Source organism: Schistocerca cancellata, chromosome 4, assembly GCF_023864275.1.
Source record: "Schistocerca cancellata isolate TAMUIC-IGC-003103 chromosome 4, iqSchCanc2.1, whole genome shotgun sequence".
Classification (NCBI taxonomy): Eukaryota; Metazoa; Arthropoda; class Insecta; order Orthoptera; family Acrididae; genus Schistocerca; species Schistocerca cancellata.
The window spans coordinates 511,239,706-511,300,653 of record NC_064629.1 but is presented as its reverse complement, the minus strand read 5'-3'; the positions used below and the strand labels follow the sequence as shown (position 1 = coordinate 511,300,653).

At 42.5% G+C, this 60,948-nt stretch overlaps 1 protein-coding gene across 1 annotated transcript; it reads right to left on the bottom strand.

Annotated features, from left to right (window-relative positions):
- Positions 1-23,543: 23,543 nt before the first annotated feature.
- Positions 23,544-32,756, bottom strand: LOC126184295 (vitellogenin-2-like). Its single transcript, XM_049926673.1, has 19 exons — positions 32,726-32,756; positions 31,078-31,223; positions 30,664-30,801; positions 30,398-30,550; positions 30,067-30,300; positions 29,283-29,977; positions 28,870-29,038; positions 28,168-28,769; positions 27,856-28,072; positions 27,554-27,770; positions 27,151-27,403; positions 26,716-27,013; positions 26,285-26,516; positions 25,911-26,204; positions 25,648-25,808; positions 25,377-25,523; positions 24,818-25,286; positions 24,550-24,731; positions 23,544-24,308 (listed from the first exon to the last, which is right to left on the bottom strand). The coding sequence occupies exons 1-19, from the start codon at positions 32,754-32,756 to the stop codon at positions 23,544-23,546; spliced, it is 5,403 nt and encodes a 1,800-aa protein (XP_049782630.1).
- Positions 32,757-60,948: the final 28,192 nt, after the last annotated feature.

Here is a 60,948-nt window from a genome sequence, read left to right as displayed (position 1 = left end):
GGCGGATGTAACAAAGACGTCAAGGTGCGATGAGGGCGACCATGAAGCAACTCAGCCGGCGAGCGACCATCGCGGGGCTGAGAGCGATACGAGGACAAAAAGATCAATAACGCGTCCTCCCGAGAATGCGACTCTTTCAACTTCAACATCTGGGACTTGAAAGTCCTGACCAATCGTTCAGCGGCACCGTTTGACTGTGGCGAAAACGGCGCGGATGTCAGATGTTGAATACCATTGGCCTTGCAGAATGACTGAAATTCGGCGGACATGAATTGTGGGCCATTGTCGGAAACAATAATCGGTGGAAGACCTTCAATGCAAAAGATAGCGGACAACGCTTGGATTGTGGCAGAAGACGTCGTGGAAGACATCCGGACAACAAAAGGAAAATTACTGAAGGAATCGACCACAACCAACCATCGAGCATTCCAGAAGGGACCAGCAAAATCGATGTGTAAGTGTTGCCAAGGGGTAGTGGCTTTCGGCCATGCAAAGAATTTCCGCGGTGGTGCGGATTGTTGTTCGGCACACGCCATGCAAGAAGAGCACATAGTCGTAATCACAGCATCGATTCCGAACCAAGTACAGTGCTGACGAGCAAGTTGTTTCGTGCGCACTATACCCCAATGTCCTTGGTGGAGAAGCTGTAAGACAGAAGACTGTAACGAACGTGGGACCACGACCCTGGACTGATCATTATCAGAACGCAACAGCAAAACACCACATCGTACAAAAAGTCTCTCCTTGTGCGCAAAAAATCGGCGAACCAACGGATCCTCGATCCGTGACTTTGACAAGGGCCATTGCGTAGCAACATAACGCAAAACGGTAGCAAGGACAGGGTCAGCAGCTGTGGCTGTAGCTACATGACGAAAATCAATCGGAAACGATTCGACCACGTCATCGGTTTCCGAATCAATGAACATGCAAGCAAGTTCGGAGGAATCGAATGCTCTATCCTCAGCAACATGAAAACGGGACAACGCATCGGCGTTTCCGTGCTTAGCAGTGGACCGATACAAGATATCGTAGCGGTACTGCGAGAGGAAAATAGACCAGTGAATGAATTTCTGCGCTGTACGCGGAGGTACAGGCTTGGTCGGATGAAAAAGCGATGTCAAAGGTTTGTGGTCTGTGATGATGGTAAAGTGACGACCATACAAGAAATCATGAAACTTTGTAACATCAAATACGAGAGCCAATGCTTCTTTCTCGATCTAAGAACAATTTCGTTGCGCAGACAAGAGCAATTTGGACGCAAAGGCAATAGGGCGATCGTGCGAACCATCTTTGTGCACAAGCACAGCACCGATCCCAAAATCGATGCATCTACCATCAACATAAGGGGTTTCTGGGGATCGAATGGCGTAAGGCAAGTATTGGAAAGCAACGCCGATTTCAACTGACGAAAGGCGCGTTCGCATTCCGTCGTCCAGACGAACGGAACACCTTTACAGCGTAAGCGATGAAGCGGAGCTGAAATGGAAGAGGCATGCGGCACATATCTGTGATAATAGTGAATTTTTCCCAGCACCCCCTGTAGCTGCTTCAAATTCTGCGGCGAAGGCCAGTCTTGTATGGCACGGAGGTGTTCGGGACTGGGATGTATGCCTTGGGCATTGAGTACATATCCCAGATATGGCAATTCACGAACAAAATACACACATTTGTCCTTCCGCAAGCGAAGACCATTTTGTCGCAAGACCTGAAATTATGTTCTGAGACTGGCTAAATGTTCTTCTTCCGTCTTTCCGGAGATCACAATATCGTCCAGATAGTTTGCAGCAGTAGGAACCGACGCACAAACTGTTTGTAAATATTGCTGAAACAATGCAGGAGGCGGATGCACACCCAAATGGCAGTCTTTTGAATCGGTACAAACCAAGATGCGTGTTAACTACGAGGACGCACTGGGATTCTTCGTCCACCGGTATTTGCAAGTACGCATCTGCTAGGTCCAACTTCGAAAAATATTTACCCGGGCACAGTTTGTCAAAAAGATCTTCCGGGCGGGGTAAAGGAAAAGTAGCAGTCACAAGTTGTGGATTCACTGTTGCCTTGAAGTCCACACAAAGTCGCAATTTTCCGGAATGTTTTTGCAAAATTACTAAGGGTGATACCCAGAGAGAAGCCTGCACACGTTCAATTACACCTTGTGATTCCAAATCGTGTAATGTTCTTGCAACCTCATCACGTAATGCGTGGGGAACATTGCGCGCTTTGAAAAATTTCGGTTGCGCGTTTACTTTCAGTTCCAAATGCGCTGCATAGTTCTTAGCGCAACCAAGGCCCGGTGCAAAAATGTCTGCAAATTCTTCACAGAGACGAGAAACACTGGCTGAAGGCACAGTCTGGTTCACTGATAGGACCTGATTTACTATAGACAAGTTAAACAACTGAAATAAATCTAAACCAAACAAGTTCACTGCAGAAGAAGAACGAAGGACGTAAAATGACACAAGTTTTGTTTGTCCATTGTATGTTGCAAAAAGGCTGCACCGTCCTAACACAGGGATAGCTTGTCCTGAATAACTATTTAACTTAACATTTGCGGCATGCAACGGAGGTGCACCCAGTTGTTTGTACGTGTCTTGATTGATTAGTGAAACTGCAGCTCCGGTATCGAGCTGGAATGGTATCACGTTGCCATTTATGACCAAATCTACAAAAAGTTTATTGTCGTGCTGACAAGAGCGACTGTCTCATGCAACGTGAACAGACACTGGTACAGAATCACTTGCTACGTGACGGGATTTCCTGCGACGTCGACGCACACTATTTGTGGGATGAACACAGTCACTGTTAGAGAGAGTAGCACTGGGCGGAGTGGCATGAACTACATGAATGTCCATGGGCGAAGGTTCACGAGCCCGAGTATTCTTGGTTCGATTCCGGCGCGAAGCAAAGGGCCTGGAATGTTTGTGAGTGTCCGATCAGAGCTTTTTCTGGCAAACACTTTGAACATGTCCTCTTTTACTACAGAAAAAGCAAATAGCCTGGCGTGACGGGCAATTCGCACGCGAATGTCTAGTAGCACACCGCGGGCATGATTTCACTGCATTTGCATGCTTGCGCGGCACACGTGGCTGCGCGGACGGGCGCGGGGGCTGTTTACTGTTCCGTGCAGCTCGCCCGGCGGGCCAGTTAACGTGACACACGGCTGGCGAAGTTTTAAATGATTCCTGAGCAAAGTCAAGTGTGTCCTGCCGATCCAATATGTCTATCACTTGTTGAAGGGAGGGATTGACTAGTTTCAAAACCTGTTCCCTTATGCGAACATCAGAAACGTTCTGTGCAATTGCATCACGCACCATAGTATCTGAATAAGGGAGTCCACATTCACACTCAAAAGCACAATCCCTAGTATGGCCTTGCAATGTTGCAACCCACTCCCTATTAGTCTGACCAGCCGTACGTTTTGTACGAAAGAACGTATACCGCTTGGCAACTACATTAACTGATTCTTTAAAATGAGCATCTAATGCAGACAAAATTTCTTCGTAGGACAGAGTTGCTACGTCGCGTCGGGGAAATAATTTCACTATCACACAGTACGTCTGCACCCTTACACAAGAAAGCAAAAAAGGCTGCCGCTCAATACCTTGAATTCTGTAGGCGGCGAGATGGAATCCAAATTGACGTGACCACTCCGTCCAGCTTTCCAGTGCCGCATCAAAAGGACGAAAAGGTGGTGCAACAGCATGTTATGGCTGCGGTAGCGGTGGAGCGGCGGCTGCCGCATCGTTTTGCATTGCACGTTGACCCTGGACGAGCTGTCCAAGGGCATCCAATAAGGCCTGCGTCTGCTGATTCTGCAAGCGATAAAATTCGGACAGTACATCTGGAGATTGTGGTGAAGCCATGACACAAGTAAATTACGGTAATATAGTTAGGAACGAAAAATCCTCGTCGCCATATATTGTGTTGGCAGAAGAGCCAACACCGTGTTGCTAGAGGAGGCCTAAAAGCACGCTTTAAAGCTCACGCAGGCTGGCGTGAGGTCTGGAAAATGACAATGTAATTAATATAGCCAATAAGGTACGTTGCTGCTGGAATACTTAACTTTAATCCATAATTGGCGTACATCGCTCTTGACTGTACAGGTTTTACAATCTCAATATTAACTGGTAATGGCGCCTTGCTAGGTCGTAGCAAATGACGTAGCTGAAGGCTATGCTAACTATCGTCTTGGCAAATGAGAGCGTATTTGTCAGTGTAGCTTCGCTAGCAAAGTCGGCTGTACAACTGGGACGAGTGCTAGGACATCTCACTAGACCTGCCGTGTGGCGGCGCTCGGTCTGCAATCACTGACAGTGGCAACACGCGGGTCCGACGTATACTAGCGGACCGCGGCCGATTTAAAGCCTACCACCTAGCAAGTGTGGTGTCTGGCGGTGACACCACAAAACTCATATTTAACGTTCGTTTTCTCTAGAATATAAAAGCAATAGGTGCCGGGTTGGAGTCATGGGAGGGAAAAAAAAATAATGTCTCGTCATTTCAGTTAAAACATCTAGCTACTGCCGAGAAAATCCTATATGTCACAGTAGATAGTGAAGGGTGACGAAAATTTAATATCATGGATGACTGGAATTCGGTAGTAAGAAAAGGGATAGAAGGAAACATACTAGGTGAATATGGATTGGGGCTAAGAAATGAAAGAGGAAGCCGCCTGGTAGAATTTTGCACAGAGCACAACTTAATCATAGCTAACACTTGGTTCAAGAATCATAAAAGAAGGCTGTATACATGGAAAAAGCCTGGAGATACTGACAGGTTTCAGATAGATTATATAATGGTAAGACAGAGATTTAGGAACCAGGTTTTAAATTGTAAGACATTTCCAGGGGCAGATGTGGACTCTGACCACAATCTATTGGTTATGTCCTGTAGATTAAAACTGAAGAAACTGAAAAAAGGTGGGAATTTAAGGAGATGGGACCTGGATAAACTGACTAAACCAGAGGTTGTACAGAGTTTCAGGGAGAGAATAAGGGAACAATTGACAGGAATGGGGGAAAGAAATACAGTAGAAGAAGAATGGGTAGCTTTGAGGGATGAAGTAGTAAAGGCAGCAGAGGATCACGTAGGTAAAAAGATGAGGGCTAGTAGAAATCCTTGGGTAACAGAACAAATATTGAATTTAATTGATGAAAGGAGAAAATATAAAAATGCAGTAAATGAAGCAGGCAAAAAGGAATACAAACGTCTCAAAAATGAGATCGACAGGTAGTTCAAAATGGCTAAGCAGGGATGGCTAGAGGACAAATGTAAGGATGTAGAGGCTTATATCACTAGGGGTAAGATAGATACTGCCTACAGGAAAATTAAAGAGAACTTTGGAGATAAGAGAACCACTTGCATGAACATCAAGAGCTCAAATGGAAACCCAGTTCTAAGCAAAGAAGGGAAAGCAGAAAGGTGGAAGGAGTATATAGAGGGTCTATATAGGGGCGATGTTCTTGAGGACAATATTATGGAAATGGAAGAGGCTGTAGATGAAGATGAAATGGGAGATATGATACTGCGTGAGGAGTTTGACAGAGCACTCAAAGACCTGAGTCGAAACAAGGCCCCTGGAGTAGACAACATTCCATTGGAACTACTGACAGCCTTGGGAGAGCCAGTCCTGACAAAACTCTACCATCTGGTGAGCAAGATGTATGAAACAGGCGAAATACCCTCAGACTTCAAGAAGAATATAATAACTCCAATCCCAAAGAAAGCAGGTGTTGACAGATGTGAAAATTACCGAACTATCAGTTTAATAAGTCACAGCTGCAAAATACTAACGCGAATTCTTTACAGACGAATGGAAAAACTGGTAGAAGCCGACCTCGGGGAAGATCAGTTTGGATTCCGTAGAAATGTTGGAACACGTGAGGCAATACTGACCTTACGACTTATCTTGGAAGAAAGATTAAGGAAGGACAAACCTACGTTTCTAGCATTTATAGACTTAGAGAAAGCTTTTGACAATGTTGACTGGAATACTCTCTTTCAAATTCTGAAGGAGGGAGGGGTAAAATACAGGGAGCGAAAGGCTATTTACAATTTGTACAGAAACCAGATGGCAGTTATAAGAATCGAGGGGCATGAAAGGGAGGCAGTGGTTGGGAAGGGAGTGAGACAGGGTTGTAGTCTCTCCACGATGTTATTCAATCTGTATATTGAGCAAGCAGTGAAGGAAACAAAAGAAAAATTCGGAGTAGGTATTAAAATCCATGGAGAAGAAATAAAAACTTTGAGGTTCGCCGATGACATTGTAATTATGTCAGAGACAGCAAAGGACTTGGAAGAACAATTGAACGGAATGGATAGTGTCTTGAAAGGAGGATATAAGATATACATCAACAAAAGCAAAACGAGGATAATGGAATGTAGTCGAATTAGGTTGGGTGATGTCGAGGGAATTAGATTAGGAAATGAGACACTTAAAGTAGTAAAGGAGTTTTGCTATTTGGGGAGCAAAATAACTGATGATAGTCGAAGTAGAGAGGATATAAAATGTAGACTGGCAATGGCAAGGAAAGCGTTTCTGAAGAAGAGAAATTTGTTAACATCGAGTATTGATTTAAGTGTCAGGAAGTCGTTTCTGAAAGTATTTCTATGGAGTGTAGCCATGTATGGAAGTGAAACGTGGACGATTAATAGTTTGGACACGAAGAGAATAGAAGCTTTCGAAATGTGGTGCTACAGAAGAATGCTGAAGATTAGATGGGTAGATCACATAACTGATGAGGAAGTATTGAATAGGATTGGGGAGAAGAGGAGTTTGTGGCACAACTTGACTAGAAGAAGGGATCGGTTGGTAGGACATGTTCTGAGGCATCAAGGGATCACCAATTTAGTATTGGAGGCAGCGTGGAGGGTAAAAATCGTAGAGGGAGACCAAGAGATGAATACAGTAAGCAGATCAGAAGGATATAGGTTGCAGTAGGTACTGGGAGATAAAGAAGCTTGCACAGGATAGAGTTGCATGGAAGAGCTGCATCAAACCAGTCTCAGGACTGAAGACCACAACAACAACAACAACAACATATATTTATGGCTTTCGCCCTTTCACAAATTGCACAAGTGCGAATCAACTTCTGTACTTTCTTTCTAAGATTGGGGAAATAACATCATTTCCCAATTCTATTAGCATACTTAATTACCCCAAAGTGCCCCCAGGTGTTATGGGTATACCATATTAATAGGTCGAGACAATCAACTGGAATACATACGACCCACTTTTCAGATGCAGGATTCTTCCTATAAAATAGCACCTGTTTTTCAAGTCTATAATGGTTGCCGATTTTTGGATTACGACCTCTCAATAGCTCCTGTTTAACCGAGTTCCACCGAGGGTCGGCATCTTGCAATGCTGCTATATTTTTACCTAAGTCAACAAAATACTGCCTATTTGCCTCATCTTTCATTAGAAACACGTTAAATTCCAATGTTAGATCTGAGGATGGGGAATATTCGTTTATTTCTTGGGGCATCCGAGATAGGGCGTCAGCAACAATGTTGTCCTTACCACTGATATACACTATCTCGTAACTGTATTCTTGCAAAGCAAGAGACCACCTGGCAAGTCGTGCATGTAGGAGTTTGCAACTATGCAAAAAGCTTAGCGCCTTATGATTGCAATAGACTTTGGTATGTGCACCAGCTAAATAATAATGGAATTTTCGGAGCGACCACAGAATGGCAAGTAGTTCCAATTCTGTAGTATAGTAAGATCGTTCACATGAGGTTAAAGTCCTACTCGCGAATGCAATTGTGCAAAAGGTGGGTTGTCCATCAATATTTTGAACTTGGAACAGAGATGATCCTAATCCCACATTGGATGCGTCTGCATACAAACAAAATTCAATACTCATATCAGGATGCTAGTAATTTTGCATTCAATAAAGACTCTTTGATTTTTTCAAAATCTGACTGGCATTCCGAAGACGAATTCCAGTACGTATTCTTTTTGAGAAGACGTAACAACGGCTTCGCATTTAGTATTTGATTTGGAACATATCGGCGATAGAATGACACTAGTCCCAGAAAAGCTTTTAATTGCAGTTTTGTTCTGGGCACTGGAAATTTCGCTATGGCATTCAATTTTTCACTATCTGGGAGGATACCATACAAATCAATCATATGGCCCAAAAATTTAATTCTCTCTAGTGCAAACTTCGATTTACACAGATTAGCTGTAATACCAGCATGCAAAAACTTATTTAATACATTCTCCAGTATTTCCATATGTACCTCCCAACTATTTGTGGCGATTAAAATGTCGTCTACAAGCAGTGACATCTTACTAACAGCAAGTGCTGCAAGAAAGACACCTGAGCTTATATTTAAACCGAATGGTAAAACTTTTAATTGATAACTTCTTCCTGCATGAATGAAGGCTGTGTATTTCCTAGATTGTGCCACAATAGGAATTTGCCAGTAGAAAGTCCGGAGATAGAGGCTAGAAAAATATTTTACGCCATGATATCTCTGTATTAATTCGTCTATACTCTTGGGCTTTGTTCTCACCGGTATTATAATTTTATTGATTTCTCTTGCGTCGAGAACTAGTCATACTTGTCCATTTGGCTTGTCTACAGCAAGTAAGGGGCTGGAATAGGGACTGTCAGATGGTTCTATCATGTTCCATGCAAGCATATTTTGAATTTAAATACTAACTACGTTTCTTTTTGTCCATGGTACTTGGTACGAACTATGACAGAAGGTTGTATGTGGCATGACATTCATCCTATATTCATATCCCCTAATTACACCAGGTTTTTCTTCGAATACTCGTTCATATTTCAGGAGAAGCTTAAACAATTCAGGACGCTGCTCTGAGGACAGTTGAGCAGATTCAGAGACTATTTTTAACATTTGTTCATGTCGGTCATATTTTATTTCTTGAACCTGATTCCCTGAGCCTGTAGTTTTATTTTTTGAAATGAACTTCATTTGTATACCCGGGCAAAACGTTCCATGTGTGTCGGTTATCCTCAGTAATTTTAGAGAGGCGATTTTCTGTTTGACCTTCAACTCACATATCCCGTTAGAAAAGTCTGTCTTTGCGTCCTTTTCTTGCAAAAAATAAAACCCTAAAATACAGTGCACTATCAGCGCATCAATTATGAGGAACGTGCATTCAATCGCTACATTTCCAAATTCTATCTCTAATTTGGCTTGTATTTTCACGCTTCTACTTCTCCCTCCAATCGCTCCCAAAACCTTACAATTGCTAACCGGCAATATTGGCACCCGTTTTGCTTTAGTGATCTGTCTAAATAAGTCCATAGAAATCACATTAATATCAGACCCAGTATCAAATATTGCGTTCACTGAAATACCTTTGATTAATATTTTAACGGCAGGTTTTATAACTGCCGGATGATTGGTGCTGTATTTAGTGTCCTCGTTATACAATTCATTTCTCATGTCAGTGCCATCATTGTACCTTAAAATTTTTAATCTTAAATCAGAATCGTCCCTATCTCGCCCACCCGCCTGCACTTCGGGACTTAATGCTGCGGTAATTTGTTTTCCGCTGGCTGAGAAATCGGCCGCATTTCGGTATCATTTACTTCATCGATTACTATTGGTGGCGGCTGCTGTCGCCAGTTTTGATTTATCGGGTTCTGTGTCTGGGTATTCTGTCTCCCTTGATTTCTGTTTTGTGTCGTTTCGTTATTACTGTAGTATCCTGGAGTGAACCTACGTTCCTGCCTCCTATCCGCAGAACCTCGTTCCCACCGGCCTGTTCTACCGTAGCCGTACGCGTTGTCATTGTCTTGGCTTCGGTACGCGGAGCTGGGTTCTCTGCCAGCCGGCTCGCGACGCTGAATATTTCCATTCCTTCACGACTGACTGTGATTTAGAGATCTTGCCCACACATCCTCCTACATCAAATCAATTGTATCTAGGCTGGGCATAAACTCATCAATGTTTGCGTCTGGGGCGTGAATTAATTTTTCGCGTATATCAATAGGCATCTTACTCTTAAGAATGCACAACAAATCTTTATGCGAAATTGGCTCGTCCCAGTATTTCGTTTTATCCAGATACTTCTCGAAATACTTTCGGAGCGTTCCTTTGCTATAACTAAACTGTTCGGGGTTCAATACAGCCTCACGAAGTCGTTGCTGTAACCCTAAAGACCAATATTTCGCGAGAAACCTGTTTTCAAACTCGTCATATGTGGAACATTTTTCAATGACTTCAGTGGCCCAAAAGGCCGCATCATTTAACATGAATCCACTTACGTAACGCATCTTTTGTAATTCCGTCCATTTTGTGGGTAACACGCCACGAAAAGAACGAATAAATACTACTGGATGCACTCCACTCGTGTCAGTTGAGAATGACTGACCCCTCCTGTGTTTGAAAATGTTTTCCTCCGTAATGAGATTTACATAAGGTGTCTTAGTTCCCAGTAATGAATATGATTCCTGATTCCGAGTTACCTCAGAATTTACTTCGGTGGTTTGCACCCGCTTTTGTCTACTAGCATCTACTACGTTCTCTCCAAGTGTCGGCATGGAAACATCACTCTTGACTACCTCTTTAATATCGGTAATCTCATTACTAAATTTGTTTAATTGGTCATTTACTCCCCTTCGCCATTGAGATAATTCCTGAGTAATTTGCTTTTTTACTTCAGAAATCTGAGCAGTTGGATCTATCGATTGTCTTTCTTGTTCTTTTGAAATGGAATTTACGGCTTCCTTTACCCGAGAATCTATTTTTACAGATATTTCCGTATGCTTTAATGACAATTTGTCGAGTGTCATAGACAATTGATTTACTATGACCTCGAGAGTGCCTTGATTTCCTTTTCACTGTTTTACATCCGAATTTCAGTCTCTGACCGCATCCCCGTGTTCGCGTCTGAGATTTATTATTTATTGAGCCATTTGTGTTTGATTTTGAGAAATTTGCCCTATCTTACGAGACATTTCGCCTACTTGTGCCGACACTGATTCCTGACTTTTATGTATGTCATCTACTCGTGTATGTATGTCATCTACTCGTATCGTCACGGCTTCCTGTTTTTTATTCATATCACCTACTTGAAAAAATATAGCGGAGATGGTACTCGTCATGATTCGTAATTGCTTTTGTATACAGGAAAGATTTTCAGCAACCTCTAATTACTCAGTCTCACTAGTCTCCAATTGTACTTCACCTACTTCCTTTAAATCCATGATTACACACGTCAATTTCAAATCTTAGGCTAGTCGTCACACGAAATACGGATACATATTCAGGGACGCATGTCCCTCACGCTTACGCGGCGGCCTGTTTTGATTACACTTGGCCGTGGTTCCACGTATCTACGGTACTACCCGCTACGCTACGTACTGTAGGAAAGGAAAATTGTTCACTAAGTATCGGTTGGAAACTATTCACTATACTTCGGTGTTCTACAGGTAGGTAAACCACTAGGACAAAATAAAGTATGTTGCTCACCAAATACCACGTTTAACCAGCTGAACCGTCGATTTTGAAGAATCCGTTTATAATTACAATTGCTCATACACTCGTTTACATGAAAAAGAAAACAGACATAGATTATCAGAATGCCAGTTTTTACCAGAAAAATAGAGATATACATATAACTCCTATTTTGATGAATAAATTTTGAACTTACTTTAGAAACAGGCTTAAACGAAATCACTGCGGTGCCTCCAGTGTGACGTGTAATTTTATATACACTCCTGGAAATTGAAATAAGAACACCGTGAATTCATTTTCCCAGGAAGGGGAAACTTTATTGACACATTCCTGCGGTCAGATACATCACATGATCACACTGACAGAACCACAGGCACATAGACACAGGCAACAGAGCATGCACAATGTCGGCACTAGTACAGTGTATATCCACCTTTCGCAGCAATGCAGGCTGCTATTCTCCCATGGAGACGATCGTAGAGATGCTGGATGTAGTCCTGTGGAACGGCTTGCCATGCCATTTCCACCTGGCGCCTCAGTTGGACCAGCGTTCGTGCTGGACGTGCAGACCGCGTGAGACGACGCTTCATCCAGTCCCAAACATGCTCAATGGGGGACAGATCCGGAGATCTTGCTGGCCAGGGTAGTTGACTTACACCTTCTAGAGCACGTTGGGTGGCACGGGATACATGCGGACGTGCATTGTCCTGTTGGAACAGCAAGTTCCCTTGCCGGTCTAGGAATGGTAGAACGATGGGTTCGATGACGGTTTGGATGTACCGTGCACTATTCAGTGTCCCCTCGACGATCACCAGTGGTGTACGGCCAGTGTAGGAGATCGCTCCCCACACCATGATGCCGGGTGTTGGCCCTGTGTGCCTCGGTCGTATGCAGTCCTGATTGTGGCGCTCACCTGCACGGCGCCAAACACGCATACGACCATCATTGGCACCAAGGCAGAAGCGACTCTCATCGCTGAAGACGACACGTCTCCATTCGTCCCTCCATTCACGCCTGTCGCGACACCACTGGAGGCGGGCTGCACGATGTTGGGGCGTGAGCGGAAGACGGCCTAACGGTGTGCGGGACCGTAGCCCAGCTTCATGGAGACGGTTGCGAATGGTCCTCGCCGATACCCCAGGAGCAACAGTGTCCCTAATTTGCTGGGAAGTGGCGGTGCGGTCCCCTACGGCACTGCGTAGGATCCCACGGTCTTGGCGTGCATCCGTGCGTCGCTGCGGTCCGGTCCCAGGTCGACGGGCACGTGCACCTTCCGCCGACCACTGGCGACAACATCGATGTACTGTGGAGACCTCACGCCCCACGTGTTGAGCAATTCGGCGGTACGTCCACCCGGCCTCCCGCATGCCCACTATACGCCCTCGCTCAAAGTCCGTCAACTGCACATACGGTTCACGTCCACGCTGTCGCGGCATGCTACCAGTGTTAAAGACTGCGATGGAGCTCCGTATGCCACGGCAAACTGGCTGAAACTGACGGCGGCGGTGCACAAATGCTGCGCAGCTAGCGCCATTCGACGGCCAACACCGCGGTTCCTGGTGTGTCCACTGTGCCGTGCGTGTGATCATTGCTTGTACAGCCCTCTCGCAGTGTCCGGAGCAAGTATGGTGGGTCTGACACACCGGTGTCAATGTGTTCTTTTTTCCATTTCCAGGAGTGTATATAATATTTCGGTGCCTACAGTGTCACGTCTTTCATTGTCACACAAATTTTTATTTTTGAAGGGGATCACTTAAGACTATTTCCATGGGTTCGCCCCTCAAATTTCTCCGTCATATCACAAAATTGTCCTCTGATGTAATACAAACTGAAAAAATAAATTCCTTTTAAAGCACAGTTTCGTATATAATTTATATTCAAAACCTTACACATGTGTCACAGAACAAATCCTACATCGAGAATACTTTACACAAGTTTAAGGGAAGAAATAGTTCCGAAAATTATTACAGTATTCGAAGAACATCAAAATATGAACAGGCTGAAATGAACAAACCTCGCGTAAGTTGTGCGATTGCTGTCGCAGGTCGACTCTTAATCTATGATGTTACAAGGCGAAATGCAATTTTGGTCGTTCGGATATTTTTGAGCACGACTGTGCTCTTCAGAGAAGCGGAAGGAGTTGCTAATAAGACCTTCTACAATTCAGTCTAAAATTTCAGCACTTACTTAGAAGATGTTTAATACGCTCATGAAAGTTGTTATATATGGGTGTACACATGTAGCTAACTCCTTTTTGTACTAATGTTAAGCCCTTGTAGCCTTTGTAGAGGATGTTTTTCGTCCTAGTGTTATACTTGTGCTTTTCAATATTAATTTGGAATATAGAAATATTGAAACAACAAAGGGTATCAACTAATTTATATACATGTACTGATGAGCATTTGTCAAAGCAACAAGGTTTTTTTAAAGCGGTCTCTTTGGCATTAACATAGAAATAGTGGAACAACAAAGGGTACCAACTAATTTGTATACATGTATTGTTGAGCATTTGTTAAAGCGCCAAGGTTTTTTTTAACTCTTTGACATGTTCTAGTATTATCAACAGATATGATACTTAAAATACGCTTCTCTGTTCTGAAAGTAGGCTACTGTCCCTATAAGTTGAGCTTCCCTCAAAAATTATTTCTCAACGCGTCAGTGAATGGAAATACGCAGAATAAACTAGTTTCTTCATTTTTAAATCACCTACAACTGTATCATACCAACCACTGAACTAAGGTACTTCAGTATTTCTAGGTAGTTTGTTTTCCTATTAATGCTGAGGTCTGTGTGTAATCCCAAAAATATACCAATTTGTACTCCTTTTATTTCACTGTTTGAGCTGACTATTTTTGTAGTTTGTTTAATTCTATGAGAAGTACTAAATTTTATGTACTGAGTCTTTTCAAAATGTAATCGTAGACCATCTACTTTGAAGCTTCTGTCGATCTTAGCTGCAGTTTTAGTAGGAGGATAAAAGAAGTTTTTCAGGAGTTTGGAAAAGATTGATGTGCGGGCGTTAACAGAAACGAAACATGGGGAAGGGAAATGAAATGATGGAGATTATATTATTTCTATAGCAGTATCAAGAAGCAGGTGAGGGCCAAGAGAGATGTGTCAATGTTGATTGAAAAAAAAAATCCGTAAGAAGGCATTAAGGGTAGGGAGCAAATGAATGGAAGCATTATGACTGTAGAATTTTCCAACTGTGGACATGGGTGCAGGTTTGTGGCAATGTATGCCCCAACAAATGACGTTGACAGCTAAACCAAAGATGAGTTTTATGGGAAATTGACAAGTGTCCTAGAAAAGATAAACCCTCAAAAGGAAATAGTCCTTATGGGTGATTTTAATGGAAGAACAGGTTCAGAGGTGGATGATGAAATAGTAGGAAAATATGGAGAGCACGTCATAAATTAATGTGACGCAATACTAGTAAACAAATGCACTGCATCGGATATGAAAATTTTAAATGCTTTCTTCCTGCATAGATGGATACGTAAGTACAGGTGGTGGAGTCATTCAAGAGATATTTGAACAATCATAGATTACATAACACAAAAGAAAAATTCTGATGCTAGAGTGAGTGACGTAAGGGTGTACAGGAGTCCCAGAATGGGGCTCTGACCAGTTCCTGCTTTGAGCAAAGTTTGTCATCCATCATGGGGGTAAAGGTACCTTAGGAATAGAGCGCTCTCATTAAAATTCTGGATGCTGTTAAACAGTGAAAATAGTCTCAAAGATAAAAGTGCTACATTTTTTCATAAACTGACACGAGCTAGAAAACTGCAAGGTTTTGATGAAGGCACAAATGCTAAAGAGAAATATCAAATGATTAAAAGATGCATTGACGAGGCAGCATATGAAGTAATGGGACAACAAAGCGAAGAAAGAAAACAAATTCCAGAGAGGTGGATGGAGAACTTAGGGGAAAAGATAAAAATGAAGAAGAACATGTATGACAGTTGGCTGAGGATGAGAGGCCTTCTGACACTCTACTCCTTTTCACATTTGTCAGACATCAGTAAAAACACCCTGTGAGTGCATTAACGTCTCTAACCTCACTGACTGGAGTTAGGAGTGGACCCTTATTCTAGGACAGAGGACATTCTTGTTTAGCTGTACACAATCTCTTTAATTTCAGAATTTTTGTCAAAGGGGTACACGAATTTACATAGGTTATGACATGACAATGTTAGAACAGTTGTCAAGATAACGCAGTATGTCCTGTTTGGCCAAAATTACACTGAACACAACAATTTCAGATTTAAATAGAAGGTTTTCTACAAGTTGAAGCTGGCCAATTTTATAACAAATCCTCCAATTCTGGTTCTCAGTTCGGTACTATTAAGGATGACAATCAAGTATATGGAGGATGGTTAATTTTTATGACAAGATGAGCCAAATATTATTTAAGGTTGCTCGAGTTCACAGTGGATGCAAGCTGGTGAACCAACAAGTTTACGCCTCTGCTAGCAGCATTTACCTTACCAGCAATGAGCTGTCGGCTGCAGGGCTGCTCTCGCCCTCTGAAAATCATATAAAAACTAATCAAAATCTTTATTGATTTTATCAGCAGAAACTGTCCTATGCTTCTCGTTAGGCGAGAAAATATGCACTCATCCCTCGTCTGGAAATATGACGATATACACGTGCATAGATGGAGTAGCATGTATACTACAATGCCCTCTCAGTTCTTGCAAGAAAAATTAACTATGTGGCTGTTTCGTTTATCTGCTGTTGGAGCTCAACGACTCTTCAGTTAATTTCTAGCTGAATGTCAGCCGAAGTGAACGGAGTGTTCACACAAAATTCCTCTTTTGGCGTCTGTGCCCTGTGCCCTGTTCTACACTTGACGTTCGTTCAGAGGAGAGTCCCCGAAGTTTTTGGGCTTGTGTCTTTTGTAGCGAACTGTCCCCCACCTGTGTCCTTTCGCGTTTCACGTCACGACTTTTTCAGACCAATGAGAATGTTCCTTTCATCTTGTGGAAACTACCTCTGCCAATTGCAAAGGGCCTACATTCAAACTGCGTCCAAATTTCGCCCCTTTCTACTTTCCAGCCAATCGGAGATCTTGTACCCGCTCCTGACACCTTTAAGTTACACGCATACTACATGAGCGCACCATAGGCATTTCACGTGATCAACTGCATCACTGGTCTGTTTGTATCTATCTGGAAATCCCCCAATGCAGTTTTCTAAAGCATTTCTCCGTAACAAGCATGCTCTCTTCGATGTATCTTCTGGCGTGTTCATTGTCCCTTTCGCCACGGGTCACCAATCCCTTTTTTGAAAAGAGTTCCATTGTACTCGGGCTGTGATGGCACAATTCGCATCTGCCCCCAAACTAAAATGTTTCCTCCAGCTGCTTTTTGCACCTTTTGCTCATTGACATGCAGGATTTGGGTTCAGTATGTTAATACCGTCGAAACGAGTGTCATCTCTTTGCATTACATACTGTACATTTTAATAGGCAAATCTGCTCATTACTGCTGAAATATGTCACGTGACATACTCATCTACTTGTTACATGTAAAATCTTTCATGTAGGGTGCGAAATTGACATTCATTCAATCTGCGACCTTACAACATGGAGGGTAGAAAAGATATGTGGAAATAAACAGGGAGGTTAAAAAAGGAAGTATTAACTGGTAAAATGAGATGTGGGAAAAGAAACGTGAGAAGACAGATGTATGAGAGGTACAAAGGTAGCAGAAGCCTGGAAAACAGAGAAGAGTTTAAGAAGAGATGTGAAAGAGGGAACAAAATAACTGTTATTGGCATTAGAGGGTGGGAAAATCATTTCAAGACACTGCTAATGGTAGAGAGAACCGGATATAAAGACATATAATCGGATTTCGAGAATCAGTTACCTGTGGGAAATGTAGACCCAATAACTACAGCAGAAGTTGTAAGACATGTGAAAGAAATGGAAAATTGAAAATCTCCTGAACCAGGAAACATATCAGTAAAATTAATGAAGTATGAGGCGAATGTGTTATGAAAAAGTTTGAGCAAATTGTTTAATGCATGCAAGTTAGAGGCAGAAGAAGTGCCCAAGAAATGGAATTTGGCATTTCTATGTCCAACTTACAAGAATGGTAATAAGAAGGTATGTGGAAATCATCGAGGGTCAATGTTAAAAACTTTATTTGTAGATTGTACGGTTGGGTCCTAAAAGACAGTGTTGAGGGATATTGATGGACGTTGATGAACAAACTGTTTTCCGTAAGAGAAGATCTTCTAATGACAACATTTTTGCTTTATGACAACTAATGACAAAGAGACTGGAAAGGAATCTGAGAAGCCATTTAATGTTCATAGATCTCGAGAAGGCATATGACACTGTGCGGCTGTAGAAGCTGTTTACGGCCCTGCAAGGGACTGAGCTTGAAAAGACATAAAATATAGGAAATCTATACAAGTTTGCAAAGTGTGTAATCAAAGTGGGGAACAAAAATTTCGTCACTGCCTTTCAGAATTCGAAAATGATTAAAACAGGGATGCTGCTTGTCTCCTACACTGTTTAAAATATACATCCAGAAAGCCTTAGAGCTGTGGAGTAGAAAATGTGCAGGAATTGGCATTATCTAATCATATAGGAACAACAAGGTGTACAAACATTGACCCTTTGTTGACTAACAAAGGGTCAATGTTTGTACACCTTGCTGTTCCTATATGATTAGATAATGGTGGCCAGTGAAGAAGTTAGTATCTGCTTCATGTTAAGAAAATTGTTGGGAAGATATGATAAGTGGGACTGAAAGTAAATTTTCAAAAAACTCAATACATGTGCAGTGGAGAGAATACAAAAAACTTAAAAAGAGAGGGCCAACACATCAAGGAATGTAAGAAATTTAAATACTTGGATAACATCCTTTCAGAAGACAGAATAAGTAATTTGGAAATGCAACAACGACTAGCCCATGGGAAAGCAGCAATACAGAATCTAAACCCTCTGTTATGGTCTGCTAAGATAAGCAGGGAAGTAACGACGATGCTCTGTAGAATTATTGTAGAGCGTATAACGGCTTATAGATGTAAGTGCTGTGAGCTTACTGGGAAAAAATAACAACAAATTTAGAGTTGTAGAAACGAACTATCTCAGAAGATGGTGTAGAACATCTCGCCGAGACCACGTAATAAATACATCGATTCGGAAAATGACACAGACTGAGAAAAGCATCACATTTAAAATGGAAGAACGGCAACACGTTTGGTATAGGCATACAATGGGAATGATACGTGATGGATGGCCAAAGAAGATCTTGATGAACCATCCTCAGAGAGGAAGGATAAGTGGAAGACGGAAGGTTGCTTCGTTAGATGAGATAAAAGAGGCCATGAGAAAAAAGAGACTTAGAAGAAGACGAGGAAGCGTGGAAAATAGACATCGACAGTGACAGGTATGTGGGATGTGGCGACAGTTGTAGAAGCCCCACGGAAGAGAGAGAGAGAGAGAGAGAGAGAGAGAGAGAGAGAGAGAGAGAGACAGACAGACGAGGACTGGTTCTACATTTTATCCTTTTACTTTTACCTCCTTCTGACCTGCAAGTGGAGGATTATTTACGTATTTCAGAAGCAACAGGGGCCCCACAATACAACCCTTTGGTACGCCATGTTCAACTCTTCAAATTACGAGTGCTTATTACTATGTGATAAACACGAAACTGATGTATTCAGCATTCTGTTCTGTAGATAAAATAATAACCATGAACATGTTGTGTCTAATATCCCATTTTTTTTAAATTTTCCTTGAGGATACAAGGCTTCACATATTTAAGAGTCTTAGACTCTTCACAAAGTATTCCCGTTGTTAATAATTTCTCATTACCGATTCCAATACAAATATGTCAAGGTAAATACAGCCAGTTCAGTTAACAGACCTGTTTGAAATATTAACTGTTTGCTACTGAATATCTTTTTCTGTAGCAAGTATTTATCAAATTTGTTGTACGTGATCTGCTAGAACATTTTTGAAAGTAGGCCTATTAGCAATGATGAAATGGGTGATAAATCTTTGCTTTAGAGCGTCACTTTGAGCCACCATTTTATGTTGAAACATACCGTGACATTGTGAGATATTATTCTCAAGTATTCTTATTCAAATAGCGAAGCTTCAAACATTCTGTGATTGTGCCACTAAAAGCAGATAGTAAAATGAAATTCGAAACGGATCATATTTAATGATATGCAAGAAAGAAAAAAATTCCAGAAAAGAACTGGAATATTTTATTGTGTGTGAACCCTACATTCATCCTGTTGCTTTTTTAATGAGTTAAGCTACTGTCTTCATTTATGTTTCCAATCTTTATCATTCATGTTTGTTTCTTGTTGAAGGAAACCGTGTCATTTATAAAGGTTCTCAAGATGACCAGTAACCCACCTGATTCGTGGGCAGCAGCTATTTTAAGGTCAACGTTTTGTTCAAAACCGACAGTGGGAACGTACAATAAATGGTTTAAACATACCATAAATTTAGTGATTGGAGTTGTTTCACAGCATATCTCAGTAAACAGTCTCACTATCTTCATCATGTTGCCTAAAAGGAAAATCACTTAATACTGTAGTTAATAAAGTAAAGTAGAAATTATGTATTAACCTATCCCATCGTAAATGGAACACAATGCATTAAAGCTACTGTATTTCAGTGGTCAGTAGTACTAGGGAAACTGAGATCAACATGCTCACATTACACCGTCAGAATGTATTCAGACTGGGTGAAGACCAGACTAAGTATCGTTCATTAGCTTAGATGACGAAATAACAATTTATTTTGCTGACGAGCTTTAGAGCGTCTTAAAGTAAAATGTGTCGTTTGTTACCCTCAATACCACAATGCGAGATCGCCTCTCAAATTTTCTAATTTATTCACAGTAACAAGTGTTTACGTGTGTCTGTCCATTCAGACGTTTTTGTTATCATAGGTTTGATTGCTAAAGTTCTCTTAAAAATTATCCCCATTTAATTGTAGGAGTAGCAAAGCTCGCTATATCTACGCCCCTCCGCGTAATAAATGAGCGTTATTGCACAGTAAAACATTCAAATGTATGTAAGACATGTTCCTCATAACCATCTGTGAGTCATCCTTGGACGTGTTTGATGAATGACAGTTCAAAGCATATGCGTTTGGCATGCAATCATATCCATAAAAACTGTCAAAATTGTTCATTTTTATGGTATTTTTATTTACAGAAGAATGGAAAAACTGGTAGAAGGTGACCTCGGAGATCAGTTTGTGTACCAGAGAAGCGTAGGAACGCGAGGCAACGCTTACCATGCGATTGGTCTTAGACGACAGAAAGGCGGACCTTCATTCATTATACAGGGTGATTCAAAAAGAATACCACAACTTTAGGAATTTAAAACTCTGCAACGACAAAAGGCAGAGCTAAGCACTATCTGTCGGCGAATTAAGGGAGCTATAAAGTTTCGTTCGCTTGAGGCGCTGTTGACTAGGCGTCAGCGTCAGTTGATGCTAAGATGGCGACCGCTCAACAGAAAGCTCATTGTGCTATTGAGTACGGCAGAAGTGAATCGACGACAGTTGTTCAGCGTGCATTTCGAACGAAGTATGGTGTTAAACCTCCTGATAGGTGGTGTATTAAACGTTGGTATAAACAGTTTACAGAGAATGGGTGTTTGTGCAAAGGGAAAAGTTCTGGACGGCCGGAACGAGTGATGAAAATGTAGCACGCATCCAGCAAGCATTTGTTCGCAGCCCAGGAAAATCGACTCGCAGAGCTAGCAGAGAGCTGCAAATTCCACAATCAACTGTATGGAGAGTCCATCACATTGGCACTTATCTGTCCGTAACTACCTGAACGTCAACTACCCGAGGCGATGGATCGGCCACCAGGCAGCCCGTGACAGAGCACTTCATCACTGGCCTCCAAGAAGCCCTGATCTTACCCCCTGCGATTTTTTCTTATGGGGGTATGTTAAGGATATGGTGTTTCGGCCACCTCTCCCAGCCACCATTGATGATTTGAAACGAGAAATAACAGCAGCTATCCAAACTGTTACGCCTGATATGCTACAGAGAGTGTGGAACGAGTTGGAGTATCGGGTTGATATTGCTCGAGTGTCTGGAGGGGGCCATATTGAACATCTCTGAACTTGTTTTTGAGTGAAAAAAAACCTTTTTAAATACTCTTTGTAATGATGTATAACAGAAGGTTATATTATGTTTCTTTCATTAAATACACACTTTTAAAGTTGTGGTATTCTTTTTGAATCACCCTGTATTTGTAGATTTAAAAGAGGCTTTCGAGAATGTTTACTGGAATACACTCCTTGAAATTTTGGAACTATCAGGGATAAGATACAGGGAGCTAAATGTAATTTGCATCTTATAAAGGAACCTGACTGCATTATAAGAGTCGAAGGACATGAAAGGGAAGCAGTGGTAGAGAAGTGAGTGAGACAGGGCTGAAACCTATCTCAGATGTTATTCAGTCTGTAAGTTGAGCAAGCAGTAAATGAAATCAAGGAGAATCTTGGAACTGGAATTAAGTTTAGGGAGAGGAAATGACAGCTTTAAGATTTGTCGATGATATTGAAATCCTGTCAGAGACAGCAAAGGACTCAAAAATCAGTTGAACGGAATGGTTAATGTCTTGAAAGATGTCATACGGTTAACATTAACAAAACTAAAACGAAAGTAAAACAGACCGAGCAAGGTGTAGCAGTGGTTGGCGCACTGGACTCACATTCGGGAGGACGAAGACTCAAACCCGCGTCCGGTCATATTTAGGTTTTCCGTGGTTTCTCTAAATCGCCCCATGCAAATGGCGGGATGTTTCCTTTAAAATGGCACGGCTGATTTCCTTTCCCATAGTGATACAATCCGAGCTTGTGCTCCGTCTCTAATGACCTCGATGTCTATGGGACGTTAAATCCAATCTCCCTCCGTTTAAAAGTAAAACAAAGACTGCAGCGGAATTAAATCAGATGGTGGCGAAGGAATCAGATTAGGAAATGAAATACTAAAAGTAGTACATGACTTTTGCTACTTGAGTGGCAAAATAGCTGGTGATCGCCGAAGTAGAGAGGATACAAAATGTAGACTGACTGTAGCAGGGAAAGCATTCCTGAAAAGAGAGGAACTTGTTAACATCTAACATAAATTCAATGTTAAGGTGTCCTTTCTGAAGGTGTCTGCATGGAATGTAGCCTTGCGTGAAAGTGAAACGTGGACGATAAACAGTTCAGAAAAATAAGAATAGGAACTTTTGATATGTGGTGTTACAGAAGAATGATGAAGGTTAAATGGGTAGATCGAGTAACCAACGAGGGGAACTGTATCTAATTGAAGAAAAATAAAATCTATGGCTAAACATGACAAATAGAAGGAATCAGTTGATAGGATACAATGTGAGGTTTCAGGGAATCGTCGATTTGGTAGTGGAAGGCAGTATGGGGGAAAAAACTGTAGAGGGAGACCGAAGGATGACTACAGTAAGCAGTTTGAAATGGATGTAGGTTGCACTAGTTATTCGGAAACGAAGAGGCTCGCACAGGCTTGATTAGGGTGGAGAGCTGCATTAAATCAGTCTTAGGACTGCAACAATACCCTCCATCGCGCAGTGCAGTTACTTCAGCTTTTACTACAACGTATGCCACTGAATATTTCAATGAGGCGGATAATGAATGAATAAGCGATAAGTGTTCAATTTGTAATTTCTGAACTATTTGAAACTTTACAATTTATGAATCGTCAAATAATTTTAGTTTGATATATGTTACTTTAGTACAGAAATTGTTAGTTACAGCTTATGTGCCTTCACTCTATATTGTAATGGGTAATATATTGTATTATTTCAGGTGACTTGTGTCTGAATGATAACGGCGAATAGATCAAAAACTACAGAATTAATTTCTCTGTGAGCTTTACAGGGTAAGTAATTCAGTGCAGAAAAGTAAATTGCACTAATTCTGTTATTGCTCTCATTGAACTTGCCAAATACAAGATCGAAAGAGAGTGGAAGAGGAAAAAAATGAAATATGCTGTATCGTCTAAAGAGATTTTATTTGCACAGTTTTAGTACATATTGTTTTGGTCGAATAGTGCTTCTTCGTTAGCGTTTAACATGAGGCTGTTAATTTTCGTCACTATCGCTTTCTCCTGACTCCTCCAGACGTGTGCAGGCAGTTGCTACCGAAACCTCGATATTGGTATCGTCGCCTTCAATTGGTATGCTGTAGAGGTCAACGTGGCGTCCCCGTTGAGCTTGAGCGGCGACAGTTTCAACGGTCTCAGTTCTGGAGAAGCAGCGGAATGGAACCACCTTGTCGACGGTGTCTACTGCCTTGCATTCCCATTTGCACATCGGCAGACGCTTTCGGCTTATGCAGACTTTCTGACCCCGCAGCACAACCCTGTTCTGGAGTGTGACGCATGTTGCGTCAGCTAGTGGTTCGGGAGTAGTTTGATTTCCAGGAATGATCTTCTCCTCATAGCATTGCTTCGGTTGTGCTCTGCGAGGAGCTGCGCATTTGTCACCATACGTGTAGGCTTCGACGAACGCCGTGACGTTCCGCACAATGCAGTTGGCCGGAAGTTTGAAGTCCGTCTGTCGTTTGCCGTCGAAGGTACCGCAGAGACCGCGCACTGCTCGCCTGTAAATGTCGCTCGGTTGTAACAGTACACGCTGCTGGTCAAAGTAGATGATGAGATCCTGTATTTCCATCCTGACAGAGTCTGGGAGGGCGTAGGCCAGCACCAGCGGCTCTCCTTCCTTGTCGTTCAGTTGCGTCACCTCTGACTGAGAGACGGCAGCGGCCTGGCCGTTGGCTCTGAGCATGTACTTGCCCGACTGGTATGCTAGTGACACAACGTTGTCATCGACCAGCACTCTGACTTCCTGTAACAAACACGACACGGATTATAAATACATCACCGTTTATAGATAGAGGTGCAACCATCGAGTGAAAACAAAAGCGCAAAAGAGTAATCGTACACTTCCCGAAGAAACTTGAAGCTGAAATACTTCTGAAATCGACTAATTTTCTTTTTTGACTATTATTTCTCTCTCAAATTAAACACTAAATTAGACGCTAAGTGCCAGGATCAAATATCTGTAGATCAAGACGTTAACGACTTACCCTCTTGTCTGAGATTTGCCGAGCCATCACTGTGACGTTAGGTGACGGAACAAGTGGGGATGGTTTCACGTCGCGCTGACGAGCTGTGGCGAGCAGGATTCTCCAGCAGGGGCTCTTCCACTCGAACGGGTATGTTAGATTGTCGTAAGTCTTAATGTATGAAGAATCCACGCTGCAGGTTGCTACAAAGGAAACAGTATGTCATCTAATACTATTCATTCACTCAGCCTAAGAAAACATCGCATATTTTTATGATCTAGTATCTCACCGTTATACTGCCAGTTGGTGTAGTAGTTAGCCACGCGTTCTGCTCTGGGTAAGAGTGGATGGCTGACGATGGCTTTTGCTACGGGCATCACGAGGCGAACGTTGTCGTAGGCGGCGTCCAAGTATGCAGATGAGAAGGAGAAGTTGAGCGAGCGCATGTTGGGTGCGACTATAAGATTGGCATACAGTTTTCCAGGAACACCGGTACCATTTACGGCGTTTTGTGATCCATAAAGGAAATAAGCGTAATCCAGGTTGGAGTAAGCTCTGTAAATCGAATGCTTCAGTGCTTCCGGAATATTGTGATACTCGACCTCTAGGTCGTAATTGTTGAGCACACCAGCCTTAATTGTGGCGTTACGACATGCAGGCAGGACGTAGTTATCCTCCTTCATTTGAGATCTGCATTGCGCCACGAGTCTAGACTTCTGCAGGTATTGGTACATGCTTTGGCTTCTTCCAATATCAAGCTGAAAGTGGAAACAAATGCAAGAATAAGTGTCCACACCCCTATTGATTGGTCCCTACATTTTTCTAATAGTTGTGATTTATTAACTTACATTGGCCTGAACTGACATTCCTGACAAGCACGAGCCTTCTCCAGAATCTAGTCTGATAGATACAGACGAGTTTGGATTGGTCTTCAGAGCTTTCTCCAAGTTCATGAATGGAACGTTGGGGAACACGGATTGTGCCTCCACACAAACCTGCAAGTAAATTTATAGGGTACATCACTTTAAACAATATTTAAAACACTTATGGCAGTTGGTATAATATTCTAAACTATATTCAAAACGCTTATTGCTGTTCTTTGGCCAGTATTTTAAGTACCTGGTAAGGTGTGTTAGCCTGTGCTCCTTTAACTGACGCGAAACCGAGCAGTTGCGATTTGCTGGACACCGGACTGGAACTCCAGACGATTGCCAGCAGCGAAGAAGCGCCTTTGCCTTCCACAAAATTCACTCCAACCAACAGCGCCTTCGTGATGACACCTGAAATTATTGGAATGCGCTTTAGATCTAGAAAAGCGTGAATCAGACGTAATTCTATTGGTGAAGTCTTGAAATATTAAGTACTATTGGAATATAGCTTACTCTTCGCAATTCCTTGTTCCTTCAATCTCTGTACCAGTTCCTTATGTGATTCGTTGGGATTCACGTTACTCAGTGCGGCTCTGTTTTGACCGGAGGCTTGTCTCCTGTGCTTGCCTCTTCCCCAGAATATTGCTCCTCGTTTGGATCTGTAGTACTTCTCTTGGCTTGACTCAGCGCTCTCTGGTTCGTCAGACATCTCCTCCGACGCTACCCTGGACTCGGGCTGGTCTTCAGACTCCTGTGACTCTTCAGATTGCTCAGGTCGACGGCGTGATGAGGACGAAGGAAGTTCCTCTGTCAACAGAGTTGTGCTTTATAATACAGGTACCAACAAAGATAAGAAAAACAGCACTTGCAATTTCTTCTCTATTTACCGTAATAGTGGACACTGAGTTCCACGGCTTTGGAGATGGACTTTTCTGGCTCATAGTAAAGGCTGATGTTGCTGTAGTAGACCTGCTGCTCCGCATTGAAGAACAAGATAGCAGAAAGGGCATCGCGGTTTGCATATTTTTTGTATCTCTCGTACATGGCATCGTAATCCTTTTCCGAGTTGTACTCTACGGAATACACCATACCAGTTGATCTTCCGTACTGAGCCTTCCACTGCAGAAAAGTAGCGTTTGTCAGAGATTTACACTAAGAACACTCTCTTCTTGTTAACTAGAGCGTACAGCAAGTTGTGACAGAAATTCAAAATTCATTATTATCGACCACTTTACGTTTCGTATATAGAAAACATAGGTGTCGAGCTTTGCGCTCTGTAGTTTGAAGTACATAGCACCAACCATTACTGTTTACTTACCGAGCGCGGCTTGCGAGTGTGAACTATTTCAGTTTCTGGCGCCGCAAGAACAGCACGTTCCACGGGGGACATGCGGTAGATCGTTGTGTAAGGAACGCTGCTCATGTGTGACAGCTGGTACCTGTGGTTCTTGTCGATGGGCTGTAGTTTCACATATGTGCTATTGTCTTCGAGATCAACGTTGGCGAGAAGGCTTACTGGTACTTGATATTGCTGGTTCTGAACATATCCGGCAGAATAACTCTTGTCGAGAGGGAGGACAGTGAATAAAATGGATCCTGAGCTTCTTCTTGAGTATCTACAAGCAGAGAAATTGAAACTCACAATATAGCCCCACAACATCTTATTAGTTGCATAACGCATAAATTTTCATTAAATCACGTGTAATTTCGTTGAAGAGACACCAAGAAAATAACTTTCGTTATAAATACTTACACAGCCCTCACATCTGCAGTGATATTCCATACGGTCGGCCAGGCCAGGTGGCTCTTAGGAGCACTGTTGAGTTTTGGTGAAGTCTTCAGGCGCAGTTCTCCGCCAACTGAGTAGAGAACTGGAGTCTCGTATGCGATGGAGCTTGGGAATCCCAGAGCATTGGGGAAAAAGATCCTGACATCAACTGCGCTTACAATACTAGTGCAGTTAAAAGGCAGCCCATTCTGTAGCCTGTTGACATTGTTCCTGATACCTACAAACGAGAAAAAAAAGAAAAAGATTTATAAAAACTGGCCAGTGGTGACAGGAGACTAAACAGGGTCGTGTTGCTTTATGAGGTAGTAAATGAATAAAAAAGTAACCACTCTCGTTTAAAAAATATACTCGGCAAATACGTGCTTACCTTCCACCCATGAGTTAATTGTGTTGTTGTCAAAGGCAATTATAGACGGATGGGCCAGAACGTTTCCTGCTATTTGACCCTCAAGTTGTTCCCTCAAGTCAGATACGATGTTGATAACTGGATCCTTCGTTCGTTGATTCTCATTTTCATCTCCTTCTACAATGATGTATCTAAGCAGATGTTGTAGGGTCTTAATGCTGCTAACTGCGGCTTGTGCCTAGAACCAAAGTGAATAGAATGTATTGACTATACGTATTTATTAAAATGCAAAAGCGCTTCACGTGATTGAGATCTGAACTTACTTCTCCTGCAAGGTGCTCGAATCCTCCAATGTTCAGTTTCAGACCAGCGTACAGTGCATTAGGTATAAGTGTGTCCTTACTGCCGAGCTGGCTGTACTTCAGATCGTATGATAATGCCATCTCACGAATTAAGTAATCTTGTAAATGCTTGGCCGAGTACTGTACCGCGGTTTTATTTTGGCTCAGCATATTGACGGCTGCCATAGCACTTCTGGCTCTGTAAAATAGAAGAAATGGTTAATGAAGCGCCCCTTTTCATCATACGACGAGCTATGCCATTTTGACAGTATGTAGGAAGGTAACTTTACTCACAGTTCCTCATTTTCAGGGGTTGTCAGTCTGGCAGCACTCTGAATAGCTGTCTTGACAACAGAGACGACGTGAGGGCTGGGATCTTGCTTCGAAAACTGAGCCAGCCTCTGCAGGACACTTGCCGAAGGTTTGGAACCCATGATAAGCAAAACTGCAGTGCTGCGGATCTGGTGTGTTTCACCAGTGCTCTGGTAAATCTGGACCAAAACTGGTCTCACAATTTGGGGATAGAGTTCAGCAACCCTGTCGAGAGCCAGTACCATCAGAAGCCGTTGGAAGTTGGAGACCTGCTTCTCTCCCAGGATATACGGCAGTAGAGGTCTCAGGATGTATGGGTGTCCGATATTTCCCAGGGCTCTGGTGTATACTTGAATACCGACACTGTCAGCATTTTGAACAGCACGGTTGAGGAGGTTACCCAGGTACTTCACGTATGCTTGGAGCTCAGACTCGTTCGGACTGTCTAACTTGCCGTATAAGTGAACTGGGTAGAGATTGTGAGAACTGTCTCTGTCAACGATAGCGAGGCGCAGGAGGTTACCAAATCCCAGAAGAGCAGTTGCGTTCTCAGGACTATACTTCTCTGTGTTCTTCACTATCATCTGTAAAATGAACAGATGCACGATCATGTTACGAACGATAAATGACCTTAAATCACTCTACAGATTATGCTCAATGTCCTCACTACTCGGTGATACTTACGAAGAATTCCTTGAGGAATGCTTTGTTGGGGTACAGAGCACTGCGCGGAATATTTCCGATGGCGTTAGCGGCAAGGCGTCCTCGAAGCTTCTGCAGTTTGATCTGCTCGTTAATAGTTCTGATTGCTGGTCCAGTGCCCGACTGTGAAAGGGCATTGATGAAGACAACCCTGAAATAAACGAATGCAAATCGATTTATATTTAAGTAAAGTGTTTAGTTCATTGCAGTTGGATTGAGATGTTACTTTTATTATATACATATATATATATATATATATATATATGGCGGTGGCGTCAATACGTAACTTTAAAACATGTTGACATATTTGTACACCGGGAACAACCTATACTTAGAACAGTCTTGGAACATGTTTTATTGTAGAAACAAAAGTCGTGAATAACACTGAGACTTACCACTGGGTGTATTTTACAGACTGCGGGTAGCTGTGCGAATCTGCCGGGTACGGTGCATAAAGCTTGTTAGCTATTTGGCGCAGAGACGTTACGTCGTATTTCATCAGCTCTCTGTTGAGGATCTGGAATGAGGCTAGCGTGTCGCTTGATGGGATGCTGCTAGGCTCTTGAAGCTGACGAGCAATCTTCTCAACCAATTCAATGATAACGCTGATGTCTGGCTTGTCTTGAGGCTGCTCCATGTTGCTGAACGGTAGCAAAGGCGGTTGCAAAAGATCGGGCTCGGGAATTTCAAGATCCTCTTCGCTGCTGCTGCTGCTGCTGCTGTCGGATTCGTCGGCATTGTCCCAAACCGCACGCTTGAACTGTCTCCTAGGCCTGTAAGCCCGTTCCTCAGACTCTCCGCTAAGTTCGTCGCTGTAGCCTCTGCCCTGAGCATCGTCAGCGTGTTTCAGTGGAGACATCTCCTTGTACTCGTAAACAAGGTCGTCGTAGGTCACGGGGTCCGAGATTTGCGGAATGGGTTTGTCAGACTTAATCTTCCTCTGCAAAGTGATTTTCACCTGACTTCCGAGCATGCCCTTCTGTTGGTTGTATACCAGTGGGTTCAGTATGACTCTGTTCGTCGTTACCGACTTCTGGATTGTGTACTTCCGAATGGAACCACTGATAACGGCCTCTGTGTTCGACGAGCGCTGGAGGAAAGAAAATTCTTAAATAAGCATTCGACAGGATTCGTGTACAATGTTCACATTCAGTTGCCAAATAGAAATTCAGAACATACCGATATAGTTTGTCCTACGGAGTTTTCAATAGGCTCCCAGCGAGTCACAGTGTTCAAGCCCCAGGTGTAACCAGCTCGTTTCTCACATTTCGTGTAGTTCACTGCTTTAGATACGGAGTACAGTTTGCTGTCGTCCTCCCAGTTCTCGGGTTCGATGTCATTGTCGGACAGAGCAGCATATTTGGGATAGGGATCGTACACGTATGCCGTTTGACATTTGCCGGTAATGACGTCCTGGAAAATATAAAAATTTTTTGGAAAATATTAGGTGCTTACGAAATCAAATGATCCTACTCTCTGAAATCACTAACAGGTCAGTAAATATTCGCACCTCCATCGTCCAGTAGATATTACTGTCGCCGCCTGGGACGGGCCCACTGACTCTGTTGGAGCCCCGGACGTCCAACTGGAATACACTGGCCTGTCCCTTGACCCAGTTGACGAACCATAATGGCACTTGCTTACTAACAGTTAGGTTAGAAATCTGGAAGAAGTTAAATGAAGGTGTGGTTAGTTCAGGTGTGTAATCGGTGCGACATACTTCGTGTATCAAGCAGTCGCAGTTTTCATTACACTCATTTTGTATAACACACTTACAACTCCGTTTGTGTAGTTGAGGTAGAACACATTGGAGGGGAGTTTAAAACTCTGGAAAGATAACTGGCTCTCAGGAATGTCAGCGTCCCAGCCACCAGACAGATTTTGGTGAACCTCAGCCACGCGGAAATCATCCAGCTGGTGATATGAAACAGACATGCTTATGGTAAATATCTTTCTTAAATTTCATGTTGAAAATAAATTAGTAACAGACCATTCATACGTAGAATCCTGTAACTGTTTAAAAGTGTAGAGAAATCGTATAAAAATACCATACAAACTTACCACAAAAATATATTTTGCTGCAGAGAGATAATTTCTCTGTGATAATTTCGTTCAGAGAAAACTAACGTCCAACGTTGTTTCCTATCATTATTGTTTTGATAAATATTGAAATTAAAGTATTTATAATACCTGGAAGGCCACAGTTGACGAATTTATGAGCTGGACATGTAGGTTTCCTTCTATCTGTACACCTGAAAACTGGTTGGCGACTTCATGTAGAGCCGTAAGTGCCTTGGACTTCAATTCATACTGGTAGAGGTAGCCCTTGGACCACGCTGAAATGATACACATAATACGATTGATCTGAAGTTTCTGACAGTCGCACCAGCTATTAAGCGCGTGCCTGCTGCCAACAAAGTTTCCTTAAACATTATTTGTAGCATATCAAGTAGCCACGTTGAAAAAGAATAATGAACAGAATGTGATTCAGCTAATGCGAAGATAAATGTATGATAATCGTGTTTCCAGGCGTCACAAACCATGGTGGTTAAGCGAGCTGGTGTCAGATACCTGACGTACAAAGTCTCTCTTGTGCAAAATAAGCAATTTCGCTATCGGAAGAAACTGTGGAACTTAGTTACTTACCATCTGGTTCGGCAGCGGACACAGTTGCCCCAACTGTAAAAACAAGAAGAAACGCAGAATGAAGACAAATTCGTCCAATTTACCTGTATAAAAAACACAAATATACCGGACATATTATGATAAACTGAAAAAAAGAATAAGTTTGCAGAGTACTGATAACGTATTCAGAGTTGCTTTTAATGTTGATGTTGTATATGTATGGTCTTGGTAAACACAAAGTGTAAAACGTCCTGAAACACTAAATTTTGAGACGATATTCTTCTACCACGGACCTGTTGTAGCTAATCGTCGGATTGTTTCTGTCTGGCCGTCTACTACAGACATCTGTAAGGCTTCAGTTGAAGAATTTACAAGTAACGTAGAGCCAATTTGAGAAATGAATGTGCTGGGAGTTCCTTCAGAGAGTATTTATCCTTTACAGTTGAAAATTTATAGAAATCCCAGAATAACCTAACGTATTTTAAATGCACATCTTCTCAAATTCACATTCTCCAGTGTGTAATATAGTTCATTTTCGCATCATCTCACGGCTAGAGTTTCCCATAGTTATTAGTATTCAGCAGCATACAATAGTCACCTAATTGAATGAGAAACGTATTAAAACATCAAATAATAAGCTATTTAGTACATTTTACCTTCTAAAATACTAAACGCATTGTTTTAGTCCCCCGTAAAAAAATAGGAACATTAACTGCTTCCCGTCGTAGCTCTGTAATCGAGCATGATTGCTATTCATCTATAAGCTGAACCTGTTCTAAAGCTGTCGAGTAATACAGCTGGAAATACTCTTTTAACGTATTGTTTCGATGTTCCGAGGCACAACTGGAAATGAAATTAGTGAATTTATCGAATGTAAAGCGATATCTAGTGGGACTGTACACTTTCTTCAATTGACGTCACTTAATCATTTTCCCTGTACTTGTAGTTCTGTGTGTGAACACAGCAACGAGAATGCTTGGTGTTCTTACTATTACGATACCGGTACAAGCAAAGATCGTACGATAGTTAACTTTCGCAATAACTGGCAAAGTATGGATCGTACACGTTCTGAACTACGGAATACATTTTTCTTTGGCTCTCTAGCCTGACATTCAGATTTAAGATACTGGGAAGTATACATATGTGGAAAAAGTAATTTGCCACTTTGCAACAAATTAGAGTTAGACAGTCAAATGAGTACTACGGGACTTACCGAGGAGCCCCAAGAGGATCAGCGCCCACATGGCTGTGAGGACTGGGGAGCAGCTGGTACCGACTGGAGCGTGCGCCCAGCTTTTATAGCTGCTGCCAGCCCAGTCAGCGCGTCCCAGGTCGGCCGGGTCACGAATGGCGCGCTACGAACTACTGAATCCACAAGATGCTCCTGCTTGGCAACGCGCTCCTCCAGAAGCAAACCGATAACATGCAGAGGCGTTAACGCGCACGGAGACACATTTCGCGCCGTATGTATGATAATACAGTTTCATCTGGAAACCTTTTCTTTTTTCTTCCTCCTCAGGGGTACAGTCCCATTCGCAATAGAATTATCATTGTCAAACAAACTTAGGATGTATTAATGAATTCGTGTTAAGTTACAAGGGGAGGTCACGACGTTCTGATCACGGATTTGCTTCAGACTATGTACACTTTTAGTAGTCCTTTAGGACAACGCAATGTGCAAGTCGTAAGGCATACTACTTAGGCAACTTCGAGCAAATCGCAAGAGAAATTTTACGTGTCGGATATGTACCTGGGCGTAGCAGCTCTGAGCACAAAACGGCGGCGGTCAAGTGATACTCGGTGGTAATACGCTAAAAAAAGGTAAATAAAAATAAATAAATAAACTTTGTCTCATTGGTGTGCTTTGTACCTCTACTCCACGTTCCCTACGCTTTCCTTAGTTGCTGGGGGGAGGGAACGGGACACTCTGGCCAGGCCTCAGGTTACAAAATTGGTTCAAATGGCTCTGAGCGCTATGGGACTCAACGTCTGAGGTCATTAGTCCCCTAGAACTTAGAACTAGCTAAACCTAACTAACCTAAGGGCATCACACACATCCATGCCCGAGGCAGGATTCGAACCTGCGACCGTAGCGGTCTCGCGGTTCCAGACTGCTGCGCCTAGAACCGCACGGCCACTTCGGCCGGCCTCAGGTTGCAACCCCTGCCCACTTTGCCTCCACCCTTTCCCTTGGGTGCCAGGGAGATTCCATAAAAAATAAATAAATAAAGTGGTTAGTGTTCTTCCGCAGCTGGTGGATGGCTGGGTCGAGTCCCTCCCATCTTTTATTTTTGTTTTAATGTATGGCTCTGAGCACTATGGGACTTAACATTTGAGGTCATCAGTCCCCTAGAACTTAAAACTACTTAAACCTAACTAACCTAAGGACATCACACACATCTATGCCCAAGGCAGGATTCGAACCTGCGACCGTAGCGGTTGCGCGGTTCCAGACTGAAGCGCCTAGAACCGCTCGGCCACACCCTCCGAAGCTTTTAATGTATATTTTTTTCAACGTTGGTCGTATTATTTCAGATATATGACATTTGCAGGTTAACACAATAAAAAAATGGTTCAAATGGCTCTGAGCACTATGCGGCTCAACATGTTAGGTCATAAGTCCCCTAGAACTTAGAACTACTTAAACCTAACTAACCTAAGGACATCACACACACCCATGCCCGAGGCAGGATTCGAACCTGCGACCGTAGCAGTCCCGCGGTTCCGAACTGCAGCGCCAGAACCGCTAGACCACCGCGGCCGGCAACACAATAAAAAAAAGGGTGTATGTGCCTGAACTTTTCTTGAATTTCCAGTGGTATTTAGCCGTCTATTAATTTTAATTATTACAACAAATATTATACTTACAGTAATCGACAAGTAAACGACTCAAAGTAGAATGTATTCCTGAACTGTATATCTATCGTGAACTGCGGAATCACTTCTGCCTGCAATCGGGTAAGGTACCCAGAACTGCTTTGCACCTGGATGCTTCGACCTGCTGACATGGAGACGGGTCCCATTCGACAGTTAACTTGCTTAACGGTGAGACCTTGCTAATGTAGCAAGAACGAATAGTGCACGTGCGAATTTTTTAAAAATGACGAAATTTTCATTTTTGCCGCAAAAATGAAGGGGACTCCCGATTCTTCGACTACTGGGGATGATGAAATTCATGAAGATTCTGTGCGTAGCCTAATGCAGAGGGCAAACGTCAGTTAATAGATACATTCGTGCACTATGATAGTCTTCTATTATTGATACAGAATCATCAGCAACGATTTCTGCAGATGGAGTGGTGATTGCAGAAAACTTAATCGGTCTACCGCCGAAAGGTTAGGACAAAAGATACTTATTACTGACGAGGACCTCATTCATTCAGACGAAGTCGATGATGAAGGTCTATGCCGTGAAGCGGAAGCTTTTTCCGATGATGAGGATAATGAGCCAACCGAAAAGAAGGCAAAAGCCGGATACAATCCGATACAACACATCATGTGGTACTTACAAACTCAAAGTTCATGCAGATACACGTAGCTTTTCCAAAAATTCTTATACCTTTGAAATGTTAATTATGTGAAATCGGTATTGGAAAAAAATATGTATTATAACTGAGTGGAACTCGGTGCAACGATTCATAGCTTACTGTTAAACGCTAACCTCTCGACTGCCGTGAGACCGTACATAGAGCTACAACACGCAGGTACACATTCGACGCATAAAATTTCTTTTATGGTTTTCTCGAAATTGCGTATGTATTACTCTTTACTGCTTGGACATTATGTTCCCCTAGTGGACTATTAAAAGTGTACGAAGTTTGAAGTAAATTCGTGATCCGAAAGTCGTGCCCTCACCTCGTTAGAAAGAGGGGATAACTACTGTGTAGCGTGATTTAAACGTATAATGACAGTTATTGTTCGGGTGGGGTAGCATTTAGAACTGATAATATGAACGGTTTCGATCAGTATCTTCGGACACCAGCAGTTCAATTCATAGATACGTTACGAATGTAAGTTGTCGAATCTTTACCCCTATGTAGCTCGAAAGGAGCGTTACACTACGAGGTCTTGCGTGGACGAAAGCTGCATGAAAATACGCCACGAGTCTTAAGCGCAGTAGGGACTCATAAATATTATAAAAGTAAATCAGCTGGCTCTGCGTCACAGGCATTAGTTATAGCTTTGTGAAAAAATTAAGTTTGTCTGTGGTATCATCATCGTCATCATCACTTCCGTCATTCTTATTAGTGTAGTGCGTTATGCAACTGGAGTAATTTTAATTACTCTATCAACGTTTCGGATGATATTTCAATCATGGGTCACATATTTCGACAGTTGTTGATAGTCTTTTAACAAATCGTGTGTGTTAGGATTGCCCAGACACGACTACCTTTCTTAAAAATTTCTTTTTCAACATAGTCTTCTGGCCACCTTATTTATTATTACAGACCATCCACTTTAGAACCACTGTGTTCGTGCCGCCATGACATTACAAAATTTTAAAGCATTCTCAGTCGATAATAATCTTATATTGCACTATTTCAATATAATCGTTTCAGTTTTCACACAGCATAAAAACATACAGAGCATTTTTCATTTTTTTCGGGTCCCTATCTCCAGTACCCATCAAGCCATGAATGTGGGTTCTGTACATTATTACCGATAGCATTCTATCACTTATCCATAATATCGTGCCCCACTGATTTCCAAACTTCTCTTCTTCGTCGTTTATGGTCGAAAATTTATATATTCTATATATATTCTATATATATTTATATATATTTATATATTCTACCAAGAGAGATGGTATAGTGATTAAGGTACAGTACTAACATTCGGGACGGGTGTATTTCAGATCCTGTGTGTTTTACCATGGTTTCCATAAACCACTGTAGACAAATACAGAGAAAGTTCGTTCGAAAGAGCTGCAGACAAATTCCCGCTACATGCGTGTCCAATTCGAGCTAGCCTTTTATGTCTAATGACTCTGTTGTTATCTGGACGTTTGAACCTATTATTCTTTCTTTTTCCTTCCACACGTATCCTTTTAGCTTTCCTTATATACCTTAGTTCGGTTACGTGATCTTCATGGTCATCTTCATAGTACCATCCTCAATAACATGTAATAAATAAATGATCCTACAATTTTCTCGCAGCGTATCCACTTATAACATCTTTAGGTTCTGTTTTATAGTTCACACTCCTGCATTACGCAGAATATTTAACAGGAGAATGAAGCGCACACAAACTTCAGAGACTGCAGACATCGCAATTCATCTTCCATATCAAAAGACAAAATAAGACAAATACGCATATCGGATGCCACACTCATGTACATAGGCGCGTGTGGAACATTGGACAAAAATTTAGTAATGCCTGAAACGAAGCACCAGGCAAGCGAGTACAGTCTTAGAGGCACCAGATTCGCATTCAGAAGGAACATGAGGTTTTCGTGGTGTTCCTAACTCGATGAGCGTGAATTTTTACGTAGTTCCTTTCATAAGATCACACTTGATCCCGCGTCCGGCCATCCTGATTTAGGTTTTCCGTGATTTCCCTAAATCGCTGCAGGCAAATGCCGGGGTGGTTTCTTTGAAAGGGCACAGCCGACGTCCTTCCCTGTCCTTCCCTAATCTGATGAGACCGATGACCTCGCTGTCTGGTCTCTTCCCTCAAAACAACCCAATCGCACTTGATTTCGTGTCCCATCCTCGTCCAGCCCGAGCTTGAACTCTTTCACTAACGGCTTCGTCGACGACGGGACGTTAATCCCTTACGTTTGTTTTTGGAAACGAAGTGTACGAAACGATAGATCTTTAAACATGTAATGGATAAGAACAGAAATACAGAGACACTATGCATAGACGCATAACGCATCTCAAGTGTCGGATGATACTTTTATTAGGTCTAAAGCTTATCTTCCGCAGTTTTGCAATAGATGGCAGTGGTAGCAAGTAGTGGTGTGGGTGGTAGGTCGTAAGAGTCATACAATAAGCTTAGGCATTTGTAAACATAACGCCATCAAAATATTAGTCGAGTTGTGATTGCATCATAAAGTTATTCTCGATTGTTTATGTCAATTTACGAGCCCAATTCTCACCATTTATAGGAAGTTTTTTAATTCTCTGCTTTAACGTGAAGAAATCTGCGGACGAGGCTCATAAAATGCTCGGTAAAACCTATGATGAGGCACCTATTAGTGAAAGAACGCACAGAAACTGGTTTCCGCGCTTCAAAAACGGTGATTTTGACGTCTAAGATCGGCATGGCGGTGGAAGAAAGTAGGTTCCCAAAGCTACTGAAACCGACGAAAACAATCACAGGAGATCATTATCGAAAGCAGCTGATGCGTTTGAGCAGAGCACTGAAAGAGAAACGGCCACAATACAGCGGTAGAAACGGAAAGATGATTTTGCAGCGTGATAATACTCTACCCCATGTAGCAGAATCGGTCTAAGCATACTTGGGAACGCACCCGCTGTATTGTCCAGAAATTGCTCCCTCTGACTACGTACTTTTTATATCAATGGCATACGGCTTGGTTGACTAGCACTTCCGGTCATATGAACAACTGCAATGATCGATTCCTTGACCTCCTCGAAAGACGCCCACTTCTTCCGCTACGGGATTCGAATGATGTCCCTAACATCACTACGATGGTCAGTACTTTGAATCGTAAATTCTTGGTATGTTTTTCACAATAAAACCTCGAACTTAGAAAAAAAACGGCAGAAGCAAATTTATAGACCTAATATTACGTACTTGATTCAATCAGTAAAAATTTCAGAAATACTGAGTGACATATTCTGAAAAGAACATAGCGAATTTTTCAAGCAGTTTTTATACCCATGTTTAAATATCAACCACTGGTCATCAGTATAACACAACAGATTCTGTTTCTTTCAGAATCAATTGCAAAAAATTCAAATGACATAGAAACATGCACAGATATGAATATTCAGATTCTAAGTCTATCATCGCAGGTCGTCCCACCTAATTCTCACGTCGGTAACAGTTATGTTAATTATCATATGAAAAGGAAGTGTTTTAGACAAACTTTATTTCGTTCTAAAAGCCCTATCTGGTTACGCTACCAAACTAGCTGATCTGTATAAGAAATCTTAGTAACATAATCTTTTGTAGATCTGACAAGAAATAACCGTGCAAGAATACATTAAAGACGAGGATTTTTGTGCTGCTGTAGCGCCGTTTGGACGGCGCATCACATGACGCGTCGCTTCCCTCGGCGCCTCTAGTGTTCGTGGACAGTGACTTAAACTTCACAATCCTCGTTTTCTTGTTTTAGATCTTATATTTCTCGCCACAGATCTGATGACGTGGTTCTCCCGAAACCCGTCATAACTTGATGAATAAGACTATTTTGGCGATCAGGACAAGGTATCCGAAATTGTACTGAACGCTTTCTCAGAAAAATATTTTGAACAACTAGTTCATGAGCCCACTCGATGTGTAAATGGTTGCGAAAGCATACTTGACCTCTTAACAAGAAATAATCCTGGACAAATAGTGATATCGTGACGAATACAGGGATTAGCGACTACAAAGCAGTAGCTGCTAGGATGAATACAGTAACTCCTACAACCATAAAAAAGAAACGCAATGTATATCCATTTAAAAAACTGAAAAAAATGTTCTTAACACCTTTTTAAGAGACAGTTTGCACTCCTTCCGATTTGATCGTAAAAGCGTAGAAAAATTGTGGAATGATTCCAAAGACATAGTATCGACAGAAATTGAGAGATATATACCACATAAATTAGTAAGTGATGGTACTGATCCCCCATGGTACAAAAAACGGGTCAGATCACTCTTGCAGAAGCAGCCAAAAAAGCATGCCAAATTTAAAAGAACGCAAAATCCCCAAGACTGCCAAAGTTTTGCAGAAGTTCGAAAGATTGCGCGTACTTCAATGTGAGATGCTTTCAGTAATTTCCACAACGAAACTCTGTCTCGAAATCTGGCAGAAAACCCGAAGAGATTCTGGTAATACATGAAGCACACCAGTGGCAAGACGCAATCAATACCTTCACTGCGCGATAACAACGGTGAAGTCACTGATGACAATGCCACTAAAGCAGAGTTATTAAACACGATTTTCCGAAACTCCTTCACCAAAGAAGACGAAGTAAATATTCCTGAATTCCAATCAAGAACAACTGCCAAGATGAGAAACATAAACAGTGATGTCCTCGGTGTCGCAAAGCAGCTTAAATCACTTAATAAATCAAGGCTTCCAGTAAGGTTCCTCTCAGAGTACGCTGATAAAATAGCTCCATATTTAGCAATTATATACAACCGCTCGCTCACAGAAAGATCCGCACCTAAAGACTGGAAAATTGCTCAAGTCACACCAATACTCAAAAAGGCAAATAGGAGTAATCCGTTGAATTACAGATCCATATCACTAACATCGATTTGCAGTAGGGTTTTGGAACATATACTGTATTCGAACATTATGAAGTACCTCGAAGAAAACGATTTATTGACACGTAGTCAGCGCAGATTCAGAAAATATCGTTCTTGCGAAACACAACTAGCTCTTTATACTCGTGAAGTAATGAGTGCTATCGACAGGGGATGTCAAATTGGTTCCGTATTTTTAGATTTCCAGAAGGCTTTCGACACTGTTCCTCACAAGCGACTTCTAACCAAACTGCGTGCCTATGGAATATCCCCTCAGTTGTGCCACTGGATTCGTGATTTCCTGTCAGAAACGTCACAGTTCGTAGTAATAGACGGAAAGTCATAGAATAAAACAGAAATAATATCCAGCGTTCCCCAAGGAAGTGTATAGGCCCTCTATTGTTCCTCATCTATATTAACGACATAGGTGACAATCTCAGTAACCGTCTTAGATTGTTTGCAGATGATGCTGTCATTTATCGTCCTGTAAAGTCACCAGACGACCAAAACTAATTGCAAAATGATTTAGATAAGATATCTGTATGATGCGAAAAGTGGCAATTGACCCTGAATAAAGAGAAGTGTGAAGTCATTCACATGAGTACTAAAAGAAATCCGCTAAACTTCGATTACGCGATAAGTCACACAACGCTGAAGGCTGTAAATTCAACTAAATACTTCGGGATTATAATTACAAATACCCTAAATTGGGACGATCACATAGATAATGTTGTGGGTAAAGCCAACCAAAGACTGCGATTCACTGGCAGAACACTTAGAAGGTGCAACATGTCTACTAAAGAGACTGCTTACACCACGCATGTCCGCCCTATTCTGGAGTACTGCTGTGCAGTGTGGGATCCGCATCAGATGGGACTGACGGATGACATAGAAAAAGTACAAAGAAGGGCAGCTCGTTTCCTATTATCGCGAAGTAGGGGAGATAGTCCCACAGACATGATACGTGAATTGGAGTGGCAACCATTAAAACAAAGGCGTTTTAGGTTGTGACGGGATCTTCTCATGAAATTTCAATCACCGGTTTTCTCCTTCGATTGCGAAAACATTCTGTTCGCACCCACCTACGTAGGTAGAAATGATCATCACGATAAAATAAGGTAAATCAGGGCTTGCACGGAAAAATTTAAGTGCTCGTTTTTCCCGCGCGCCGTTCGAGAGGAGTGGTAGAGAGGCAGCTTGAAAGTGGTTCATTGAAGCCTCTACCAGGCAGTTTATTGTGAATAGCAGAGAAATCACGTAGACGTAGACGTATTACCATTTAAACTTCTAGGCGGAGCGCTATTCTAACGGTACATTATATTTACAGTGTACCGTTGAAGAAGGGGATGCAGCCGGCCGCAGTGGCCGTGCGGTTCTAGGCGCTACAGTCTGGAGCCGAGCGACCTCTACGGTCGCAGGTTCGAATCCTGCCTCGGGCATGGATGTGTGTGCTGTTCTTAGGTTAGTTAGGTTCAATTAGTTCTAAGTTCTAGGCGACTGATGACCTCAGAAGTTAAGTCGCATAGTGCTCAGAGCCATTTGAACCATTTTTGAAGGGGGTGCGCTTCGACACTGGTCTAACATAATAAATTTAAAAATAAAATCCTATGCTCCTGACGTCGCCTTTTACTCATCACGAATTTCCTGTGATTCGTGCCAGCTGCAGTGCAGCTTGTGTACAAAACATTTATACACTGAGGTAAAAAAAGCAATGGGGTTGCCGTATGAACATATACAAATGGCGGTAGTATCGCATGCACAAGGTATAAACGGCAGTGCATTGGTGGAGCTGTATTTTATTCTCAGGTGATTCATGCAAATAGGTTTCCGACGTAACTGTAGCCACACGATGGGTATAAATAAACTTTAAACGCGGAGCGGTAGTTGGAGCAAGACGGATGGAACATTCCATTTCGGAAAACGTTACGGAACTCAATATTCAGAGATCCACAGTGTCAGGACTGTGCCGAGAATAGCAAATTTCAGACATTACGTCTCACCGCAAACAACGCAGTGGCCGACGGCCTTCACTTAACGACCGAGAGCAGCGGCGTTTGCGTAGAGTTATCAGTAGTAACTGACAAATAATACTGCGTGAATTAACCGCAGAAATAAAACTGGGACGTAGGACGAACGAATCTGTTAGGACAACTTGGCGAAATTTGACGTTAATGGTGTATGGCCGCAGTCGATCGACGCGTGTGCCTGGTCAGATGAGGCCCGACTTCAGCTGGCAAGAGCTGATGATAGGGCTCGAGTGTGACGCAGACCCCACGAAGCCATGGACCCAAGTTGTCAACAAGGCACTGTGCAAGCTGGTGGTCGCTCCATAATGATGCGGGCTTTTTTTATATCATTGGCTGGAAATGGTTACGTTCGGTTACTTGGAGACTATCTGCAGCTTTTCATGGACTACATGTCCCCAAACAACGATGTAATTTTTGTGGATGACAATACGCCCAGTCAGAAGGTCATAACTGTTCGCGATTGGTTTGAAGAACATTCTGGACGATTCGAGCGAATGATCTGACCACCGAGGTCGCCCGACATGAATCCCATCGAATATTTACGGGACATAATCGAGAGGTCAGATCGAGCACAAAATTCTGCACCGGCAACACTTTCGCAAATGTGGACGGCTATAGAGGCAGCATGACTCAGTATTTCTGCAGGAGATTTCCAGTGATTCGTTGAGTCCGTACCACATCGAGTTTCTGCACTAAGTCTGGCAAAAGGAGATCCGACACGGTATTAGAAGGTATCCCATGACTTTTGTCACCTCAGTGTACTATATTCGTACAAGGCGAAAGGTGCAATAGTCACCCATCAGAAAACAAGGCACAGGAAATCAAGAAACACAACAGTGTGCGCTGAAGGGGGACACGTTGCCCGAAATCGGTCCGGCGTAACGAAATACAGGCAAATCGAAGAGTTCACACACTTCTAGTACCTCGATAACGTCATAGAACTATCGAGGCTAGAAAAGGAAGCACATACATTTCGATTACACAAACTCAGGAGAGCGTGTGGGAGAACGCTACATCTACAACAAGAAGTACATGTCTACTCATACACAGGTTAGACGTCATAACAAGATGATCAAACCTGAATGCCAGGATGGCTCCTTTGAAAGGGCACGGTCGATTTCCTTCCCCATCCTTGATATAATCCGAGTTTGTGCTCCGCCTCTAATGATTTCGATGTCGACGGTACGTTAAACCCAGTCTTCCTTCCGTCCTTCCTTCTTTTAATCCCGAACCTCTGTAAAGCGCAATACTAATTTTCAAGAAAATACGCGATTTGGAAAACACCCCCAAGAAAGAACGAAGGATTGTAAAGACAATTCTTGGCTCAGAAAAAAAAACGAAGGATGGATAAAGTCTGAAATCCCGTAAAGCAACAGAGACATGATGAAATCTGGCAGCAGACATTACAAAATGCAACTAAAATTTTTATGGACCTGATCAAAGTATCTCAATCATGAGGCCCACACGAAATTATGAGATATCACAGCTACATTATTACACTGCAATTCTCAATCAAATGTCTGCCAGAGAGTTCATCTAACCACATTCAGAATATTTCTCTACCGTTCCACTCTCGAAAAGCGCGGGAAGAACGAGCGCTTAAATCTGTCCATGTGAGTTCTTATTTCTCTTATTTTATTACCGCAATCATTTCTCTCTTTGTAGGTGGGCACCAACAAAGTAATTCCGCTTTCGGAGGAGTGCGTTGATGATTGAAATTTCAGGATAAGATCCTGTTGCAACGAAAAACGCCTTTGTTTTAATGATTGTCACCCCAATTCGAGTGTCACATCCGTGACGCTTTGTCACCTATTCCGCGATAAAATAAAACGAACTGTCCTTCTTTGAAATTTTTCGATGTCCTCCGCCCATCCTATCTGATGTGGTTCCTAAACCACGCAGCAATACACCAGAAAAGGACGGTCATGCGTAATGCAGCCAGTCTCTTTGGTAGGCCTGTTACATTTCCTAAGTGTTCTGCTAATAAATCGCAGTCTTTGGTTCGCTTTCCCCACAACATTGTGGCTCAAATGGTTCAAATGGCTCTGAGCACTATGGGACTTAACATCTGAGGTCATCAGTCCCCTAGAACGTAGAACTACTTAAACCTAACTAACCTAAGGACATCACACACATCCATGCCCGAGACAGGATTCGAACCTGCGACCGTAGCAGTCGCGCGGTTCCAGACTGAGCGCCTAGAACCGCATGGCCACCGCGGCTGGCACAACATTGTGATCGCTCCAATTTACGTTATTCGTAATTGTATTCCTTAAGTATTTAGTTGCATTCACAGCCTTTAGAATTGTGCGATTAATTGTTTAAGCGAAATTTGACGGATTCCCTTTAGTACTCATGTGCATGACTTCAAACTTTTCATTATTTAGAGTCAATTGCAGCTTTTTGCACCATACAGATATCTTGTTTAAGTCATTTTGAAATTGGTTTTGATCATCTGATGACTTTACAAGACGGTAAATGACAGTATCATCTGCATACAATCAAAGAGGGCTGTTCAGATTGGCTCCTAAATCGTTTATGTAGATCAGGATAGTTGGAGCTCCAACGATAGGTGTGTTATGGGGGCCCTTAGGGACATGGCTGCAAGAAGGGGAAGAAAACTAATGTGTACTCCGTGTGCATACCGGGTGGAGTCATTCCAGCCGTGGAACGGGTCCTCCCGGATGCCATGAAGAGCACAGAGTGCAGCCAACTGCAGGTGGTGGCTCACGTCGGTACCAATGATGTGTGTCACTTTGGATCAAAAGAGATTCTTTCTGGTTTTTAGCGGCTAACAGATGTGCTGCCAGTCTTGCTTTCGAGATGAAAGCAGAGCTGACCATTTGCAACATGATCGACTGAACCAATTGTGGACCTCTGGTACAGAGCCGAGTAGTGGGTCTGAATAAGAGGCTCAGACGGGTCTGCGACCGTGTAGGCTGCAGATTCCTCGGGTGGCGCCAAAGGGTGGTTAGGTTTCGAGTTCCGCTGAATAGGTCAGGAGTCCACTATACGCAGGAGGTAGCTACATGGGTAGCAGGAGCTGTGTGGCGTGGACTGGGCGGTTTTTTAGGTTAGAGGGTCTCGGGAATATACAAAAAGGGCTACAGTCACAAAGGGTGCAGGCCGAAAACGGGAAGTACATAGATACAGGAACCATAGATATAACAGCAGTAAATTGTCGTAGCTGTGTACGGAAAGTACCAGAGCTCCAAGCAATAATAGAAAGTACTGATGCTCAAATCGTTACAGGCACTGAATGCTGGCTAATCCGGAGATAAGCTCTGCCGAAATGTTTGCGAAAAACCTAACGGAGTTCCGAAAGGATAGGCTAAACACGGTTGGCGGTGGCGTGTTTATTGCTGTTAGAAGTACTTTATCTTCTCGCGAAATTGAAGCAGATAGTTGCTGTGAGTTAGTATGGGCAGAGGTCATCGTTGGCAACCGGAATAAAACAATAATTGGATCCTTTTACCGACCTCCCAATTCAGATGATACAATTGATGAAAGGTTCAAAGAAAACTTGAGTTTGATTTCAAACACATCATACGATTATAGATGGTGGTGACTTTAATTTATCCTCGATATGTTGGCGAAAATACATGTTTAATTATTAGGTACGCATAAAATATCATCCGAAATTGTGCTAAACGCATTCTCTGAAAATTATTTCGAGCAGTTAGTTCATGAGCCCACGTAAATAGTAAACGGTTGTGAAAACACACTTGACCTCTTAGCAACAAATAACCCTGAGTTAATAACGAGCATCAAAACGGATACAGGGATTAGTGAACACAGAGTCGTCGTAGTGAAATTCAATGTGGTAACCTCCAAATCCTCCACAAATAAGCGAAAAATATACCTTTTCAGAAAAGCAGATAAAAATTCACTTGACGCCTTCCTGAGAGGCAATCTCCACTCCTACGAAATTAACAATATAAGTGGTGACCAGATGTGGCTTGAATTCAAAGAAATAGTATCGGCAGCAATTGAGAGATTGAGACGAAATAAATTAACAAACGACGGAGCTGATCCTCCTTCATACACACAACAGGTGAGAACGCTGTTGCAGAAACAACGAAACAAACATGTCAAATTTAAACAGGCGCGGACTTCAACGCCAGATGCTTATAATCTCAAAACCTGGCAGAAAATCCAAAGAGATTCTGGCGGTATGTGAAGTATGCTAGCGTCAAGACACAATCAATGCCTTCTCTGCGTGATAGCAATGGAGATGCTATCGTAGACAGTGTTACTAAAGCAGAGTTACTAAACACAGCCTTCCGAAATTCCTTTACAAAAGAAGACGAATTAAATATTCGAGAATTCGAATCGAGAACAGCTGCCAACAGGAGTAGCTTAGAACTAAATGTCCTCGGTGTTGTGAAGCAACTTAAATCACTTAATAAAAGCAAGTCTTCTGGTCCAGACTGTATACCAATTAGGTTCCCTTCAGAGTATGCTGATGCAATAGCTCCATTCTTAACAGTCATATACAACCGATCGCTCGACGAAAGATCCGTATCCACAGACTGTAAAGTTGCACAGGTCACACCATGTTCAAGAAAGGTAGTAGGAGCAATCCACTAAATTACAGGCCCATATAATTAACGTCGACTTGAGCAGGATTTTGGAACATATATTGTCCTCGAACATTATGAATTACCTCGAAGAAAACGGTATATTGACACACAGTCAACATGGATTTAGAAAACATCGTTCTTGTGGAACACAACTAGCTCTTTACTCGCGTGAAGTGTTGAGTGTTATTGACAAGGGATTTCAGATTCATTCCGTATTTCTGGATTTCCGGGAGACTTTTGACACTGTACCATACAATCGGCTTGTAGTGAAATTGCGTGCTTATGGAATATCGTCTCACTTAACGTGACTGGATTCGTGATTTTCTGTCAGAGAGGTCACAGTCCGTAGTAACTGACGGAAAGTCATCGAGTAAAACAGAAGTGATTTATGGCGTTCCCCAAAGTAGTATTATAGGCCCTTTGCTGTTCCTCATCTATATAAACGATTTGGGAGACAATCTGGGCAGCCGTCTTCCAGATGACGCTGTCGTTTATCGACTAATAAAGTCATCAGAAGATCAAAACAAATTGCAGAACGATTTAGAAAAGATGTCTGTATGGTGTGAAAATCGGCAGTTGACCCTAAATAACGAAAAGTGTGAGGTCATTCACATGAGTGCTAAAAGGAATCCGTTAAACTTCGGTTACACGATAAATCAGTCAAATCTAAAGGCCGTACATTCGACTAAATACCTAGGAATTACAGTTACGAACAACATAAACTGGAAGGAAGACAAGAAAATGTTGTGGAGAAGGCTAAATAAAGACTGCGGCAGGTTACGTAGAAAATGTAACAGATCTACTAAGGAGACTGCCTACACTTCGCTTGTCCGTCCTCTTTTAGAATACTGCTGCGCGGTGTGGGATCCTTACCAGATAGGATTGACGAAGTACATTGAAAAAGTTCAAAGAAGGGCAGCACCTTTTGTATTATCGCGAAATAGGGGAGAGAGTGTCACTGAAATGATAGAGGAAATGGGGTGTACATCATTAAAACAAAGGCGTTTTTCGTTGCGGCGCAATCTTCTCACGAAATTCCAATCACCAACTTTCTTCTCCGAATGTGAAATATATTGTTGACACCGATCTACATAGGGAGTAACAATCACCATAATAAAATAAGGAAAATCGGAGCTCGTACGAAAATATACAGGTGTTCGTTCTTTCCGCGCGCTATACGAGGTTAGAATAATACAGAATTGTGAAGGTGGTTCGATGAACCCTTTGCCAGGCACTTAAATGTGATTTGCAGAGTGTCCATGTAGATGTAGAGGAACAGCAGAGGGCCTATAACACTTCCTTGGGGAACGACAGATATTACTTCTGTTTTACTCGACGACTTTCCGTCAGTTACTACGAACTGTGACATTTCTGGCAGGAAATCAGTAATCCAATACCACAACTGACACGGTATTCCGTAGATACGCAATTTGATTATAAGTCGCTTGTTAGGAAGGTGTCAAATCCTTCTGGAAATATGAAAATGTGAAATCAATTTGACATCCCCTGTCGATGGCACTAGTTACATCGTGAAATAAGAGCTCGTTGTGTTTCACAGTAACGATATTTTCTGAATCCATTTTGGCAACAAATCGATTTCTTCGAGGTAATTCGTAATGTTTGAATACAATATATGTTCCAAAATATATAGGAAAATAAAAGAATGGACCCAACAAGGTAAAAATGACATCGAGAAAGCAGAGAAAATAGTTGACAGGAATCTGCTCGGCCAGAAGGGAAACTGTTGGATATTACAGCCAGAGAATGAGGTTCTTAGGAAAAACAGGAACGAGATGTATTGGAAATAGAAAAACAGGCCACGGAGAGAAAATGAGAGCCATACGGAAGATCAGAGAAACGGATCTAGAAACACTGGGTGATCTAACAGGATCCAACACAAATTATATATTACGTTGGTGAATAAGTTCGTAGCGATTTTCCATATGTTTAATAAAGACAACAGATACACGTAACAGAGCCTTTAGTCATGAATAATATATTCTCCTTCACTATTGACAGCTGTATGCCATAACTTTTCGATTCGGTGAGCGTAAGAATCACGTGGTTTTGAGATGAAGAACTCGTCGAACCATATTCGGAGTGTTTTTCCATGCGAAAAGGAAGTTCCTTGAACGTTGTTCGATAGAGAGCGGAAAAGATGAAAATCTGGGTGCGCAAGATCAGGTCAATAAGTTGGGTGAGGACTGACTTCCCAACCAAACTCCTGTATAGGGTTTTTTGTCAGTCTAGCAGAATGTGGATAGGTGTTATCATGGAGTAGCATCACTTCACGCAGTCTTCCTGGTAGATGTTCTTGGATTGCATCTGCAAGACGTTTCAGTTGTTGACAGTAAATGTCAGCAGTGACGGTTACACCTCGGAGAAGCAATTGGTAGTACACCACACCGTCACTGTTCCACCAGATGTATAACATTATATTTTCTGGATGGACCCAGGTCTTTGTACATGAAGTTACTGCTGCGTTTTGGCTCAAACATTCCTTCCTTTTCCTTATGTTAGCATAAAAACACCGTTCCTCGTCACCAGTAACGATACAGGATAGGAATGATCGGTGTTGTCCAAGAACCAATTGATGGCGAGCAAGCAGAGATGCACATATGGTCACCCGCTGATTTCTGTGATTTTGGTTTAGTGCATGCTGTACCTATACATCCGATTTTTTTAACCTTCCACATTGCATGCAATTGTCACCATGGTGGAATGGTCACAGTTTATCACATTTGCCAGTTCTAGAGTACACTGACGTGAATCATTGTGGATTAAAGCGTTCAAACGATCCTCATCAAACCGGAATTTCTTCCTGAACGTGGAGATTCACTGATTTAGGAATAAACCTCCTTAAAACAAGAAACCCATTTTCTTGCCGTGCTCTGTCCAACGGCTTTACCCTATACATGGCTCAAATGTTTTTGGCTGCCTCCCTCTAATGAATTAAAATAGAAGAGTACGCCGGAAATGTTCCAATTTCTCGACTTGGCGCTCTATTTTCTAGGATTCATAGCTCCACTCACTATCTGCAGATGACAAAATGACAATATGTAAACTCAGATGGCAACACTGAACTACAAATAAAAAATGGCAATCGATAAATAATCACATAGCAAACGGAATAGCAACATGTAAAACAGAAGCGCTTCGAACTTTGGTACCAACCTAAAATGTACTGGATGTCAACTTTCAGTCATCATGTAGTTCCTGAGATTCGTGCGAGTTGCTGAGCACCATGTGTACAAAACGAAGAATTTTAGTTAAAACTAGAACTGACATGAAATGAAAACTTTCGCAAGGACCTGAACACATTATCTGTTAGCTATCAACATAAAACATTTTAGGTGGTTTCGCAAAGTTCAGGTAATGACGTATTAACCACGCAAAACAAGCAGATGTTATGCTAACGTTTAAGTATGACGATTTACATTCAATTAAGAGTTATCTTCAGTACTTATGACGGATGGAAGTCCTGTTAGAACAAGTAGCAAATTATGATAATTTCGATGCAGCGTCACTGACGACAGCAACATTATAATCACTGAAGAAACAAAGGAATCCTTGCAGAGTAAACAAATTAAACCCTCAAAGAAGTTTATACACTGAAGCGCCAAAGAAACTGGTATAGGCATGCGAATTCAAACACAGAGATATGTAAACAGGCAGAACACGGCGCTGCGATCGGCGAAGTCTATATAATACAAGTGTCTGGCGCAGCTGTTAGATCGGTTACTGCTGCTACAATGGCAGGTAATCAAGATCTAAGTGAGTTTTAACGTGGTGTTATAGTCGGTGCAGAGAGATGGGCCACAGCATCTACGAAGTAGCAATGAAGTGGGATTTTCCCGTATGACCGTTTCATGAGTGTACCGTGAATATCAGGAAGCGGGTAAAACATCAAATATACGACATCGTAGCGGCCCCAAAAAGATCCTGCAAGAAGGGAACCAACGACGACTGAAGAGAATCGTTCACCGTGACAGAAGTGCAACCCTTCTGCAAATTGCTGCAGATTTCAATGCTGGGCCATCAACAAAAGTCAGCGTGCGAACCATTCAACGAAATATCATCGATATGGGCTTTCGTAGCCGAACGCCCACACGTGTACCCTTGATTACTGCACGGCACAAAGCTTTACGCCCCTCCTGGCCCCGTCAACACCGACATTGGACTGTTGATGATTGGAAACATATTGCCTGGTCGGAGGAGTCTCGTTTCAAATTGTATCGAGCGGATGGAAGAGTACGGGTATGGAGACAACCTCATGAATCCATGGACCCTGCATGTCAAAAGAGGACTGTTCAAGCTGATGGAGGCTGTGTAATGGCGTGAGGCGTGTGCAGTTGGAGTGATATGGGACCCCTGATACTTCTAAATACGACTCTGTCATGTGACACGTACGTAAGCGTCCTGTCTGATCACCTGCATCCATTTACGTCCATTGTGCATTCCGACGGACATGGGCAATACCAGAAGGACAATGCAACACCCCACACGTGCAGAATTGCTACCGAGTGGCTCCAGGAACATTCATCTGAGTTGAAACACTTCCGCTGGCCACCAGACTCCCCATACGTGAATACTATTGAGCATATCTAGGATGCCTTGCAACGTGTTGTTCAGAAGAGATCTCCACCCCGTCGTCCTCTTACGGATTTATGGACAGCCGTGCAGGATTCGTGGTGTCAGTTCCCTCCAGCAGTACTTCAGACATTAGTCGAGTCCATGCCACGTCGTGTTGCGGCAGTTCTGCATGCTCGCGGGCCCCTACACGATATTAGGCAGGTGTACCAGTTTCTTTGGCTCTTCAGTGTAATTGACCAGTGCACAATAAAGTTTCAATAAACATAAAGAAAACAAATATCATGAATTTCAGTTTTAAATGGGAACTAACACTGTTAAATTAAATTTAGATGACCTCTCCATTGAATGCGTAACAAACACAAACTTTCTAGGAATGAACATCGTTTGTCAGAGAAGTGGTCCCACAAAGGTACTTGCAAACAGTACGTCATCAGCATGTTATGTATTTAGAGCCCTATCATAAGTCTGTTACATGCAGTGCTTTTCAGTAAGCACTATTCATCTCTATATTCAGTTCTCAGATAGTGAATTCTTATATATGGAAAAATGATTGAAACATAAACAATGATTTCAAACTACTGAAAAGGTCCGCTCTAATAGGAACAAAAATAGTGATCGATCTCACTGTAAAGATCTGTCGAAAACATTTAGGATTTTAACTACACGATGTGAATACATTTAACAATCAATTTGGCGTATCAAAAATAGCCTTGATAATTACTGCGCGTACATCTCTGTCTATAACTGTGGGACAATGTGTAGACTGAACACCACATACCAAGAAAGAAACATGAAATACAAAAGAGGATTACTTACATAACATAAAGTAGAATTTCGATAAAAAAATTAAACACAGGTAAATAGTAATATAGGGCTTTTGTCTTTTGCAACACACTTTCGCAGTTAAATGACTTAGTAGATAACATCGAAAAATCTTTGAGGCTTTTCGAAGATGATGCTGTTGTATACAGAGAAGTCGCAACGGTAGAAAATTGTAGCGAAATGCAGGAAGACCTGCAGAAAATCGAGACTTGGTGCAGAGAGTGACAGTTGATTCTCAACATAAGCAAATGCAATGTATTATGAATACATAGGCAGAAAGACCCTTTGTTGTGTGATTACACGAATGCAGAACAATCACTGGAAGTAATTACTTCCATAAAACATCTAGGAGTATGCGTACGGTGTGATTTGAAGTGGGACGACCATATAATAATCTAGGGTAAGGCAGATGCCAAAGTGTAATTCATCCTCAGGAAATGGAGTCTACCGATAGAGGAAGTAGTTTACAAAACATTCGTTCGACCGATACTTGAATATGGCTTCAGATAGGATTGATAGAGGAAATAGATAATATCGAAAGAAGTGCAGCACGTTTCACTAGCGATTCATTTAATACGCGCGAGAGCGTCATGGAGATGCGCAGTCAACTCCAGTGACAGACGTTGAAAGAGAGGTGTTTTGCATCACCGTATGGTCTACTGTTAAAATCCCGAAAGCGTACGTTGCTAGAAGAGTCAACCGATATATTGCCTCCTCCTACGTATATCTCTCAAAAAGACCGTGAAGATAAAATTAGACTCGGGGGCACTCGGAGGCCTACCAGCAACCGTTCTTCCAGTGAATCATATGCGACTGGCACAGATAAAGGAGGAAGTGATAGTGGTATGCAAAGTACCCTTCGTCATCCACCGTGAAGTAGCTTGCGTAGTATAGATGTAGCTGTAGGAGTAAAATTGTTTATTTTGTGGAAAAACTTACACCAAAGCTCCGCAACGGGTAATATTAATATCTTAACCTGTTTCTGAGCTCAATATTTTACTCATTATGGAGGGATTCTCATTGAGTTCTTCAACGAAGCAAACGATAAGTTCCGGCACACAAAATGGAAACCAGACATCATCCTCATGGTCGTGATGTCAGCTAATGGTACGTGTAATTTGTTCAGCACTGGTGTTGAGAAATAAAGAGCAGTGTAGCATTATCTTTTTGCATTATGAGGTAACTACTTTACATGATTGTACAGAGAAAACAGTGTTGCATGCCAGGGATAGATCGAATGAGGTTGCGCTGTTTGAAGTTGATATGCATGGAGAGGCACATCCAGACACCGAGATTTAGGTTTTCTGTGGTTGCCATAAATGACTTCAGAATGTATACAGGGTGACACATCAAAGGCAAGCCACCCCAGATATATCCAGAATGGGCACATACATCAAGGTGTGGTTTACGTTGAGCATAGCGAACAATGTAGCAGGGTCTGTACGCATGCAATTTTTTACGTTTATAGCTGCCAAATTATGACACAGACTTATTAGAAATGGAACTATATACTTTTCTGTGGGAATTAGGAAGAGCCTTCGAAGAGGACTTCAGTGACATGTCATGAAATGTGTGGATTTTGATCAAATAGCAACAACATAGCAGCGCCGCTAACCTCTGTCCCAGCGCAAGAGCATAGATTCCATAAATGTCTGCCTTACGGTACCAAATGTAACCAAACACATAATTCAAGCACTGTTCGTGTGTTTGTTGTTACGACTGGCATATTAAATGCTTGAAACGTCGACTTTGAGCAGTGATACATAATAAAATGACAGGCAACACTGCACATGGAATTTCATGTGGAGTTAATTGCAGCACAAGCCCGTGTTAAATGGGATTTCATTTCTTTGGACTGCGTTGATGTTCCCTTGCAGACCTTTTGATTTAATTTTACATACAGATAAATTACAAGAGGTGTTTCTGAGCATGTCAGCCATTTTCTTTTTCCCGAACGAACGCTCCATCGATATCCGAATGTTCTGTTGGGAAGGTCTATAATTATCTGCGCGCAATGGAGCGGGACATACGTCATGCTGGTAATGCCAGGTCTGCCTTAGGTACGGTGGGATGGCTCCCATTAACTGCGGCAGCATGTTTGATAGTAACTGTAGAATAGAGATCATAAACGGAGCGAGTACGAATTTAATAGTGCAGATTTCACACTTTACAAATCAGGACACCGCTCTTACATCAGTGCTACTGAGCTTACTTCGTTCCCGCTGTAGTTCCGCGACTATGGAGGGTCTGAGAATTGTGGCGCAGCGGTCGCTTCATGCTCGTCGGCTCATTCTCGCTTACTGCAGCATGCAGGTATGTAAGGCCAGTTGTAACTTATTGTTAGTACAGAAGATGAGTACACGAAGCACTGCTGTGAAGTAACACTGACAAGGCGAAATGACCGATTGTCGGGATCAGGTGGCCTAACGAAACTGTTTTGTAAGAATGAGGAGGATGTACGAAGAAAATTAATTGATGCAGTTTACATAACTGCAAATGTATTCCAGTAGAGTATCAGTGATGTGTGGAATAATTTTCGCGCCATAATCGACGCTTCAGACGAAAAACATACAAACTTCGTCCAATGGAACAAAATGATTGTATTCTTGCTTATTCCACCTACATCGTTAATAAGCGTATGTAGTGCATCAAACAAAAACTGGGCACAGAGTAATGTCACTGTTACGTCCCTATGAGAATAATTAATGTAGGGTAATGGAGTTTCGGGATTACATTTGTCTATATAACATAATTATGTGATTAACATTGCAAGATCACAAATTAATGTAAGCGCGAGATAAGCCATTGCAAGTGTGGTACATTAATAACCGGTATAACCTCCAGAATGCTGCATGCAAACATGCTTACGTTGTGTTGTGCAGGTGCCGGATGTCAGTCTGTGGGACGGAGTTCCACGCCTGTTGCACTTGGTCGGTCAGTGTAGGTTGTGGATGATGCTGAAGTTGCCGGCCGATGATGTTCCATATGTGCTTGACTGGAGACAGATCTGATGATGGACCAGGTCAAGGCAACATGTCGGCACTCTGTGGAGCATGTTGGGTTACAACAGCGGTATGTGGGCGAGCGATATCCCGTTAGAAAACAGCCCTTAGACTGCTGTTCATGAATGACAGCACAACAGGTCGAATCACCAGATTGGAGTACAAATGTACAGTCAGGGTGGATGGAATAACCACGAGAGCGCTCCTGCTGAGATACGAAATCGCACACCAGACGATAACTCTATGTGCAAGTACAATGTATCTAACACGCAGACAGGTTGATTGCTGGCCCTCAGTTGACCTTCTAACCAACACACGACCATACTGGCACCGGGGTAGAATCAAATTTCATCAGAAATCACAACAGACGTCCACCCTGCCTTCCAATGAGCTCTCTCTTGACATCACTAAAGTCGCAAATGGCGATGGTCAGTGGAATGCACTCTACAGGGCGTCTGGCTTGCAGCTGTCCTTGAAGTAACCGATTTGTAACAGTTCGCTGTGTCACTGTGGTGGCAACTGCTGTTCAAATTCCTGCTTCAAATGCAGTACGACGCGCCAGAGCCATTCGGCGAACACGATGGTCTTCCCTGTCGGTAGTGCCACGTGGCCCGGTCTTCTTGCGACCGTATATTCTGGCGACCACTTCTACCAGCAACCATATACAGTGGCTACATTATTCTCAAGTCTTTCTGCAGTATCACAGAAGGAAGATTCAGATTCCCGTAGCCCTATTACACGATCTCGTCCAAACTCAGTGGCCTGTTGATAATGGCGTCTTTGTCACCTTAAAGGCATTCCTGACTACCTTCAACTCACTTCATCCAATCTAAAATGTAGCTAACGCTCACGACCGTTACAGCATGTATTTAAAGCAAACCTGATTTGCATCCTCATAGTGGCGCTACTTATGTTACTGGCACGAAATTTGAGTAGACATCATCTTTCAGATGTAGAAACACGCCATGCAACTTTCGTTTATGTCGTACAACTCCTTCTTGGTGTTGCGACTTTTTTCCGTCAGTCTGTATACAGGTATATACATGTATGTATAAGCAGAACAATATTCACTGCTAACCGATCAGTCATTATACTGGTATATAATAATCGCCATACCTAATGGTTGCTATTGTCATTTAAGCAGATCGGACGTTCTGTGACATTTCAACTTGCACTTGAGAGTGGCTATAAAGCCGAAATCATGATTGTGTGAAATAAATGAATAGTAATTTACAGTCTTCTGGCGGAAGTTTCTTCCAGAGATGTAGAGTATGCAGCAGATTTGCAGCGAGTCCGTGGTTATACTTGCGAACTCGTGCACTCGCTCTCCTTTCTGAGTGTTGAGTCGTCTTGTACCCGATAACAGATGCAAGTGACAAGGGGGCAGCAACCGAGATTCAAAAGCCGAATCTACGAGCACATGGAGGCTGCAAGTTGGGAGAAGACATCATAGGACTCGCTGGAGGGTTTAAAGCGAGTATACGGGGCCAATTTCTGATTTCTCCGGTAGATACTTACTGCTGTTTAGAGTCCCAACAATAAAACGATTGTTGAAACGCCTGTTCCACACGTTGACAGACCAGTATCGTGGTTTGTCCACTACTGTCAGCCAGGGTGGCCTTTCAGCTGACCAGTGGGTACATATTACGAAGATTCATTTGCCCATAGTTTGTAAGCGATGTTTCAATCGTAAATAAAATCTCGTACAGAAATGTCGCATCAGTTTGCAATAAACACCATTCGGAGGACTGTAACCGCAGGCCGTGCGGGGTAGCCGCGTGGTCTAGGGCGTCTTGTCACGGTCCGCGCGGCTCCCCCCGTGGGAGGTCCGAATCCTCCCTCGGGCATGGGTGTGTGTGTGTTGTCCATAGCGTAAGCTAGTTTAAATTAGATTAAATAGTGTGGAAGCTTAGGGACCGATGACCAAAGCAGTTTGGTCCCATAAGATAAAGAATAAAATAAGAAAAGTAAAAAAAAAAAAAACTATGAAGCAATCGACTGAGTAAAATATGAGAAAGGATGAAATGCGCTGGAATGAAAGATTCGCAGAACACTCATTTCGCAGCTTGCATTCACACATTCAAGTTTCCTCGCAGTGGAAACTGGTTTGTTAGCTACCACCGCTAAGAAGTTAATTGCAGTTTTCTCATTAGTTTGTTTTTCTTCGTTGGAGTACTTTATCCATCACATTTCTAATTCCTTGGAGTGTTTTATGATGTTTGGAAATACACATGGTGAGGTCTTGGGACTATCAGGATCCTGGCGGAGGTTCGAGTCCTCCCTCGGGTATGGGTGTGTGTGTTTGTCCGTAGGATAATTTAGGTTAAGTAGTGTGTAAGCTTAGGGACTGACGACCTTAGCAGGTAAGTCCCATAAGATTTCAGACACATTTGAACATTTTGATTATCAGGATATTGCTGTATACACTACCTGATCAAAATTATCCAGATGTCTATTAGGGGGACGTTAATATGAGCCTGTCAACCCTTCACTTTTGTGACGGCTTTAACTGTGCTGGAGACACTTTCAATGAAGTGTCTGAATGTCTGTGGAGGAATGGCAGTCCGTTTTTCCTCAAGAACAGACACCAGAGACGGTAATAAAGTTGGACGCTGGAGTCTGAAGCGAAATCGACGTTATAGCTCATCCAAAAGGTGTTCCATTGGGTTTCAGTTAGGAACTCTGGGCAGGCCAGTTCATTTCAGAACTGTTATATCCTGAAACCATAACCTCACAGATGCTACTTTATGTCAGGGCGCAATTGTCATGCTTATACAAACAATCATCGTCTTAGAACTGCTCCTCTACTGTACGCAGTACAGAATGTTGTAAAATGTGTTCATATCCTTCCGCATTTAGAGTTTTTTTAAGCGCAGTACGGGAACCACAACTTAACCACGAAGAACACACCCATACCACTACACAACCATCCTCCGTACTTCGCTGTTGGTATCACTCCACGATGGCAGGTAACATTGTCGAGTCATTCTCCAAACCCATCCCTTTCATCGGATTACCACAAGATATAGAGTGAGTCATCACTTCAAATTACTCGTTTTCACTGATCCACAGTCCAGTGGCGTTACTTTTTACACCAACTCAAGCGTCAATTAGCACTGTCTACCGAGATGCGTGGCTTATGAGGAGCTGCTTGACCACGGTACCCATTTTTAACTCTTTAAGCAAAGTCAATTTGCTAACTGGACTATTGATAGCACTTTGAAACTCACTTGTGATTCTTTCAGCTTATTTCCTGTGATTTTCTACAACCACCCTTTCCAATGCTAGATCCGTCCCTGTCTGTCGGTACATGAGGTCTGCCTGGTCTTGTTTTGGCTATGGCTGCTCCTTCGCGTTTACACAAATAGCCGACTTAGGCAGCTGCAGGAGGGTTGAAATGTCTCTGACGGTTACATCCAGTGATTAATCCATGTTCGGGCCACTGAACTCTCCTGACCGTCCCATTCTGCTATTACTGCTTCTATACTGACAATACAATAGTCCTCTCCTCGTTTTATACTGGCGGGTCGTCCTCTCGCGATATCTTGTGGCCAATTCTTCATTACGTAAGGGTGCCTGGATACTTTCGATCAAATAATGTCGTCCGGTTATCCTGATTTAGGTTTTTAGTGATTTCCCTACATCGCTTAAAGCAAATGCCGGGATGATTTCTTTGAAAGGGCACAGACGACTTCCTTCGCCATCCTTCCCTAATCCGATGGGACCGTTGACCTCGCTGTTTGGTCACCTTCCACCAAATCAACCAACCAACCAATATTGTAAAAGTTTGAATAACATACGAGCCAGTTCTGCCATCGGCACATCGGCAGAGCACGGACTGATGGCTTACAAGCGCTCAGGTAAACACATGGACTGTAACTAAGATGTGTGTGTGTTTATAGTGGGAAATGGAGTGCAGACGTTTGTGGAACCTCTTCTCCTGACAGAAAGCGCTTTGCAGCACTGTTACTCTTTGATCAAGTCCCACACATCACACATGTAATGATGTCAAAGTCCTCTTCAAGACTCTTTCTAATGCCATTGAAAAAGTATACACGATGCCTCTCCTACAGGTCGTCAGACGATATTTTCTCTGGTGTTTAGCTGATACGAGGGTATTTCGGAAAGTAAAGATACACCTTACGCCAGAGGAACAGAAGAGTTTTGGCGAGCAAGTTGGCAACACTGGTGTTAACCTTGAACCGTTAGCTTTCTCCTCGCGGTCGTTCAGCAGTTGAACGTTGCTTCTGGTTGGAGTAGGTAGTGTTTAAAATGGCTGCGCCGCTTCAGAATCCCGCCAAATGCGAAGTGCGGTCTGTCATTCGTTTTCTTCATGCAAAAGGTCAGCGACCAGCGGATATTCACAAAGAAATTGTTTCTGTTTATGGGAACATTATGAATCGACAAAATGTAACGAAATGGTGTCATTTCTCTGAAGGTAGGACTGATGTTCATGACGAACAAAGAACAGGTCGGCCATCTGTGATCTCTGTTGCCTTCTTCGGAGAACGGAGGAAGCAATTCGTGCGAATAGACGTCTCACATTGAAAGAATTGCTTCAGATCATACCGGACATGTCAGTGACAACTCTTTGTGACGTTGTGACTGTCAGGTTAGGGTACAGGAAATTGTGTGCGCACTGGGTTCCAGAACTGTTAACGGAAGAACACAAAAACAAAAAGGATGGGCTTTGCACTCGACTTCCTCACACGCTATGGTGAAGCAGGTGATGAGTTCCTTGATCACACTGTGACAGGTGACTAGAAGAGGGTTTATCACCATACACCTGAATCCAAGCAACAATCAATGCAATGGCGCCATTCGAATTCAGCAAAAGCCAAGAAATGCAAAACGTCGATTTCAGTGAAGAAAATCATGGCTTCTGTTTTTTTGGGACAGACAAGGCATTCTTCTGTTGGAATTTATGCCTCCTGGAACAACAATTAATGCTACTGAATATTGCCAGACTTTGAAACGTCTTCGAAGAGCAATTCAAAACAAACGCAGGGGAATGCTGCCAAGTGGAGTCCGCTTGCTTCACGACAATGCTCGGCCTCACACAGCCCTCGTAACCAAAGCACTTCTCTAACAATTCAAATTGGACGTATTGGACCATACGCCATACAACCCGGACCTTGCGCCCACCGACTTCCATGTCTTTCATTACCTGAAGACACATCTTGGTGGAAAATCATTCCACGACGATGAAGTTGAAATGTGGTTCCGACAACAGGCGGCAACCTTCTATGACTGTGGGATACAAAAGCTTGTGCACCGACTTAACAAATGTTTGGATAACAGGGGTGATTATGTCGAAAAATGACAAATAATCCAGTTAATAAGATGTAACTGACGTTTTCCAAATAAATGCTCTATTTAAGGACTGCGAGCCATTGCATCTTTACTTTTCGAAATGCCCACGTATATGCAATTTAGTTTTTGTGGTGCATAGCTGGAGTCAGTTGAAGCAGGTACTGCCCATCACAAAATGATTTTCAGTGCTTTCGGTTTACCGATATGTATTAGCAGAGACAGTAAAACACGAAATATAACCAGTACCTCCAGCAGCGGCTGAGTAGTGTTGTAGCATGACGGTAGCAGGCAGCGCGCCGCATGGCGTCACACGAGACAGGGAAAATCGGACAAGGAAGGCGTGACGAACAAAGATTTAGCGATCTTTTGGTATCTGTTGTGGGTATCGAGTGCATTAGAGGCCGGTTAAGAACAATCCACGTAGCCACAGCAGTAATACGGCACAATACAGTACCACTTGAAGACGACTTCACAGGATGCCCAGGTGTTTCAGTTTTATTATCCCTAAGGCGATAATATATACTGACTTTTACGAAGATTTGAGTTAATAAAACATAGCACAAATTAAGCAAAGCACTGTCAATTTAGCTTACAAGAGAAAGTTCCCAGGTGTAAATAAACGATCTTGATGAAACTTGGTGTGTATGTAAAGGGGTCAAAATTAAGCAATACG

Coding starts and splice junctions, on each gene's coding strand:
- LOC126184295 (XM_049926673.1), bottom strand. CDS start 32,756: ATGTGGGCGCTGATCCTCTTGGGGCTCCTCG. Junction 29,039..29,282: donor TCTGTAAAATACACCCAGTG/GTAAGTCTCAGT, acceptor CGTTTATTTCAG/GGTTGTCTTCATCAATGCCC. Junction 27,404..27,553: donor AATTAACTCATGGGTGGAAG/GTAAGCACGTAT, acceptor TCTCGTTTGTAG/GTATCAGGAACAATGTCAAC.